Genomic DNA, 70,822 nt, shown 5'->3' with positions numbered 1-70,822 from the left:
AAAGGATAGGATGAATAATTCACTGATTTTGGTGAACAACCTGTCATGAGAAGAAGTAGCCCATGTGAAAAAAAACGACATCAAATAAAATAATGCCACGGATTAAGATTGTTTATGAGCTATTTTAATTTTGAGTTTTGAAGGTTCATATTAACTTTATTAATTTCTTTCAAAGAGAGACTTAGAACTAAATAATGCATGTCAAATATAGGGCTGCCAGTTTATGTAAATTGCAATAAAAGAACAGTTTAAAATGTTTCTGAAGTAACGGCAGCTGAAACTAGGAAACTTAAGGGACGAACTGTATGTAATTTACACTGTAATTATTTTACAGAAGCGAACTCACAATTTAAAATCGACATGCCTATTGTAAATTGTATGTAATCTATTACTATGTGCTTACTGTTTACCCTCAAAATCGGATAACAATTAAATTTATAAGTGATTTTAAGGATATGCGGATTAACTTGATACAAAGCGATAAATTAAGTTACTATTGAACAAATAGGGATACAATAAATTCAAACCACACGAATTGGATAATTTCAGCCTTAGTGAAATAGTCACTCTTGAGCCGGGCTCACCACGACCGGTACAGATGAAAAAGAGCAAGAGCTAGAGACAGAGAAATTAATAATATATTGCTTTTGGCTGTATGTTACCATACCTTTCATGAATTATGAGACCCCTTTTATATAGTACGAGACTCCTATTTTAGATACAACTCTATAAAAGATAAAAAAATCTTCTGATTCACTGATTGCCGGTTCCTTATCGATACGTGCCGAGATCCCCGCCGTAACACTCGGTCGGTCACTGATATTTCGGCCTTCTGTTGGCTGTGCTGGATTGTCTGACAATGTTTTTTGAAGTCGTTCGAGGCTAGGACCGATTCCGGGATCATGGCCTCGATATTCTCGAAGGCAGGCGTCATGCCCCCGGGTTCTGGCCCGGTGGGACTTTAGGTTGATTTCGGTCTATTGTTTTCATGTCTCGAGCCTCGCTTATTTTATTGGAGGTTAGGATGCACCATGAGCTCGATTTTACCCGTATACAAATAGTCTCCTCGTTTTTCGGAGAGTAAACGACGAGAAACGACATGAGCTTCCGATTCTTACTTCGATACACCGTGACAGAAACAACAAAACAACCAAAACGTCTCGTCGGTCAAGTCATAATGGCATTAAATGCATGTCAGCCGCCGGTCGACCGTCCCTGGATGCGAAACGCCTCTGAACTACTATAACCTCCTTTGTACATTTTAACTTTATATCCAAACCTTCTACCCTCGTACCTTTAAGATTTAAGTACTCTTTAGCAAATTTACCCCAGTTATTCGAGGTCCGTTGCAAGAATTTTTACCCATCTTCATCTCAAGCCAACAAGTCTAATTCTTCAACTTCCTTTCTTCACCTTTCTTAGATTTTCCTCCATTTTCTAAAGAAATGGCAAAGACTTTAAAAATCATTCCCCAGAAAGAAGCTCATTCTACTTTGCGACCGGTTACTGAGGCCGAGGAGACCGTTCCGCGTGCGGTCGTCGATTAACCAGTACTTGAACCCCCTTTGAAAATGTTCATCCCCGGGGGATGCTCGGTCAACGTCGATTTCAAGGTTGAAAAGCCTTCCTCCATACAGGGCCGGTGTTGGGAGGTATCGAGATACATCTGCTCGATTACCGAAAAGGTCCTCCCTACGGTCCAAAAAGACTGAAACTGGGCCGATAAAGACATAGTGGTCCCCGACCCCGATCAAGGCATTACCACCTATGTTGAGGGATACCAAAGTGGTTACACTTATCCCTTTACATTGGGCCCGAAGGACCCGATCATTTTAGATTTCTGCAGAAGGTACAACGTGTGCCTAGGCCAATTCATCCATCGCTCTGGAGGATCGTGATACTCCTGCGGTTCTTTGTGAACAAAATCGATATGTGCTCGTTCACCATCGACCATCTTCTTCGCTTATACAGTCCCCGAATCTTTCGGGGAGGGGAGGGGGGGCTGATAAAGCTTGTGCATCGGGCCAGTAAAGCCTTGTTCTCAAGTATTGATGAGGACCGGAATCGGGGCTGGCAAGGTCGTTTTGTCCGAGTGAGGACTTCGGACTTGATCCGAGCTGAGTGCAGGCTATTCCCAGAGAAGTGGAATACATCACGTAAGTATAACTTACATTCGAATGTCGATTTTATACTTAGTTCTCTTTTCCTTATCAGTGCTTTGTGGTGGTGCAGCCATCGCTCGGTTCCCAAATGTTGTCCCTCAACTCAAGGAGTGGGTCGAAGGTATCGTATCACAGATGCCCTACTCAGAGCGCTCGTGGAGCAACCTCTCAAAGGGCCATTGGGAGGCTCGTTCCCATGGTGAGACTTCTTTCCCGAGTAAGTAGTATTAGGATTCTCCTTTTAACATTATGCCCTTGCTCCCTTTACTTCTTTTTGCAGGTTTATCTAAGGATGTCGAGATGAGGCCTCCAGTCAGTGGCGAGGACTTTCCTGTCGAGTCCTGTAACACCCCGAAAATTTTTGAAGTATTTCAGTGTAAAGCCCCGTAAATTTCGCAAGTGAATTCAAAGTTTTGTGGTGCCGGAGTAGGCTTACATGTTTGAGGATGGTACCGCGGTTCAGACTTTTTAGGTTAAATAATGCACCGGAAAGTATAGGAAATTTTTTGGAGAAAAGTGCGTTTATGCGGTCCATTATGCGACCGCATAATCACTCTGCGGGCCGCATAATGGCCGCAGAAGTGAGCAGGAGAAGGGCCAGTCTGGGGGCAATTATGCGGTCGGCTATGCGACCGCATAGTGACTGCATACACGGACAACTTTTTGATCGTTTTGGTCTGTAATTATGCGATCATTATGCGGTCGCATATGCGACCGCAGAACCTGTTCCGGAGCTCCATTTTTGGGTTTTTAAAACCCGACCCTACTTCGTTAAATACTCGCTTTGGGTCAATTTTTAGCAAAATTCTGATATTTTAGAGAGAAGGGAGAGTGTTTTAGAGAGAGAAGAAAACCCTAGACTAATTATTCATCAAGTCTTGCTCAAATCTTGGAAGATTAACAAGGAAACCCACAAGTTCTTCATCTAAGAGGTAAGGTTCCATACCCTAATTTTCAATTTCGAATTTGGGTAGAAGATAGTTGATTAGGAGTATGATTCATGGGTATGAGATTATTATTTATACATGCATGTACCAATAAGAATTGTGGGAAGATTGTTGAGCTGAAATAAGTAAGGATTGGGTTGTTGAGTGAAGGAAATCTTGTAAAAGAGCCTTGTGGTTAAATTTGCATACCTAGTGTTTGATAAAATGCTCAAATGAGCTGAGACCATGAATATCTTCCTAACTATGGTTCAATTTTGTTATGTCTCAAAATAGATCGGGATTGCTAAGAATTCTGGATCATTCTAGAGTTAAGGAAGCTCGATTGAGGTATGTTAGCTAAATTTTCTCTCTTGGAATTGAATTCCATAATGTTTCCGTAAGTTTCAAAGTATAGGTTGCATATTAAAAGGTTATGGCTTTGAGTCGTGTTTCAATAAAAGATAGTATGCCAAATTGTGTGAGAAAATCTCCATATTCTTAAGACTCTTGATTGCTCATATGTGTACCTAAAGTCTTGATTTGGAAATGTCTTATTGTTGATAATCTATAAAGATGGTTGGAAGTGAAATAAGTTAATTGGGGATATAGAGTGTGGCCAACGTGCCAAGAATTTAAGTTATGATTGTGTTTAGTAATGCAAATGATTTGAGAAGATGTGATAAAGAATGTGAAATGAGCCTCGACTCAATTGTTTAAAAATGACTTCGAAGATAGAATTGTCTAAAAGCTTTTGTACTAAATTCATGCCCATTAGTGGCTGCTTTAACTAATGCTTTAATTTATAAATATATCCAATGTGATTCGAGTTCTATATACTCATGTGTTGAAATTGTACATTGTCATTTCTGGGGAAGAGTATTGCAAGAGTAAATGGTGTATTGACTGTTTATGATTTTTCATGTGTGTTTCTATTGTTTGTTGGTATGCCTCATTCTTTGGGAAGAAACCATTTGTGTTTGAAGTTTCCATTTCCAATGGATTTGAAGTATATGATTTCTGAAATATCCTATATGTTGATACTTGATGGTGATCTTTGAAATTGAAAGAGGTGAAAGTGTGGAATATAAAATACGGCCATCGTGGCAGGAATAAAGAATCTTGTGAATGGCCTAATGAGCCAAGGAAATATTGTCGTTGTGAATGACTAGAAATACTAATGAGAATTCATACAATGTGAAAGATGTTGAGGTGAGTACAATTGTATTTATGATATTTCTGTTTGCAAATCAAATCAAAACTATTTTTGGGAGCACCATTAGCAATACCGAGGAAGGGTGGGTCATAACGCCCACACTTGAAACTACATGTGCCGGTGTAGGGGTGGATTGGGATTATTTCCCTTATTTGGGATGAAATTGGAACCTTTGGAAATTGTGATATTATTCCCCTTAATTGGGATGAAACTAGAACCTTTGTGGATTGGAAAAGTCAGTCCACACGGCATATGTAGGAAGGCGGCCTAGCTGATCAGGTGGAGATTAGACGCCATATTGCGCATATAGTGGTACTACTCTTGGTAACAACTTTCTTTCGCATCACATGTCAAACCACATTGTTCGTGGGGAGATGGCCTAGCCGATCGGGCGTGATCGGACTCCGTACTAACAAAGACGGTGGTATATCGGTGATAATGATCTCCCAACCAAAATTATATATGAAGTTCGTATTTTGAAAATTATTATGTTATAACTGGACGTTTGGATATTGTTGATTGTGACTTGCTATTTCTATGTGTTGCCTTTTCTTATATGGGCATTCTATTTTGAAAGAGAATTTTTAGCTATACATACTAGTGCTATTCGACAGTACTAACGTCCATTTTGCCGGGGCGCTACATCTTTAATGGATATAGGTGGTTCTTCAGCAGATGACATTGATCAGTGATAGCAGTACACTCTTTTCAGCTGATTTGGTGAGCCCCACTTCATTTCGGGGTCATGTATCTTTTGTTTCTCATGTACTGTGTTTTGAGGTATAGCTGGGGCCTTGTTGTCGGCATTTTCATATTACTCTTCTATTGTACTTAAAGGCTCAGTAGACAGGTTGTGGGTTATGGTTGATGTTGGGAATTGAACTAGAAATGTTGGTACTTGGAAATTATGTTTTTCATTAATTCTATAAACTCGTAATGTTTTGGAAATTATGAATGAAGCTACTAATGGGAATGAAAAGGAAGTTGTTAATAAAATCTTTTCAGTGATTGATTAATGGAGTACATCTCCTCTTTATTCATGGATGAGTATGGGTAGAAAGAAGTCTAATAGGCTTGCTCAGTCGGCTTCTCTCGGTTGAGTGTCGGTCGCGCTCCTTGAGTTTGGGGCGTGATAAGTCCCCTGCTCCGAGACAAGCCGAAGAGAAGAAAAGGAAGAGGGCTCCGAGTTCCCCGAGCTCGGAGAAAAAGAAAAAAAGGAGAAGGCTAGTGCGCAAGTCAAAAGAACACACCAACGCCCGAACGCGAGCTTCGGATTCGCTCTATCGGCTGAGGGATGAATCCGAAGAAGAAGAAGAACCTTTTGTTCTGGTGTCCCGCGAGCCGTCGCAGCTCGAAAAGTAGAGGGCTCTGAACCAGATATCCGTAAGGCCGATCTGCCTCAAACCGGGGAGGTTGATGAGGAGACCAGGGCCTAGGTTTCTCGGGATGCAGACAGTGCCCCAAAGGAGGAACTCAATGTGATAGAAATCACCGAGTCATCCTCGTTTATTGAGTCCATGTTCAATGAGGCCCAAACGGTGAAAGAGAGCCCCAACGAGAGGGCCCACAGAGCGAACGACCCCCTACGCTGCATTTTTTATGGTGTGGATTCCACCGCAATGGAAGACGTCACCGGGTTGGGTGACATAGAGGTACCGGGGGCAGGTGGGCCTAACTCAAGCCCGAAACCGATCAACCGGTTCCTTGCCCCGAGTGTGGATCCTGATCAGAAGCGGTCCATTTTCATCACCATTCTGAGGGATGCACGGGTTCTTTCCGCCCCCATAGGGGTGGCCAGTTATCTCCGGTGCCTGGTGACCGAAGAAGACCAGGCCAAAATTAACGAGGTGGACGCGCTCTGCTTGTTCAACTAAGCACAGCAGGCACTGAACCGGGTAAATCTAGATAACTCTTGATGATTTCAATTTCTGCTCTTATACTTGAACTAATTCATTGATAATCATAATATTTTTCTTCGTATTTGTAGGCCTCGGTGATTTACCATCAAACTTTCCTCCAGTATCGGGATGAGATGAACCAACTCGAAGCCAAAGTCAGAGAGCATACTAAGAAGATAGACACGTACAAACTTCTCAGTGAACAGCGTAAATGAGAGGCTAAGAGCCTTCGAGCTGAGTTGGAAGCGGCTCGGAATGAACACGCTGACCTGGTTGAGCAGGTAAAAATCTTTGAAGTTAGTGACGGTGAGCTAGACACGGTGACTAATGGTCGAAACCCGCAGGTCCAACAAAAGATTGATCCTATCGACCAACTCCGAGCCGAGTTGGATGCAATCAAGATCAAGGTCGAAGAGTGAAGTGGCAGGATGGACCGCCTGGCCTCGAAAAAGGAGACTGCCCAGGTGCAGTTGACCTCGGCGGAGGCCCAACTTTGAGCGACGAGGGAGAAGGCTGAGGCACGGTCCCAAAAGATTGATGAGCTCCGGTCTCAACTAAGCTCGGTTGTTTCCGATCGAGAGACCCTTGCCAAGGAGCTTAAGACGGACAAGTCGGTGGTTGAAGTAACCAAAGACGATGCCAGCGAGATGGTGGCCCAGTATAAAGCCGATGTTGAGGCAGCCTAGGACTGCCTGAAAGATATTGTCGAGTACGTGAAGTGGCAGTCTCGAAGGGAGGCCCTCGAAGAAATTCATGCTCGGGGTTTTGATTTGTCGACCGAGGTTGAAAATGCTATGGGGCTTGAGGCCGAGACCAAGAAGTTGGCATATCTTGAGGACAAAGAAGACTCTGAGGGTTCGGACGAATCAGGGGGCGGAGAAGACTCCGATGGTCCCGTTGATGAGGCGGGCTCTGGTGGAGACCAAGTCGTTTAAATGACTTGTAGTTTTTTCCTTGTTTTTTTACTTTTGTACCTTTTTGTCGAGGCCATCTGGTCTTTGTAAAGATATTTTTATATATATATATAAGGCTCTTTTTCCCTTCGACAGTTTTTAAGCTTGTTTCTTTTCACTTTTTTCTTTATGATTGTGAAGAATGCCTTAGCACGCAATAATTAGGTCTTGTTCGGAGGTTCGAACATGCCTTGCTCTCGATATTATTTTGTTTAAGACTCGGGGGTGATTCGTGGGGGCTCGGTATGAACGGAAGCTTTCCCCAAAATACTTAGAACTGTTTAGATGATAATTTGTCGAGGATAGCCTTTTGAACCGATTTAGAAATTTTGAAGGCCTTATTTTTTGTTACGGGTCTCGGATGTCTCCAAATCATTTTAATATGGTCGTAACCTTTTTAGTTTGGTTGTTGCGCAATGGGCTTGTTACCCCGAGTCATCTGGGCTTAACCGAGATAACCATTCACGAATTGGGTAGCCGTAGCCTTTAAAGTTCGAATACTAATAAATAAGCTTTGTGCCCCCAAAATTTATTATCCTCGGATGTCCGGACTTGCTTTGGACAGCAGTCCCCGAGTGAGCTGGCCCTTGGGCTCGATGTCTTTTGGGGATCAAATGTAAGAAAGAAAAACTTTCAAGGGGAAAAATATTTATCCGCAAGGTAGAAACTTCCTTTCAATTTTGTGCGTAATATAAAAAGTTACACATATGTTCAAGCTTTGTGTCCATGCTCAGACGGTCTATGTGGGCACGGTTCATTCGACCGTTTGGACCTTACAGTATATCCTATCGATCGAGCCTAGACTATTCGAGCATAAGGTTTCTTTCCTTAACAAAATCATTATCCGAGGGTGATGCCCCTCAGTGTTCGAGGTTGATCATATAGATGCCTCGGATACTGTTGACAACCGATCTTCGATTCTAAGTTAGCACGATCCGATGTTGTCTCGCTAAAAACCTTGCCGAAAAACCTATTTGGGACAAAACCGGTTCAAGGAAAAAACAGTGCAACGCGTGCTTTCAGGCCTAAAAAATTGTATCGTTCTTCGAAGGTTACCTGCAAGCGTTAGTCTAAAATGTATATAAATAAAAGAAGTAAACAGGGTCGTACCTTAGCAGTAATATCGTTTCAAGTGAGTTATGTTCTAGTTGTTCAGTAGTCGCTGACCGTTTATTGCTCAGAGTTTGTACGACCCTTTTCCGGTGATCTCGATAATTTGATACAGACATTCCCAATTCGGGCCCAGCTTCCCTTCGGTCGGATTTCGGGTGTTTAATATGACCTTCTTCAACACTAAGTCCCCGATATTGAAGTGTCGAAGGTTGGCTCTTCGATTGTAATACCTCTCGATCCGTTATTTTAGGGCAGCCATACGGACGAAGGCGGCTTCACGCCTTTCATCTAACAGGTCCAGGCTCGTATTTATGGTCTCGTTGTTTGATTCTTCGGTTGCATATCGGAACCTGAGACTCGGTTCTCTGACTTCGACCGATTTTAGAGCTTCAGTGCCATAAACCAACGAGAATGGGGTGGCCCCGGTACTAGACTTCGACGTCGTACGGTAAGCCCATAGGACTTCGGGAAAGATTTCTTTCCATTTTTCTTTGGCGTCGGTCAATCTCTTTCTGAGGTTTTGGAGTATGGTTTTGTTCGTGGACTCCGCTTGCCCGTTCCCACTAGGGTGATAGGGTGTTGACATGATTGTTTTGATCTTCGAGAAACTTGCTTACTTTGCTGCCGAAGATTTGTTTCCCATTGTCATACATGATCTCGGCCGGCATTCTAAACCGACATACTATGTGGTCCCAAAGGCCTAGGCTTCCACCCATTTAGAAAAATAGTCAGTCATAATTAATATAAATTGAGCCTTACCGGGTGCCCATGGAAGTGGGCCGACGATGTCCATCCCTATTTCATGAACGGCCAGGGCAACAAGACCGAATATAGCAGCTCCCCGGACTGATGAATCATCGGAGCATGCCTTTGACAACCGTCTCATTTTCGTACGAACTCCTTTGCATCCTTTTCCATGTCGATCCAATAGTAGCCGGATCTGATTATTTTCTGAACTAATGATTTGGTGCCCGAATGATTACCGCAGGTGCCTTCGTGGATTTTCCTCAGAACATACTCGGTGTCTCCGGGCCCCAGATATATTGCGAGTGGCCCATCAAACGTTCTCAGGAATAGTGTACCGTCTTCGGACATGTTGAACAAGGCCGCCTTCGTACGCAAAGTACTTGATTCCTTAGGGTCCGAAGGTAGTTTTTCGGTCTTTAGATATTCTATATATTTGTTTCTCCAGTCCTAAGTTAGGCTTGTTGAGTTTATCTCGGCGTGACCTTCTTCCACTACCGATCTCATGAGTTGTACGACCGCCCCCGAGTTGAACTCATCGTTATTGACCGATGATCCAAAGTTAGTAAGGGCATTGGCCTCGCTGTTTTGATCCCGAGGCACATGTTGTAGAGTCCACTCTTTGAAACGATATAACGTTACCTGCAGTTTATCCACGTATCTTTGCATTCGTTCCTCTCTAACTTCGAACGTCTCATTAACTTCGTTCAGTAGAAGGAGGGAGTCGCACTTAGCTTCGATCATCTTCACCCCCAAGCTTTTGGCTAGTTCGAGACCTGCAATCATGACCTAATACTCGGCCTCATTGTTAGTTAATTTCATAGTCCTAATGGATTGTCTAACTACATTTCCTGCAGTTGGTTTCAATACAATTCCATATTCGGACTCCTTTACGTTCGAGGCGTCGTCCGTAAAGAGGGTCCAAATTCCCGAAGAAGTTCCCAAGTTCAACAAAACCTCTCTTTCGATCTCGGATATTAGGGCCAGCATAAAGTTGGCCACAAAGTCTGCCAACATTTGAGACTTAATGGCATTCAGAGGCCGATATTCGATGTCGTAGCCACTGATCTTTACGGCACATTTGGCCAATCGTCCTAAGAGCTCGGGTTTATACATTACATTCCTCAATGGGTATGTGGTTACGACGCATATGGTGTGACATTGAAAGTACGGTTTTAACTTCCTAGAGGCGCTTAGTAATTGATGAGAGTATCCAGTTCCGGCCTCGCTAATAGTCCTGCTAACATAGTTGATAGGTTACAAGTACCTTGCTTTATGTTTTGATAATCTAAAACACTTACTGTCAAGAACTAGATAAGGAACCTGATCTACATTGGTTCACATTCCCAAGAGCATGAAAACATCCAGACTTAAGCTGGAGATGTTCGTCAGTACCTCAGAAGTTAAAAAATCAATAAGGGAACAAATGGTCTTCAGTTTCCCTGCTGATTGTACCAAGTTAACTCTCCACTGCTGGAAAGTGACTGACTGCACACACAATAGTACAACACAGTGCAGCAGTCACCTCCATTGGGAAGGACCTTGTCCCAAAGTTGCTTACATCATTCAAGTGATGTCATCAATGTTATATCAACATTAAACCAGAGATAAAATATCACTTGTTCACTTAGAGAAATCATTGAAGCTCTCACACGGTCATTTATCATCAAGCAATCAATTCTCAAGTGCATCAAGAACAAAGAACAACATTACTACGGATCAGTTCCCCACAACAAGTCATTGTATGTCCTTAGTTGAGTTATAACTTTGTAATAGCTCTTCAATTGTAATTCCTACTTAGCTTGTTTAGAAGTATTCTATAGGAAACCCTTTGTAAACCTTAAACCTTTGTGTTTGAGTCTTGACTAGAGTTAGTCGAGTTGTAAAGTCTTTGTAATAGAGTTATTATAAAGTGGCTTATAATAGAGCATTACAAGTTAGTGAGGGATTAAGAGATTAATTCCTAGGTTGCAGAGGTTGTAATCTAAAAGTTGCTCAGTAGTGAAGTTGAAATCCTACAAGGGTAGGTCGTGGTTTTTAATCCCGTTGAGCTGGGAATTTTTCACGTAAAAATCCTCTTGTCATCTACTTATTGCAGTGTGCGTGTGTTCTAGTGGAACTGATAGAGAACCTGGTTCTCTATAGAGTTTGCTGGATCCTTATATTATATCAATTAGTATTAGAACGGGTTCTTTCTATCAGGTTAACACCTAGAAAGGTTCCTCATGGCTGCTCCTCCAAACTTCGAAGAAGGCGAGTCTACTTATAGACCACCTAGGTTCAATGGACAGTATTATGGATAGTGAAAAACTAGGTATCACGACTTCATCATGGCTGGAGATTCTGAGCTACGGGATGTCATATGTGACGAACCCTTTGTTCCCACCAAGAATCTTGGCGACCCGGTTGTAGCCATTCCCAAGACGAGGAAGGAATTCAATGACGCTGATCAAAAGGCCATAGAAAAGAACTTTCGAGCAAAGAAAATTCTTGTTTGTGGAATTGGTCCTAATGAATATAACAGGATATCGGCATGCCAATCAGCAGGAGAAATCTGGGAGGCTCTTCAGACAGCTCATGAAAGAACAACACAGGTTAAGCAATCCAAGATCGACATGCTCACAACTGAATACGAGCTCTTCAGGATGAAAGATGATGAATCCATCCAAGATATGCATACTCACTTCACCTCCGTAATTAATGAGCTTCACTCTCTTGGTGAAACTATTCCAAGAAACAAGCTTGTCAGGAAAATCCTTAGTGCACTGCCCAGTACTTGGGAAAGCAAAGTGAACGCCATTACAGAGGCGAAGGACTAGCAGACACTGACCATAGATGAACTTATTGGCAATCTGAAAACATATGAAATGAAGAAGAAGTAGGACAATGAAAGAAGAGAACCCAAAAGGGATAAGAACCTGGTCCTCAAGACAGAAAGCAATGATTCAAGTGGTGAGAATGGTGATATGGCTTACTTGACAAGAAGATTCGAGAAGATGGTTCGCAGGAATGGAGGCATTCCAAAAAGGGGAAGTTCTAGCAAGCCAAACAATTATGACCTCTGTCATAAATGTGGAAAGCCAGGACACTTCATCAAGGAGTGCTCTCTCCTAAAGCAATATTAGTACAAAAACAACGTTGACAAAGCAGCCAAGAGGAACCCGGTTCCTGACAAATGCTTCAAGAGAAAGAATGTCGCTGACAATGTTGTAAAGCAAGCTCTTGCTGCATGGGGAGACTCCTCCAGCGAATCTGAAGAACAAAATGATCATGGTGATAGTTGAATAATGGCAGTGGAAAGTGAAGCAACTAAGTATGACTCAATCTTTGCGTTGATGGCTCAGTCTGATGATGATGAAGATGACGATAATGATGAGGTAAATTTTCTGGAAGTTCAGAGAAATCTGAAATCTTATTCTCCTAAAAAACTCATGTCTTTGGAAAATGTGTTAATTGATGCTTATCACAGTCTTATAAATGATAAAGATGCTTTAACTATGGAGTTAGGAGAAGAAGAACAAACCAGAGATGACTTAGTAATCGTTGTTGTTGATTTAAAGGAAATAATTGAGAACCTGAAGAAAGAAAAGGATATCTTAGATGAAAAATTTACACATATAGAACATGAAAGAGATGATCTGATGGTCGTTGTGGTAGACCTAAAAGAGACCATTGAGTGTGTAAGAAAAGAAAAAAATAATCTTAGTTGAGAGAGTTGCTAACATTGAGCATGAGAGAGATGACCTATTAGTGGTGGTAGTGGACTTGAAGGAAATAATTGGGGAACCTAAAATGGAGAGTAGGTCTGAAAATTCTCAAAAGGGAAAGGAAGTTGCAAGTAAGGCACACATTAAGCTTGAAAGTGAGTTAAATTTAGTGAAGTCTAGTCTGTGTGCTGAGCTTGAGAAAAATAAACAACTTCAGGAAGAACTAGGTAGAGTGAAAAGTGATCTTGAAAAATCACTCAAGTGGACATGATCCTCTGATGCTATCACTGCCATGTACACCAATAATGGGGGAAACATGCAAGGGATTGGGTTTCAAAGTGAAAAGATTCCATACAACCCTCATAGCAAGTACGTTACTGTACCTGACAATTGGCTTTGCACTCACTGTATTAACAATGGGCACTTTAAAGAAAATTGTAAGACTAGACTTCAGTCATAGCAGAAAAACAAATCTTTTACTGAAAAAGTAACTACTGGTAGAGAACCTGGTCCCTCATATAAAAAACGCATGATGCCTGCATAGACCAAAAGATCCCTCATTTACCCCTTTCCTCATTATAAGGGACCCAAACTAGTTTGGGTTCCTAAGTCTAACTCCTTATCTTTTTGTGCAGGGAACAGCGAAAGGAAGCATCATACAATGGTGTATGGATAGTGGCTACTCAAAGCATATGACTGGAAGTACAAACGATTTCCTTTCACTTAAGACCCTGCAAGGAGGGAGTGTATCCTTTGGAAATGGAAAGAAAGGATACATTCTGGGAGTTGGAAGGATTGGGAAGTCTCTCTCACACTTAATCGAAAATGTGTACTATGTGAACGGGTTGAGGTATAGCTTGCTAAGTATTTCCCAGGTCTGTGACAAAGGAAACAAGGTGGAATTTGTGTAAAAAATTTGTACAGTCACAAACCTAGTGACCGGTGAGGTGGTTCTAGTAGCAAAAAGATACAAAAATATCTATGTTGCTGATTTTGAGTCTCTGAAGAATGGTGATCTCAGCTGTCTAAGTGCCGTAGATGATGATGCTGAACTATGGCACAGGAGACTGGGTCATGCAAGCTTCACATTGCTGAACAAATTGGTCAGGAAGGACCTAGTTTGTGGTATGTCTAAGGCAAGCTTCAAGGATCACAAAGTGTGTGACACATGTGTAAAAGGCAAGCAAGTCAGATCCTCATTCAAGCCTAAAAAGGAAGTCAACACCTCAAGGCCACTTGATCTCCTTCACATGGATCTACGTGGATCGATGAGGGTGCCAAACAGAAGAGGAAAGAAGTACATCTTTGTGATAGTTGATGACTACTCCAGATTCACTTGGACTCTGTTTCTCAGGACCAAGGATGAAACCTTTGAAGTGTTTGTTGCTTTTGTCAAGAAGATCCAAGTGAAGATGGGTATTAAGGTAGCTAACATCAGGTCTGATCATGGGACAAAGTTTGACAATGCCAAATTTGATGAGTTCTGTACCAAAAATGGTATCACTCATAATTTCTCAGCACCAAGAACACCTCAACAAAATGTTGTTGTGGAGAGGAAGAATAGAACTCTTGAAGACATAACAAGAACAATGTTGATTGACAGTGAGATTGCAAAGAATTTCTAGGCAGAAGCTGTCAACACTGCCTGCTATTTGGTGAACAGGTGCATGATCAGGTCCCTTCCGAACAAAACTACATATGAACTGCTGAATGGAAGGAAGCCCAAGCTGACACATCTAAGGACTTTTGGGTGTAAATGCTTTGTTCACAACAATGGAAAGGAAGCTCTTGGAAAATTCGATGCCAAAAGTGATGAAGGAATTTTTTTGGGATACTTATCACAAAGCAAAGCTTACAAAGTGTACAATAATAGGACTCAATGTGTTAAGGAAGTATACATGAGATCTTTGATGAATCTCACCTCTCATGTGAGAAAGATAGACATGTTTATCAAGATGGAGAACCCTTATCTGTCCCTGGTGAAATCATTGACATGGCAAATGGAAAAATTGACATGATGAGTCAGGTCAAGGATTCAAATGACAATGGCACAGATGAATCTCCAGCTGACATAGAGGAACTCGGTTCCTCAATCACAAAAACTGAAGCTGAAAATAAAGTTGTTGATGCAATCAAAAGTACTCCACTTGCTGAAGTAAGAAGCGCCCAAGAACCTCAGTCAGACATACATGGGCCCTCCACCAATGAGATTCAGGTACCAAATTGGAAGCACAAAAGCTCACATCCTCTTGACAACATAATCACCCCTCTTGACTCAGGAGTTCAAACTAGATCAAAAGCAAGAAACTCACTTGCCTTTTCAGCCTTTCTTTCTCAAATAGAGCCCAAAAACATCAAAGAAGCTTTGAAAGATGCAGACTGGATCACAACCATGCAAGAGGAGATGCATCAATTTGAAAGAAGCAAGGTGTGGCACCTGGTCCCTCGACCTGTAGATCAAACAATCATAGGAATCAGTTGGGTATTAAGGAATAAACTTGATGAGTTTGGAAATACAATAAGAAATAAGGCAAGGCTTGTAGTTCAAGGCTACAATCAGGAAGAATGGATCGATTATGATGAAACATTTGATCAGTTGCTCGAATGGAAGCCATTAGAATTCTTATTGCTTTTGCATCTCATATGGAGTTCAAACTGTTCCAAATGGATGTCAAAAGTACATTTCTAAATGGCTATCTGAAAGAAGAAGTCTATATCAAGCAACCTCCTGGTTTTGAGTGCCACGAGCATCCTGAGCATGTGTTCAAACTAGACAAGGCATTGTACGGGCTAAAGCAGGCTCCTCTGGCTTGGTATGAAAGGTTGTCAAAATTTCTTCTAGAAAATGGATTTACAAGGGGAAAAATTGACAACACTCCTTTTTCTGAAGAAACGAGGGAGGAACCTGCTCATTGTTCAGGTATATGTTGATGATATCATCTTTGGAGCCACAGTTGACTCTCTTTGTGAAGAATTTGCAAAACTCACGGGGAGTGAGTTCGAAATGAGTATGATGGGAGAATTAAATTTCCTTCTAGGACTTCAAGTGAAGAAATCTCAGAAGGGAACATTGATAAGTCAGCAGAAGTACATCAAGGAATTGCTGAAAAGGTTTGACATGGAAGCATCAAAAGTCATCGACACCCCTATTGCCACAGCTACCTGTCTAGACATGGATAAACCTGGTTCCCATGTAAATCAGACCATGTATAGAGAGATCATAGGGTCATTCTTGTATCTCACCGCAAGCAGACCACGCATTGTGTTCAGTGTGGGCCTTTGTGCAAGGTTTCAATGCAATCCAAAGGAATATCATCTGAAGGCTGCCAAGAGAATATTGAGATATCTCAAAGGAATACAGGACCTGGTGCTCTACTATCCCTCATGTGACAGCTTAGATCTTTTTGGGTATGCTGACGCTGATTATGCAGGATATCTTGTGGACAGGAAAAGCATGTATGGAATGGAACATTTCTTGGGTTCTTGCCTAATCTCGTGGGGTACAAGAAAGCAAAACTCAGTAGCACTCTCAACTGCAGAAGCAGAATATGTAGCAACTACTTCTTGTTGTGCTCAATTGTTATGGATCAAGCAGCAACTGGAAGACTTTGGAGTGCTCTCAGATTGTGTGCCTCTCCTATGCGACAATACAAGTACACTCAATATGGCCAAAAATCCAGTCCAATATAAGAGAACCAAGCACATTGACATGCGTCACCACTTCCTCAAAGACAATGTTGAAAAGGGGCTCATTTGCATAAAATTATGCAGCACAAAAGATCAGATTGCAGACATATTTACCAAGGCCTTGAGTAGAGAACATTTTGAAAGAAATCGTCTGGCACCGGGGTTGATAAAGCCCAACTGAGAACGTGGTCCCTCGATGATTGACTATGAAAGAAATGTTCAGGTAAAATTAGCTAAAAAGTATTTTCTCGCAAAGTCTAACTCATCTCTATACCGTTACAGGTAGACACGCATAATGATTAGAGAGCAAATAGACAGTTGATGCAGTACACGCTGGTAAAAGGGCAAAGCTTACAGATGCAAGATTAGTCAGGGAACCTGGTTCTCTTGACACAGGTTATTCTTTGTTCTCTCATGCACAATGTTGAATGGTTAAAACAAGTGTCACGTCATCGGTGCGTCAATTTCTTTTCCTTGCATCTTGTGAACCCAAATGTCTCACCTGTTAATAATCGACCCGACTCCCAAAACTGCCGCCTTTTCTTAACCGGTCCCTCATCCATCATAAATACATCTATCACTGTCACAGCTCCTCCCATCAAATTTCAAAACCCCATTCTTCTGCCTCTCTTCAAACTGCCAAATCCTTTCTCTTCTTCTCACCATGGCTGAAAATCAAACAACCTCGAGTGTTCCAAGTGACATCCCTATTGAGTCCTCACCTGTTGAAACACCAATATTAGACTCCTCACCCCACCCCACTGCTAACCAAACCCTAGGGCAGAGTCACCCCCGCATTTCGTCTCCTTTCTTACCCACTCGAGTTCTGGTTCTCATTGAAGTCGCAAAATCTCGACTCCCAAAAGATTTGTAGCCCAGAGCCCTTCTCCTACTTCGCCGGAAAAAAGAGGATGAATAGAGTATTGCTGACAAAGAAGAAGATCAGGAAATTTCAAGTTCGCCTATGAAAAAAGGGCCAAAGGTAGATCAAACTAAAACTTCCGAGAAGTTTGACTCAACAAAGACTTCTCCTGATCTTGTGTCCACATGTAACACTCCTTCCTCTACTGAGTTCTCCATGGATGTACAAGAGAAAGAGGCAATAGAGAACATGTTGTCCATAGCTCATGAATGGGTTGTTATAGAAGGAAGTGATGATGGTTTTGGGACTCAGGGGGAAGAGTCTAAGATTGTGAAAGATGGTAGAGAGCTTGTGCCTGTTGAACAATCGGCACATGACAATACTATTGGGGTCCCAAATGAGGGACTTGATCCCTCCTCAGAGGATCCAACTTAGGGGTCCTCTCAAGAGCCCAGGTCAGTATTGATCCTGCTCCTTCCCCTCATTTCGATGCTGAACCTTTGTCTGTGGTTATGCCTGAGATGAGATCTAATTCTGAAGAAGTAGTTGGGGAAAGTAAAGAGGATTCTGATGATATGCCAATTCTTATCTTGACTAGTCGTAGACCAATGGTTACTCAAGAGTCTACTCCTAAGAGACCTACTACAAGGTTGCAAAGGAAGGAGGCTCTTTAGTCTGTGCTTAAGAACAACCAAGCTAAGTCAAGGAGAAGAGAATTAGTGAAAGATGGAAAAGTTGTGAGCAAAAAGACAGTGCTAGTTGTGAATGTGGATGATGAAGTAGAAGAGCAACCCGGTTCCTTGAATAGAAAGCGCTCACAGAAGCATGGTCTCCCCAGGCCTAAAAGGGGATCTTCTATGTCTGCTGAAAGTCTGAACAAGTCTGATGATATTGTTACTAGTAAAAATGTGGTGAAAGAATCCGGTGATAAGTTGGTAGAAGAGTCTACTGCCATGGTAATGGAAGTATTGGGTAAAAATTCTGATCAAAAAGGAAAGAATGTTTGCAAGTCTGCTATGAGAAAAGCTGATACGAATGAGGAACCTGGTTCCTCAAAGAAGGCCAGAATGGGTGATCCAAGGAGTGCTGGGAAAGAGAGGCTAAGAAGTCAAAAGGTGCTATGGGACCGTACATTTGCCCCTGATATCTTGGAGGAGGCTGGTATGAGACAGCTGGTTAAGATCTGTGAGTTCCAACAATGGACACATTTATTCACAAATGATGCTCCAATGGTGTATGAAGAGGAAGTTCAAAGTTTCTATGTTGACCTTTTTAAAGTTGAAGATGATAACATTTGTGTGTTGGTGAATGGAGTTAATATGGTGATGGACTCTACCTTGTTGGGGTCCATTCTTGGTATGCCTGCTGAAGGGTTGTCTAGTGTTCATGGATACTATTCTCAAAACTTCAGAAATGCCATATTAAAGGATAGAGCAGTTCAGCAAGGGGAACGGGTTCAGAAGAAGGCCCTCCTTCCTGTATACCAACTGCTGTTTGAGGTGGTGAACAAGGTACTACTACCTCGAGCTGAGAGAAGATCTATCACCTCTCGTGCAAACCTGTTCCTCGTGGAAGCACTGGACAACTTCACTACCATCAATCTGCCTAGGATTATGATAGAGCACATGAACAAAGTGGCAGACTTTAAAGATGGTAATCATGGGCTGCCGTATGGGTTCCTTCTCACCAAGGTCTTTAAGAACTTCAAGGTTCCTATGGGACAAGATAAAGTGGGCACAAAGAAGCAAACTTTCTCCAAAGCTACTCTTAAAGAATGTGAGTGTATCGAGAAAATTGGAGGGGTTGAAAGCACTTCTACCATATCTCATCTGATCAATGCTTAGAACAGTGCTACCTCGGAGATAGGGAAATTGAAAGCAAGGAGTGATATCCTTAGGACTCAGTTAAGTCAGCTGCAGGAGGCACCTGGTTCCAGTTGTTCTTAAGGAGAAGAGGTTGCTCGTCTAACAAAAGAGAATGCTGAGCTCAGAAAACAAGTGGAGGACCTGAAAGAGAGACTGCTCAACGAGCAAATGTCATGGATTTAGTTCTCCAAGCCCTTTCTAAGCCATCTCCTTCCAGTGCTCCCTAAATAGTGTCCCTTTAGTGTCCAGTTTTTAGTGATCAGTCTATTCCCTCAGTATCAGTTTTTATGATGATGTTTGTGGTGTTTTTTTTGTTTGTTCAAAACTTTGGATGATGGTAGTAACATTGATTCTGCTCATGTTGAAAAATCCAAATTAATGTTAATGGCAGCTTTTCCCTTTTTACTAACTATGTTTTGTCTTTATGCTCTATTTTTAGTTATGTTGTGTGCACACAAGTGGCATGAGTTAACTCAAGCCAGACTTCTTTTTGCTATATACTTGTTGCTCTTCTTTTTATGATGCCAAAAGGGAGAAGATTAATGTCCATAATTGATGAATGAGCACTGATTAAGGGGGAATACAGACTTAGGGGGAAACTTAAGGCTTTTCTGATTACTGTATGGTTCTGTGCGGTCTTTTTCTGGGATGTTCAATTATAAGTTTGTCATCATCAAAAAAGGAAAATTGATAGGTTACAAGTACCTTGCTTTATGTTTTGATGATCTAACAAACTTACTAGCAAGAATCAGATAAGGAACCTGATCCACATTGGTTCACATTCCCAAGTGCATGAAAACAACTAGACTTAAGCTGGAGATGTTCGTCAGTACCTCAGAAGTTAAAGAATCAACAAGGGAACATATGGTCTTCAGTTTCCCTGGTGATTGTACCATGTCAATTCTTCACAGCTGGAAAGTGACTGACTACACACACAACAATACAGCACAGTGCAGCAGTCACCTCCATTGGGAAGGACCTTGTACCAAAGTTACTTACATCATTCAAGTGATGTCATCAATGTTATATCAACATTAAACTAAAGACAAAGCATCACTTGTTCACTTAGAGAAATCATTGAAGCTCTCATACAGTCATTTATCATCAAGCAATCAATTCTCAAGTGCATCAAGAACAAAGAACAACATTACTACGGACCAGTTCCCCACAACAAGTCATTGTATATCCTTAGTTGAGTTATAACTTTGTAATAGCTCTTCAATTGTAATTCTTACTTAGCTTGTTTAGAAGTATTCTATAGGAAACCCTTTGTAAACCTTAAACCTTTGTGTTTGAGTCTTGACTAGAGGTAGTCGAGTTGTAAAGTCTTTGTAATAGAGTTATTACAAAGTGGCTTGTAATAGAGTATTACAAGTTAGTGAGGGATTAAGAGATTAATTCCTAGGTTGCAGAGGTTGTAATCTAAAAGTTGCTCAGTAGTGAAGTTGAAATCCTACAAGGGTAGGTCGTGGTTTTTAATCCCGTTGAGCTGGGAATTTTTCACGTAAAAATCCTCTTGTCATCTACTTATTGCAGTGTGCGTATGTTCTAGTGGAACTGATAGAGAACCTTGTTCTCTATAGAGTTTGGTGGACCCTTATATTCTATCAATAGTAAATTAGAAATTGCGTACCTTTCTCTTCCCCGACCAGGACTCCACTTACCGCTATCTCCGATACTGCCAAGTACATGTATAGTTGTTCGTCTGTTTTCGGCATGTGAAATAGTGGTAGGCTCGATAGATATCGCTTGAGCTCTTCTTAGGCCCGTTGGCACTCCGAGGCCCATGAGAAGTTATTCTTTTTCTTTAATAGTGAGAAGAAACGATGGCTCTTGTTGGATGACCTCGAAATAAATCATCCCAAGGCAGTTATGCGCTCGGTTAACCTTTTTACGACCTTCATGTTGCCATAACAGTGATATCTTCGATGGCCTTGATCTTATCGGGGTTGATCTCGATTCCTCAGTTGGATACTATAAATCAGAGGAATTTACCAGACCCAACTCCGAATGCACATTTCACCGGGTTAAGCTTCATATTGTATTTTTTCAATATGCTGAAGGTTTCTTGCAAATGTTTCAAATGGTCCTCTGCTTGCAAGGACTTAACGAACATATCGTCAATGTAAACCTCCATTGATTTTCCTATTTGTTCTTCGAACATCCAATTTACTAGGCGTTGGTAAGTGTCGCCTACGTTTTTTAGTTTGAACGACATCACGTTATAGTAGTAGGTGTCGTACTGGGTGATGAAGGAAGTTTTTTATTGATCACCTGAGTCCATCCAAATTTGGTTGTACCTGGAATAAGCGTCGAGAAAACTAAGGATCTCGTGGCCGGCCGTTGCATCGATCATGCGGCCGATGTTAGGTAGAGGGAAAGAGTCCTTGGGATATACTTTATTCAAGTCTTTATAATCCACACACATTCTTAATTTGTTCAGCTTTTTGGGGACTACTACTACGTTTGCTAACCAGTCCGGGTATTTAACCTCCCAGATGGACCCTATTTTAAGGAGTTTAGATACCTCGTCTCCTTGATGAAAGCATGTTTGACCTCGGACTGGGGCCTCCTCTTTTGCTTGACTGGGTGGAACTTCGGGTCCAGGCTTCGCCTGTGAGTGGTTATTTCCAGCGAGATCCATGTCATATCAAGGTTGGACCAAGTGAAACAATCTTCGTTAGCTATAAGAAATTGAATGAGTTTTTTTCTGAGCTTGGGAATCAACCCCGTGCCCAGGTATATCTTTCGATCGGGCAAGTGTTCGATCAGTACGAATTGCTCTAGTTCCTCGACCGTTGATTTGGTAGCATCAGAGTCATCGAAAGCTATGAAAGACCTGGGAACCCCGTAATCGCCGTCCTTATCTATCTCATGCTTTTCCGATTGGTACGAATTCGGTGTTAGTAGTTGCTATTTGGTTTCTTTCTTGGTGACCAGACCCATCTCCTTCGGTGCCGAAAGTGTTGATATCGGGACTACCTCGTCGACTGCGAACATCTCGTTGGCGTCCGGTTGTTCTCTGTAAACTATTTTTATTCATTCTATTGTCGGGAACTTCAACACCTGGTGCAGAGTCGAGGGTACCTCCCTCATGTTGTGAATCTATAATCTTTCGAATAGAGCATTGTACCTCATGTCCCCTTCGATCACATAGAATTTTGTTTCCTGAATGGTCCCGGCGATGTTCACCAGTAACGTTATCTCCCCTTTAGTGGTCTCACATTCCATGTTGAACCCGCTTAGGACTCGGACCGTAGGAACGATTTGATCTTGTAGACCGAGGTGTTCTATAACCCTCGATCGGATAATGTTGGCCGAGCTACCTGGATCAATTAACACATGCTTAACTCGAGATTTATTTATGATTACAGATATTGCTAGTGTTACACCCCATATTTTCGTACATGAAAATAAGGTTCCCTCCAGAACGTAATCCCGAGTCTATTTTTCCCTTGTGATAGATACTTTGGTGCGCTTCAGCGTCGGCCCTATGGAACATCGACCCCATCGATGATCATGTTAATGATGTGCTAATGTTCCTCCTGTTCGTTCTGTTTACAGAATCTTTGTTCCTAAAGTGGTTCTTGGCTCGATCGCTTAGCAACTCTCAAAGATGCCCGTTATTGAATAGTCGGGCTACTTCCTCTCTTAATTGTCGGCAATATTCTGTCATGTGACCATGAGTGCTATGCTATTTTCACATTAGGTTAGGATCCCTTTGGGTTGGATCGGACTGTAGAGGTCGATGCCATTTGATGTCTTTGATACGTCCAATGGTGGATACGATGACGTCGACGTTAAAGTTGTACTCCGATAGCCTTGGCGCTATCCTTAGGACCGATGGGCATGTCGAAACTATTTTTGCTCATGAGTCCCGGTTATTTTGACCTCGATCGCTTCTTCTTTCACTTTTCACGGGGTTTCGCCCAGATCCACTACCTCTTTGGTCTCCATTGTATGGCTGATACCAATCCCTATTCGACCTTGGTTCACGATCAACGTCTCTTCTGACTTCGTCAACTGTTCTGACGGTATAAACAGACCCGGAAGGGGCCCGGGTTGATCGTCTTCGACCCTGATTTTTGATTGATAATGATTATGCACGTCGGCCCAAGTGAGAGCCGGGTACTCCACCGAATTTTGTTTCAACTGCTATAAAGCCAACGATCTTCGACCATTGAGTCCCTGGGTGAAGGCTTGAATGGACCAATCGTCCGTGACCGGAGGTAAGTCCATCCATTCCATTTGAAACCGGGACACGAATTACCTGAGCATCTCATTATCCCTCTGCTTCACTTTGAAAAGGTCTGACTTCCTGGTCTCGATCTTGATAGCCCCGACGTGTGCTTTTACGAAAGAATCTGCAAGCATAGCAAACAAGTCAATAGAATTAGGAGGTAGGTTGTGATACCATATCATAACTCCCTTGCACAAAGTTTTCCCGAACTTTTCAGCAGGACAGACTCGATCTCATCATCCTCCAAGTCATTCCCTTTGATGGCGCATATGTAGGAATTCACATGCTCATTTTGGGTCGGTCGTTCTATTGTACTTAGGGATCTTGGGCATGGGGAACTTCTTTTGGATCGGCTTCGGCGCCGCGCTCGGAGGAAAAAGTTTTTGAACAAACTTCTTGGAATCAAGGTCCTTCAATATCGGAGGTGCTCCTAGGATTTAGTCGACCCTGGAATTGTAGGTCTCCACCTTTTGTCATTGGCTTCGATTTTCTTCTCCCCCGATTCTATCCGTTTTGTCAATTCCTCGAGAATTTTTATGATCTCGGGGTTAGTCCCTGATTCATTCTCATTCAGCCTCTCCGTGATCGGTTCATTTCTGCGGGTGACTTTTCGGGATGGCTCGGGCTCAACCCCGATCGGCGCTCGGTTTTGGTTCTGCAATTGGGCTATCACTGCCTGTTGAGCATGTAACATTTCAAATATCACTTGCAAATTTATCCCCTCGTTTTCACCACTGTGCATATTTTGGGCAATTATCGGACTTTCCTACGCACATTGTGCTCGGGATCGGTAGGTAAATTTGTGTTGATGGCCACGTATGAACTAGCGTCGATAGGGTCCGCGACCGGAACTCCACCAAGATCGACTGGGGGCACCTTGTTACCGGGTGCTACATTGTTATTTTCGCCATAGTGGCTGGACTCCGCATCCATGTTTAGAGGGGCAGACTGGGAGTCTGACATTTCGACTTTAACCTGGAATCAAAGACACTTCAAAGAACAAGTGTAAAATAGGGTGTGTTACGGGAATTTGTATCAAGTTGCCGCTATTATCCTTAGCCCCACGATGGGCGCCAAACTATTTACCCTCAAAATCGGATAACAATTAAATTTGTAAGTGATTTTAAGGATACGCGGATTAACTTGATACAAAGCGATAAATTAAGTTACTATTGAACAAATATGGATAAAATAAATTCAAACCATACGAGTTGGATAGTTTCAGCCTTAGTGAAATAGTCACTCTCAAGCCGGACTCACCACGACCGGTACAGATGAAAAAGAGCAAGAGTTAGAGACAAAGAAATTAATAATAAATTGCTTTTGATTGTATGTTACCATACCTTTCATGAATTATCAGACCCCTTTTATATAGTAGGAGAGTCCTATTTTAGGCACAACTCTATAAAAGGTAAAAAAAAATCTTCTGATTTACTGATTACCGGTTTCTTATCGATACGTGCCGAGATCCCTGCCGTAATACTCGGTCGGTCACGGATATTTCGGTATTTTGTTGGCTATGCTGGATTGTCTGACAACGTTCTTAGAAGTCGTTCGAGGCAAGGAGCGATTCCGGGACCATGGCCTCGATATTCTCGAAGGCAGGCGTCATGCCCTCGGGTTCTGGCCCGGTAGGACTTTAGCTCGATTTCGGTCCCTTGTTGCCATGTCTCGAGCCTGGCTTATTTTGTGGGAGGTTAGGATGCACCATGAGCTCGATTTCACCCGTATACACTTATATTTATCTTAATTACATAAATAAAAATGATTTAAATTGAAACAGTGATTCAACTTCTGGTCATAGTGGTGATTAGTCATCGATTTTAGAGACTTGCCATTTGGTTAATGTGTGTTAGGACCCGTTTGTTCAAAGATATTTTTTCTTTCTTTTTTTTCGGAATTTTTTTTCAAAAACATGTTTGTCCATACAATTTTGCAAGTTTTTAAAAAAAATCGAGAATGAGGTTTTCAAAAACCAAAAAATAGTTTTGCCCTCCCCCCATAAAATTGCAACATTTCATCAAGTAAAATGTATGTCCAAATATAATTTCAAATATTACTTTTCAACCTAACTTCAAATATTATTTTTTTTAAAAGTTATAATTTTTATGTCCAAACGTCTACTTAAGGTTTATTCCATTTGTTATGCGCATTTCAAATTTGACCTAATTGGGTCAACTTTAATTAACATAGCAGGCCACGTGGAAAACACGATTTGATTGCAGTCTCATTGAAAGTCAATTGCTACCCAATTTCTTTTTCTATTTTTTTTTTGTATTTAATTCTTTAATATAGTTTCCAAATTCTCATGAATCAGGACTTCAGAATTGGTGTGAAGGGCAAGAGACGAGTGGGACCACTTTCTACAAAGAGATTTGAATGATTGAATAGGAAAAGGATCAAAGGAAACACATGTGATTATGATTTAGCAATCATTTTCACAATTTGTACCTTACACCTACACAAGTGTCAATTTTAATTAGAAACAAAGAACCATGTTTATACAACCATTTATTTATTTAGTCATAATCTTAACTCTTGGTTGAGAATCATTAGTTTCATGGAAAAAGCAAAAAATATACTTAAATCTAGTCACAGCCTATAAGCCATAACAATTAACAAACTGATAGGTTAAACAATAGTAGTGAGTTTTGTGCTCCCATTTTGCCACTTTTAGATTTGTAAGTTTCTAAACTTCATTGTTGTTTTGTTTTTCTATACTGCGAAGTGAGAACTGACCAATAACTTCTTATAGGAACAAAAGTGTTATCGCACTTCAACAAATCAATACTAGCAACATGTTTAATTTAGGACAAAATTTACCGAGTACAGAACGAAGAAATTAGGAGCTGATTACACTTGTCATACTACAAGACCATTTAGTTAGTAAAGAAATAGACGTGAGATCTAACTCAAAACTCCAAAAGCTAGCTCATAACACAAAATTGCCAAAATTATATAAGGAGATTAATTATCACATCTATAACTAATGTGAGACTATATTAACACCTTTGCACGCTCAAGACCGGATATCTATGGAGTGTGTATGATATAATATTGAGAAAATTACGTGACACATCAAATATTAACATTGTATTTATCATTCGTAACTATACTTTCATTAAATTTACCATTCGTAGCTATATTTGAATTTTATAGCAAATCCATAAAATAAGAGATTAATTATTTTGAACTGAAATAAGAGAGCGAACAAATACAATTGATACAAATTGTATTCGTTGCACGAATGAATGCAATTGCGAGAATGAATACAGTTGATACACATTGTATTCGTTGCGCAAACGAATACAATTGACACATATTGTATTCGTAATTAGGCAAACTTTAGTTATAACTAGGTTCTAAACAATAGTGATTTATGAAAATCCTCAAGAATATTTGAGCGCATGTGAAAAAATAGAACTTAAGTCGAACTCAATTTCAAAAGCTAAATCATGAGATGAGAATTATTACAGATGCTAAGGAGATTTATTGCCCTATATACAACCGATGCTAAACTATTATAACATATATTACAGATATCACAAGTGTGATTAAAATATGTTCAATTAGTAAGCGAACAAAATTACATTTTTATCAATTAAATAAGTCCATCTCATCGCGTGAAAAAGAAATGCTAAAGGGTCAAAGGCTATCCTACTTGATTAATAAGTGTTTGGTAGCTTAAATTAATATTCCTTTTTGGGTTGTTTAATTGTGACTTTCACGTTTTGGTGTAAATGTCTTCGCGTATCTAATCAAATATAATTTTTGACTTTCAAAACTCAATATTCTTATCCAATTTGATGGCATGGATTTTGTACATATGATAGTTATAATACTAACACATCTTAATTGTATTTCACGTTTCAGTAGAAAATGTCTTCGATTGAGTAATTTTTTTTTTGTTAATAAAAATTGTCAACAATATTATTCTTATCCAATTTGACAGTAAAAGCAGATTTTTGTTTGGGTTGACAGTATTACCTTGATGCAAAAAGAAAATAACAATGTAAAGGGATATCTAAAAGCCTAAAAGCAGCAAAGAGAGTTTTTGTGCATAGTATAGAAAAAGATGTGCTTTCCTTGGAATTGGACGATATCCACATCATAAGCTATCCATTGTGTTTTGTGAGGCCATATATATAGAAGCTCAATTTCTCCACTCCTTTTCCAAGCACCAACTAAAATGAATGGGAAAAGGATTCACTATTGATTCTCCTCCTCAGAATCCAAACACTCCCATATCTGCTCTTTACATTTTTCCACTAACTTTTTTTGGGTTTTCAATCGAGGTCCGATACTCATATTGGGGCCTAAACTCGGACATTGAGTAGGGAAATCATTGAAGATAAAACGTTCCCTAACAAAGGCGACTCAATACCTAGGGCTCAAACTCGAAACTTCTGATTAAGGATGAAGGAGTACTTATTGTTGGGATATACTATTAACCATGCGGTTTAGACATAGTATTTTATTTTATTCTTTAATGGAACAATTATTTATTTAATTTATTCAATTCAATAAAGTACTATTTTAAATAGATCATTTGTTACATGTGTGTTCTTTTAGTTATGTAGTAGACAATTTAGTGTATGGAGTCGTAGCTCATGCACAAAAGATTAAATTGTCGGTTCACATAATTAATAAACTATGTTCACAACCAAAGATATTATTGGACAAAATATCTTGATGATTGTAGCACAAGATTATGGTATAATTTGTCTTGATTATGGGAGTGGGTTTATTCCGACTTCTTGTGCTAGTATACCTAGTATATATTGAACGGACCAAGTAGAGAAAATATATTTTTGTACTGAATATATATAAAACTTTTTCTCTAATTCATTAAATGAGCTTATAATCCTAATCTTGATATAATTATTATGATCAATGTAATTTTATTTATTGTTTTGATTTATCAAAAGGTACGACTCAATTCATAGTTAGTGTATGCCTAATAGATTGGACAATAACGAATAACATTTGTGAAATAATAATTGGTTGATAGAATCCATGACTTGATTTTGAGTTTGATGATACCCCTTTATGTGAGCTTATAAGTTTTCATGTGAAAACCCGGCCGGTGAATTTTGTATCCGTCACATAAAATGGTTTAAGCGGAATTATAAAGGATTTAATTAGTTGATTAAATTAAATTTTCAGTAATTTAATTTAATTAACTGGTATTTGAGATCTTAACATGGGGAGTTAAAATAAGTGTTACTGAATTTTCAAAATTCATATTGAGGAGTTCAATTGCAGTTTTTTTGGTGGAATAAATTGTAATTAATTATAGTAAAAAATAATTAATGCTAATTTCGAATTATTGCTATAATTAGTAGACTCTTATTATTTCTGTGGTCCCTGCTATACCTAGTAAAAATCTGGACTTAACTTGGGTAAAAAGTAACTTGGAAGAAAAGTCATCCGGTAGAGTTAGAGTAGGATTCTACTTGTGCAAGTAGAATCCTACACGTTTTTGGAGCAGATTTTCGGCCAAAAACTAGTCAACTTAAGGAAGACTAATTTTACCAAATAACTCACTTTTTAGAGTTGTATTGATCTTGCCACTCAAAGCAAATTTGTCCAAGATTTTACTATGCATATAGCAGAAGACTGCAACCCTAGATTCTAGCTGTGTGGAGGATTTGTACAACGATTTCAAGAGGTTAGTGCTTCTAATCTATCAATTATAACATTGTCTAGTTTATATGTATTTGATGCCTGGATTGTTTGCTTGTTTCCGCTGCATATGTTCTAACAATTGGTATCAGAACCGACTTACATCTAATTAGATAATGTAATACATCATGAATAGAGTAATATTAAAACGTGTTGTTTAATGATATATGTTTGGTATGATTATTCTATGTCAAAAACGTGATTGTATTTATTAGTATTTTAATTCTGAAATTATGAATTAATATACATATGCATAAACAGTGGTGTTATATTTAATGACAATCTATTTAATTACGTTTTTGATGAATAGCAATGTTGGTTTTAATAAAAACGTGACTGTTTTTTCAAAGTACTATTAAATTTGTAATTATGGATTAATACATATATGCATAAACAGTGGATTAATACTATTAATCTATTTTAGTTACATTTTTATCCATAATCACAGTGTTATATTAATAAAAATGTGTCTGTTTTGAATGTTATTAGTTCTAAAATTATGGATTAATATACGGAATTATGAACAGTGGCATTTTGAACGGGTGAAAAACATTCTGTTTTTTTTACAATTTTGTTCGAAAACAGTTTTTTATATAACACTGTAATAATAATAATATTATTTTGAGTTCTGCAATCATGAATTAACATACATAAGTATATTATGTGATTTAAACGAGTCAAAATAATCAAAACCCTAAAAAAGGCCAAAAATAGAATTCTACATATAGGTCATGAATTTGGAATTTTGAAATTCTGTCGAACTCCGATTGACCTCAAATTTGGTAGGTTCATCGGAAACGACCTAGTGAGCAATACACATGAGCTTTTCTCATGATGTACGTCGTTTTTTGGGCATTCGGGGTCGTTTAGATGGGTTTTTGGCCGTTTTTCTATTTTCTGGAAAAAAAAAAACAAATTTAATAAATTTTTTTAAGAAAACAGTGATGGTAGGGTTCAATTCCCATGGTTTCCAATCATGTTTTACAATAATATAATGAATTTATATGTTGACACAGGTCTTCCTCCACATCGGATAAGTTCATTATAGATGATTACTGTAGTTTTGCCTCTAGTTATTTGATTACTTGTATTAACTCTCCAACCGAGTTACATGTTGATTCAATGAAAACTAGAGTTTATAAAAGTGATATTTACCTATCTTAAATTAATAGTTTACTCTCCATCTGAGTTGGTCCTGTTTTAATTTATGGAGTAAATACCTTACATAACTCATATATTTTGCATGAATAGTTAAGTTTCCCTAACAAATCTAACTGTTCAATGAGCATGGTTATATGTGTAATGTGCAGTTTTGAATTTAATTATTCTAAATACGTAACTAATGATCTATTTAATGTGAATATCTCTCAGATTAACCATATCTTCATTCAACCCACGTACCTCAATTTTGAACCAAAACAAGTTAGAAGGACCGAATTATGTTGACTGGAAAAGGAACCATGATATTGTCCTAACTGTTAAAGGTTATAAATTTGTAATCACTGAGGAGTGCCCAGAAAAACCTAATGAAGGTGCTGCTGATGATCAGGTTAAAGCCTATGACAAATAGGTCAAGGCTGATGAGATGGCGCGATGTTACATTCTTGCCTCTATGGCGAATGTTTTGCAACATCAGCATCAGTATATGGGGTCTGCTTATGACATGCTCGAAAGTCTCAAAGAGATGTTCGGTGAGCAAAATTGTGCGGCTAAGCAGACAACCATGAAAGCCCTTTTGAACACCAAGATGGCTGAAGGATCATCGGTCAGGGACCATGTTTTGAAGATGATGGGTCTTCTGAATGAACTGGAGGTCCTTGGAGCTGTGATTGATAAGGAATCTCAAGTTGAGATGGTCCTGCAGACTCTGCCTGACAGTTTTCAACAATTTCGCTTGAACTATAATATGAACAAAATGGATTTGTCACTGGCAAAATTGTTGAATGAGCTGCAAGCGGCATAATCTATCATCAAACAGTAAGCTCCAGTTGTGGCACTGAATGTTGAGAAAGCTTCGGTTTCTAAGTCGAAAGGCAGTAAGAAAAAGAAGAAGACTCAAAAGGTTTTGGCACCTGGAGGTGCGGCTAGTGTGAAAAGGCCTAATGGAAAGTCCTATCATTGCAAGCAACCTCGGCATCTCAAAAAGCAATGCCATGTCTATCTGGCAAAGTTGAATAAGCAAGGTAATTCAAATTTAAATGTCGCTGAAACTTGTTTAGCGACTGTCTCTACCATGTTTTGGTGTGTAAATTCAGGAGCCACTAATCATATTTGTACTACTTTGTAGGGGTTTCAGGAAACACGACGGCTAAGTGAGAATGAAGTTTGCATTTTCAAGCTAATGGCGAGCCAGCACCAACTTTAGCATTAGGCGATATTAGAGTTTCGTTCAGCAGTGATAGAGTTTTAGTTTTGAAAGATGTTCTCTATGTACCTTCTATTAGAAGGAATTTGATTTCGGTTTCGAAAATAATGGATGTTGGTTATAATATTTATTTTGCTAATAACTCTGCTATTATTAAGTTTAATAAATGTTTTATCTACACTGCTGCTAGAGTACATGACCTTTTTATTCTTGATATATCTCCTCATATACTACAACAACCAAAAGAATTAAATAATATTAATTTACCACATGAAAAACGTATTTCTGAATTGAGCCAAACTTATTTATGGCACTTACGTCTAGGTCATATAAATCTAAATAAGATTTCGAGATTGGTCTCTGATGGACCTTTGAGTTCATTGAAAGTAGAGGCACTGCCAATATGCGAATCCTGTTTAGAAGGTAAAATGACCAAGAGGCATTTTCCCTCAAAAGAAAATAGAGCCAACGATAAGTTAGAATTAATTCACTCTGATTTGTGTGGACCTATGAGTATACAAGCAAGAGGTGATTTTGAGTATTTTGTGACTTTCACAAATGATTACTCAAAATATGGATATATTTATGTGTTGCGCCGTAAGTCTGAATGCTTTGATAAATTCAAAGAATTAAGACGGAAACGGAGAAACGACATGATAAATATATCAAAACATTGCGATCTGATCGTGGTGGTGAATACCTTCCTGCGGAATTCATTAAATATTTATCAGATTGTGGAATTACATCTCAATTATCTGCTCCAGGAACACCACAACAAAATAATGTGGCAGAAAGAAGAAATAGAACCCTTATGGAAATGGTTAGATCAATGTTAAGTTATTCCGATTTGCCTTCTTCCTTTTGGGGATATGCTTTAGAAACAACAAATTACATTCTAAATTTGGTTCCTTCAAAGTCAGTACCTTCAACTCCAACAAAATTGTGGACTGGGCGCAAGCCAAGTTTACGGCACATTCGGGTTTGGGGTTGTCCAACGCATGTGCTGAAAGAGAAAGCGGATAAATTGGAATCGAGTACAGAAGTATGCATTTTTATTGGATATCCAAAAAGAACTAAAGGCGGTTTAATTTATTATCCCAAAGAAAAGAAGGTAATTATTACGACAAATGCCAAATTTTTAGAAAAAGACTATTTAATGAACCATATTCCTAGAAGTAAACTAGTTTTATAGGAATTAAGTAATGGAGTAACTAATGACTCATCTCTGGAACGTATCCCGGAAGCTAGTATTGACATACCACTGCATTATCATAGTGGGAGAAATGTCAATAGGCAGCACAATGCACAAGAGCAATTGCCTGACATCTTACTACCCCGGAGTAGTGGGAGTAATGTTGAGCAACCTCAGATTGTTGAGCAACCTGAAATCGTTCTGCAGTTTGCACTTCAGGAAGAAGTTAATAATATCCCAGCACCGCAAGGTATGGAGGAATCTTCAGTTCCAGAAAATGATGTTGTGATTCAACAACAAAATCAGACTACACCTGTAGTGACTAGTCGTAATGGGAGAATTATTAAAAAACCTCTCCGGTTTGCGCTCTTGGGAGAATCTTTTGATAAAATCCTTGAAGAGCCTAATACAAAACCTCTTAATTACGACGAAGCACTACATGATACAGATGTTGATAAATAGGTTGCTGCTATGAAATCTAAAATGGAGTCCATGTAATCCAATCAAGTTCGGGATCTTGTAAAACCACCTACTGGAGTCAAACCCATTGGTTGTAGATGAATATATAAGAAAAAGAGAGAAGTGGATGGAAAAGTGCAAACTTTTAAAGCTAGGCTTGTTGCAAAAGGGTTTACTAAAAAAGAAGGGATCGATTATGAGGAAACCTTTTCGCCAGTAGCCATGCTTAAAGCCATTAGGATTCTCTTATCCATTGCTGCTCATTATGATTATGAGATTTGGCAAATGGATGTCAACGGCTTTTCTAAATGGAAGTCTTGATGAGTGCATCTATATGGCACAACTAGTTGGTTTCATAAAAAGTGGCAATGAACACATGTTGTGTAAATTAAAGAAATCTATTTATGGATTGAAACAAGCTTCTAGAGCATGGAACACTCATCGATTAAAACCTTCGATTTGATCAATGTGAAAATGAGTCTTGTGTCTATAAGAAGTGGGATGGAGATAAAGTTACATTTTTGGTTTTGTACGTAGATGATATTTTGCTCATAGGAAATAATGTGAGCATGTTGAATTCAGTAAAGGAATGGTTGTCCCCACGTTTCGATATTAAAGACTTGGGACAGGCGACACATATCCTTGGGATCAAGCTTATGCGAGATCGCAAGTGAAGGATATTAGGCTTATCCCAAGCACTTTATATTGATACTATTCTCATCAGATTTAGCATGCAAGATTCAAAGAAAGGCTTTCTCCCTTTTAGACATGGAATCTCTTTGTCGAAAGATCAGTCCCCAAAAATGACTGATGAGATAGAAAAGATGAAGGCGATTCCTTATGCTTCTGCTGCAGGGAGTCTCATGTATGCTATGCTATGTACTAGACCTGATATCTGCTTTGCTGTTGGCATGGTTAGTAGATTTCAATCTAACCTGGATGAGAATACTGGACTGCCGTTAAGCATTTAATCAAGTACTTGAAAAGGACTAGAGATTATATGTTGGTGTATCACTCAGGTGATCTTGCACCCATTGGCTATACTGATTCAGATTTTCAGTCAGATAGAGATTCTAGAGAAGTCTACCTCGGGATATATTTTTACCTTAGGAGGTGGATCCATAAGTTGGAGGAGCATCAAGCTATCATATGTTGCTGATTCCACCATGGAAGTCGAATATGTGGCTGCATCTGAGGCAGCTCAAGAGGTTGTTTGGCTCAAGAACTTTCTAAAAGAGCTTAAAGTAGTTCCTTCGGTTCAAGCACCGATTGTACTTTATTATGACAATAGTGGTGCAGTTGCAAACTCGAAGGAACCAAGAAGCCATAAAAGGAGTAAGCATATTGAGCGTAAATATCACTTAATTCGGGACATAACTCAAAGAGGTGATGCAAGAGTGTTGAAGATTGCGTTAGAGGACAATTTGGCAGACCCGTTTACAAAGAGCTTGATACAGAAGATTTTTGACAAGCATGTAGAAGGAATGGATATTAGAGTAGTAGACGCATGGTTATGAGTCTAAGTGGGAGATTGTTGGGATATACTATTAACCATGCGGTTTAGACATAGTATTTTTATTTTATTATTTAATGGAACAATTGCTTATTTAATTTATTCAATTCAATAAAGTACGATTTTAAATAGATCATTTGTTACATGTGTGTCCTTTTAGTTATGTAGTAGACAATTTAGTGTATGGAGTCTTAGCTCATGCATAAAAGATTAAATTGTCGGTTCACATAATTAATAAAGTATGTTCACAATCAAAGATATTATTGGACAAAATATCTTGATGATTGTAGCACAAAATTATGGTATAATTTGTTTTGATTATGGGAGTGGTTTTACTCCGACTTCTTGTGCTAGTATACTTAGTGTATATTGAACGGACCAAGTAGAGAAAAGATATTTTTGTACTGAATATATATAAAACTTTTTCTCTAATTCATTAAATGAGCTTATAATCCTAATCTTGATATAATTATTATGATCAATATAATTTTATTTATTATTTTAATTTATCAAAAGGTACGACTCTATTCAGAGTTAGTGTATGCCTAATAAATTGGACAATAACGAATAACATTTGTGAAATAATAATTAGTTGATATAATCTATGACTTGGTTTTGAATTTGACGATACCCCTTTATGTGAGCTTATAAGTTTTCATGTGAAAATCCGGCCGGTGGATTTTGTATCCGTCACATGAAATGGTTTAAGCGAAATTATAAAGGATTTAAATAGTTGATTAAATTAAATTTTCAGTAATTTAATTTAATTAACTGGTATTTGAGATCTTAACATGAGGAGTTAAAATAAGTGTTACTGAATTTTCGAAATTCATATTGAGGAGTTCAATTGCAGGTTTTTTGGTGGAATAAACTGCAATTAATTATAATAAGAATTAATTCATGCTAATTTCGAATTAATGCTATAATTAGTAGACTCTTATTATTTCTGTGGTCCCTGCTATACCTAGTAAAAATCTGGACTTAACTTGGGTAAAAAGTGACTTGGAAGAAAAGTCATCCGGTAGAGTTAGAGTAGGATTCTATTTGTGCAAGTAGAATCGTACACGTTTTTACAGCAGATTTTCGGCCCAAAACTAGTCTACTTAAGAAAAACTAATTTCACCCAATAACTCACTTTTTAGAGTTGTATTGTTCTTGCCACTCAAAGCAAATTCGTTCAAGGTTTTACTAGGCATATAGCAGAAGATTGCAACCCTGGATTCTAGTTGTGTGGAGGATTTGTGCAACGATTTCAAGAGGTTAGTGCTTCTAATCTAGCAATTATAGCATTATCTAATTTACATGTATTTGATGCCTGGATTGTTTGCTTACTTTCACTGCACATGTTCTAACACTTATAACTCCGCCAGTGCCCTTGTTGGTATTTCTCCCCGGACATATTTTGGATGTGCTACAAAGCAACGAGACAACTTCCCAAAAAAATTAGCTGAAGTAATTATAAAGATGCAAGAAACATCATTGATAAAACAAGCAAATATAAGGCTGTGATAGTAATCACTATTTAGATTAATTGACAAGATGTCTAATGTTTGAGATATACTATAAAACTAATTTTTGACCTATATCATAATATAATTTTTTATTTACACGATATAATTTTTGAGTATAGGGAGTTCCACTAACAACACTTCACACTATATTGGCTAAACCACAAAGTATAAATTTTTCGTAATTGTAGAGTGTTGAGAAATGAGAAGTCATTGGACCTAAATCATCAAAGCGTGATTTTATTTGGATCTAATTGGGTTCTCGATAGAACTAGAAAAAAAAAAAATTACGCTTGCTGCTTATATCAAATTATAATATTTATTATAATAATATAATTAAGTGATAAATTAAAATAAAGTATATATTAATTAATTATAATTAAATAATAACAATAACAATATATATAAAGTTATGTACATGTATATTTAGTGAATTAGTGTATAAATAGGATTTTAGGTAGATCTAGGTGATGGGGCGTTTTGAAAATAAGAAGCGGCAGTTACTGCCACTGAAAGGGCGTTACTTTTAGGTGACGCGGTGGCTTGATCCGCTTTCTTTTCAGCGCAGTTATCAATTCCTCGAGATTATCCATAATCCTTCTTCTTTCTTATATATATAAGTACTCAAGTAGTAAGTATTTACTATTTCTTTTGCTTTATAATAATAACACGAGTAAGAAGAGCGGAAAAAACAAAAACTTGAATAATAAGTATAAAGCCCAAAGCCTAAGCTAATTAAGGTAATCAAAAGCCTAAGACAATCGTATCAACAAAATCGACGTGAAGATTGCGCAGAGAGAGAAAGAGAGAGAGAGAAGCAATGAGGACCAGAGCTCCCTCACAACCGCTCCGGTCCGCCCTACCCAATCCCTACTACGGTAGTATTTGATTTATGCTTTTAGACGTGAGCACATTGTTTTCGTGGAGAGAAGATTCTAGAAAAGGGAGAGAGAGAGAGAGAGAGAGAGAGAGAGAGAGAGAGAGAGAGAGAGAGAGAGAGAGAGAGAGAGAGAGAGAGAGAGAGAGTTGAAATGGTGATGGAGGATAACGAAAGTTGTGGTAGTAGAGTGGTGGATTCAGCGCCGACGAACAGTCGCCAACACGGTAAAAAAATGGAGGTTTACAATGAGGTTCTTCGCCGGCTTAAACAATCCAACAACGTTGAGGCTCAACAGCCTGCCTTTGACGATGAGCTTTGGGCTCACTTCAATCGCCTACCTACTCGGTAAACTCTCTCTCTCTCTCTCTCTCTCTCTCTCTCGATATGCAGTGTTTGTTACAGTAAGATGTATTAGCATATGATCGCTAATGTTATCTGTATTTATTTGGAATTGAGTTGATTGCGGTGCTGTTATGCCTGATGAGATTTGTTATCCTGTTAATATTTTGAGGTTATCAATTCTCATTTCGTTCTACTGGTGAATTTGAAAAATTAAATTTCAGATCGAAATAAGAGTTGAATGAAGCATGTGAATTTGTGTTGATAATTCTTATGGTTTGCAGATACATTCATATATGTGTGCTGTAGAGTCAGGAGGTTGAAAATTATCCTATACCTTAGCAAAATAAGCTGCTGCATAGTTTTTTCTTCAATTAAAGTTAATTAGTTAATTTTTTTTTTTGGCATTTTAAGGTACGCGTTAGATGTGAATGTTGAAAGTGCAGAAGATGTACTCACGCATAAGCGGTTACTACATCTCGCACATGATCCGGCTAATAGACCTGCCTTTGATGTCCGGCTGGTGCAGGTTAGTTACTTTTGCTGGATTTTGGTTCAGTTTAATGCCAAATTAATTGCCGCTAAAATTGTTCATTTTTTCTCGATTAATGGAATATTAGTAGCTCAGCTGTTACCCCTTGTTATCATAATCACATGCATGATGTGTAGGAATAGGTATGCATTGAGTTTGTAAGGTAAATCTGCATTTTTGTAGAGGTTATACTTTACCACACATTTCATTGAATTAGATTTTATCAACTTCTTTCACCTCAATACCTTCAATTTATGTTTTTGTCATAGTGGAATAGTTCTATCTGCAACCAATGAAGTCTCAGGTTCCTGGTAATTTCTTTTGATTTTATTCATTCTAAGTGGTTCCTCTGAGACAATGCCAATTGCCATCTTTTATCTTCTATATTCATCTTGTTATTTGCTTCATTTCTAACTCAAGTTACTCGTAGTTGCTTGTTAAATTAAATGTGGCATTATGCAGGTTCCTCCAGTTCCTGATGGAAACTCAGCAGATTCTGTTCCGTTTAGCTCTGCAAACAAGGGAATTAGCCGAAGGTACCTAAAAAGCTGTTTCCTATAGGATATTTTACTGTCTTTGAGTACTGTTTATTTGATGCTTTGTCGCCTCCTTCAAGTATTTACTTCAGCATGACCTTTGTCATTTTGATTATGCTAAAATGTTCCCTCCATCTTTATTTGCAGCGTCCTTCCTCTACCTGCCTTTGGTTCTTCGCCTAATCTCGAAGCACTTGCTCTTGAAGCTAACAAATCTGAAGTTCAAGATGGGGATGCTACTGTTACTTGTGGAAATTTGCTACGGTATACATTCTTGAGATATAAATTTGTTGTCTTAGTTTATGTCCTGAACTCCTTTATCCCTTTAACATGATGATGATGCATAGAGGACACCTGCAAAAAGCTTGGAATAATCTGTGCCCACTGTGCTGTTGTGATGATTCCCCTTGTTTTGCGAAAATCTGTGTTTTAATTTAACACTGTAATGTGAACGTGTGACTATCACCCGTTTGAAAATTATGATTACATTAATATTCATCAAGGTGGAAAGCATTTCAGTTCTGTTTCCTTATGTTGTGCATGCTCATGCATATATTTTGAAGCTTACTACCAAACATGGTGCATAATTATGACAGGCCCATGCATGAAATTACGTTTTCAACTGATGACAAGCCGAAGCTCCTCAGCCAGGTAGTTGGATGTGCTTTTTCATTTGATTTACTCTTTTGCTTGATAGAAATGTATAACCCTGCTGGTATAGAGGTGGAAGGAAAACTGAGCTTTGGATTTGACAGTTAAGAAGGTCATGTTTCTCAGTGTTTTAAAAGGCGTGGGCGTAAGGCGGGGCGTTTTACATATGCCTCAGCGGGGCGTAAGCCCCATAGGTATTTAATTTTTAATATTTTATAAAATAATATAATGACAGTTAATATTTATAAACAGGTAAAATTGCATAAAAATTGAAGAAAACTATATATATGTGTGCTCCATCCCCACAAAAAACTAATCAAAATAATCTATTATACGTTACTTACAAGCACAAGTAATTTGAGTCTAAAAGAATAAAGTTTTCTATATGGAGGAACAAAAAGGATGATTAACCTGCAATTTGAACTTTGAATTTGTTGCTATGAAGAAAAATGTAGTTCTCTTTGTATTTGTAAAAAAAATTAAATATTCGTTGCTTTTGGGAGATATTAGCAGACTAGCGGACAAGATAAAAAATTGAAAAAATCATGAATTAGGGCTTAATTCAATAAAAAGGGTCTTTACTTTTAAATTTAATACTTTTGAGTTCCTTTTTAAACCTTTTGACTAATTACCAAACTGACTTTTGAGAATTTGGGTATTATATGAAGGACTAATTCAACAAATTTTGTTTTAGTTTGAAAAAGTTTTTGGGGCTTACTCCTTACTAAAACAATGTGCCCCGAACGCCCGGGCATACGCCCCAAATTGCGGGGCGTACGCCTCTTGAGACTTTCGCCCCACACCATTGCCCCGGGGCTCGCCCCAGAAACGCCTTTTAAAACAGAGATGTTTCTACAATTAAAAACAATCTCTACCAACATGTTTAGTGTTAAAAATTTATGAATCTTAATGGTTCTTTTTCTGGGTGTTGGGGGTTTATTATTTTTTTTTTGGGGAGGGGCTAAGTTATTTGACCGACATCCTTGAAGGTAAGGACCATTGGGGTTTTATGACCTGGGGTTTCAAGAACCATAGGTGAAGCAGCAAACGTTTTTTTGGTGATGCAATAATACATAAAAGCCTGTCTGTTCTTTTTGGATTGCGATGTGGTACTGTTAGAAGGGCTGTATTTGCTAAACTACAGATTTTGCAGCTTATATTAGTTCACATATTCTTATAATTCAAACTGTGTAGCATTAATGAATCCCTTCAATGTGTGACAGTTAACTTCATTACTAGCTGAGCTTGGGCTGAACATTCAGGAAGCACATGTATTTTCCACTGTTGATGGCTACTCCCTAGATGTTTTCGTTGTTGATGGTTGGCCCTATGAGGTATATTTTCCGCCATAATATGCTCATTGCTTTATACTCTTGCAAAATGTCACTTGGATCCGCTCTTATCTTAAGGTCCTATTATATCTTTCACCTAATACAAAGAACTGATAGATAATGTATCATCTTTTACCTTAATTTAGCTTTTTTTCTTCTGTCCTTTCTTGGGTATGTAGTAAATAGATCATTCTTTAACAGAAGTTCTGCAGTTGTTTCATGTTATTAATTGGAAAAACATTTTTTTAACTTTTCATCTTCAATATCTAAACTAGGGAGAAGAAAGTACTGGTTCAAAAAGTGTTTTTCACTGGCTCATGGAATGGGGGCACTTTGTGTAGTGCTTACTAAGTAAATATTCAATGTCGAATTTCCATGTTTGTGCATTAATTAGTCCCTTATCTTTTGTAAAAGAGTGAATAAGTGGAAAGATGCTTATTTCAAATGCCAACTGTATCACTCAGTTAGAGGTAGGGATGCTTGTTTTCATGTGGTCTCATTTCTGGTGGAGCACTAATATTTTGTTTCCTGTCAGGAAGTTGAGCAGCTTCGAATGGCACTGAAAAGGGAAATTCTGATGATTGAGGTATCTCCTGGTCTTTCTTACCCAAGTTATGCCAACCAATTTTCAGGACAATCCTTAGTGCCGATTCTTTGAAACTAGAATGTTTATGGCGATCAGAATAACAACAACAACAAACCCAGCTTAATCCCATAACGTGGGGTCTGGGGAGGGTAGTGTGTACGCAGCCTTACTCCTACCCTATAAAGGTAGAGATGCTGTTTCCGATAGACCCTCGACTTAAGGAACGGTAAAAATAAAGCAGCAATAACAACAATAATATAATAAGTAATGGAAGCGAGTGACATAACAAGTAATAAAGAAGTAAGAATAAAAGAATACAAGAATAATACTAGTACTACTGGTAAACCTAGGAGAAACTCACAACTACCTGTCAGCTTACCACTCTCGACCTCCACACCTTCCTATCACTAGTCATGTCCTCGGTTAGGTGAATCAGTGACATGTCCTGCTTAATTACCTCCCCAATACTTCTTTGGCCTACCCCTGCCCTTCCTCAAGCCTGCCATGGTCAACCTCTCACATCTCATGACCGGGGTATCTATGTCTCTCCTCTTCACATGCCCAAACCAAGAACCTATGCTGCATCGACACACACTCACTCGGGATAACCTTGCAGTCAGTGCAAAGGCCCCTATCACCTCTCCTGAGGAGAAGATAATCAATTTGAGGCTTGGCAACCCTACTTTGTAAAGTGACCAAGTGGTCCTCCCTCTTCTGAAAACCAAGTCAAAGGCTTTAGCAAAGTCCAACAACGAAGTATCGCCCTCGTTCCTAACCTCGAAACCGAACCTGCTATGCACCTCGTCATAACCCCTAGGCGTCTCCCCAACATGACCATTAAAATCACCCCCTATGAAAATCTTCTCGGACTGCGGAATACCACGAACAACCTCGTCCAAATCTTCCCAGAAACGCCTTTTGACCTCCTTAATGGGGAAAGAGTTGTTATTGTCAGTCTTCCAAAATTGGTTGAAGAATGGATTGTTGCCTCCCTATATAGTTTTTGAGCAATCTTCGCCTCATGAAATAGCTCTTGGTGTTGAGCTAGGTTCAAGGTCCACTTTCTTAACAAGTCCGATTCGGCGGTTCGATCTATGATTTATCATTCATGGATGTTGATAAGATCCATTCATTTAGCAGCACCTTAGGATGGCATAGCCTTAAAAGTGAAGGGCGAGGTTCAAACGAGGAAAAGCTTACGGTGGATACCTAGGCACCCAGAGACGAGGAAGTTATCAGAGCAAGACTCATCCCTATTCCCATGTTATGTTATCCACGTTTCAGTTGTCCAAGGCTAGGCTGCAGGGGTGTTAAGTCTTTCACATTGGTTGACACCTTGAGGGTGTGGTTGTTGTCTTCTTAAATATTTTTAGGAAATCCTCATTTCATGAGCTATGGGGTTTGGTTAGGCCCAAGGTTCATTTTCTTAACAATTATCAGCTGAAGTAGTTATGTCTCGTTTGCAAGGAATCATGTGTCGACGTGCAGTTATGCTTCTGTAACTTGCAGATTTCTACTTTAGGGCATCAATCCTTATGCGATTATAGACATATCACACACGCTCTAGGACTCATTGCTTTGCAATCTGGATTTAATTCCTTCCAATGGTAGCTCATCTGCTTAGGTTTCATTGTTAAAATAAAAGTTTCAAAATACGGTACACATCTCCCAAAACACCAAACTTCTGAAGCTTAAGTTCACATGCTTAGAATTGAAATCATAATAAAACACTTGCCTGCTGAATAAATAGATGTGTTGGTTTTTCTGCAGTTACTCTAAGGAATATTTTGTTTCCAGGTTTCCATTTTTTAAGAAATATAAGTTTCACTAGTTATTTTGTTTGGTTATATTTAATTGTTGTTTAACCAGAGTAGTGCATGCAGCAATCTTCACCAAGTCAAAGTCCATCAGAATCTTTTAGAGAGGAGATCAAAACACTGATCAAATGTGAGTTTGATCCCGTGACAATTCCTTGTGATGGCGTTGATGTCTGGGAAATTGATCATCAACTTCTAAAGTTTGAAAACAAGATTGCTTCTGGTTCATATGGTGACTTGTAAGTTTTTTTTGTTAATGATGGTGACTTGTAAGTTTGTCATGCACTAGATCATATTTATGATTCATTTTTAGTATCAAAGGAACTTCATTAGGTATCTGCTTGTTTCAGATACAAAGGTACATACTGCAGTCAGGAAGTGGCTATCAAGATCCTCAAATCTGAGCGCTTGAACACAGAATTGCAAAAGGAGTTTGCCCAAGAAGTTTATATCATGAGGTTTGTTGGATAACATGGTACCTTTGAAGGTTATGGAAACCTCGACCGCTTTATATGTGCTTAGCTTATTATGATCCGACATCTGCATTCTTAGTTCCCTCTCTAGTTTTCTTTTGTCCTGAGATTACTTTTGTATCTTGTGAAGGAGCATGATTTGTGTTTGTTGCAATAATTTTGGGAGAACTGCTTTTCTTTCTATATTGGGGTAGAGCAGCCGCTCATTGTTGAAGTGGTTTCTTACTGCTTTTTACTGCTGCATGTATACGTGCTGACGTGCATATGTTCCCATCTTACTGATTTTTTCAGAAAGGTTGTATATGTTCCCTTCTTTTTCCTTAGGAAAGTGTAGCTTAAAGGAATAACAAATTGCTCATATCTGAAGAGTCACTATGTTTCAGTGATGTTTTAGATTGTCATTGCTATAATCCCTAATGAATTAGCCGATCTTGCTCTCTTTTTGTATGCATTTGTTCTATTTTCCATTCTTGGATGCAATTCGCTGTGTTGGGTAGGCAAGGACTATATATAATTTCAAGATTTAATTTCTCTGACACTTCATTTTGCCTGTGCTTGCAGAAAAGTTCGTCACAAAAATGTCGTGCAATTCATAGGGGCATGTACTAGGCCCCCAAATCTGTGTATAGTGACAGGTACATAAATAACTTAGTCAGGGAAACTTAAGCTGCGGACGGCATATTTTGTTCTGAAAACGTGGTTGCCTTCTCCTTGCCTTCTCCAGATTAGTTTTCTTACTAATGATTTTACGTCTTAACTGTAGAGTACATGTCTGGAGGAAGTGTATATGACTATTTACACAAACAAAAGGGCAGTTTTAAACTTCCTACTTTGCTCAAAGTAGCAATTGATGTATCAAAAGGAATGAATTACCTGCATCAGAATAATATCATACACAGGGACTTGAAGGCTGCCAATCTATTGATGGATGAAAATGAAGTAAGATACTATCTCATTAAGCACAATAATATTGTAATTTTTTTTGCTATTGTATTGGTAGATGTTTTCAGCTGTCATATTAAGATTGATTAATCTCATAATCTATACCAGTCCATTTTTTTAAAACTAAATATGAGAGTGAATCTTGCTTTAGTAAGTTCCATTCCATGCAACCTATATTCAACTGTCGATACTCAAGGAGACGACCTCACAGCCCAAAAGGATTAGTTCTTCAATTGCATATTGGATAGCCATCAGAGATGTCATCCTGGGATTAACTGGACTTATAGGGAAAACAATATCTCTACTTATGCTTCATTAATAATGTTTTCTTTTTGACTCTTTTGCTAAGTGAAATTGTGTTCATCTTATTGATGAGCTTCTTGAACTTGGGACATATCCAAAATAGAGATACGATAAACATAACCATGTTTTGGTTTTGGATTTTCCATGAAACTTTCATGCTTCGATTTAAACATAAGATATGAGAACAAGCATGAATCATCTTTTAGTTTGAGCTTTATTATGAAATTTCAAGTTTCACAGGATAGCCAGAACCGGAACTACAGTTAGATATATATATATACTTGTGATTGAACAAATTTTATGGCTATATATTGTTCAAGAATGGGAAGGGAAAGAAAAAATGGAGGGCCTAAACTCTTCCCAACACTTTTGAAGATGTGGGGGGGAATGCATTTCTCTCTTTATTTTCTATGAATTTTAGCAGGTAAGCTATAAGCAGTTTTCTAATCTGAAGTGAGACAAAGAGAGAGGGACTAATGCTTCAGGCTGATAATTACTTATTCATTTTTGAAAAACTGATAATTGTTACAAGTCATAATAGACATACAACACATGAAAAACAGATTTTGATTAAGCAATCAGAATCTTTACTGTCTGAAGCCTCCTTTATTAAAAGTTGGAAGGTTCAAAGAGGTTGACATGCTATGATGTGATGTTTACTTTCAGTTACCTCCTTGTCTGATAATGTACAAGAGCTCTACCTTTCTCTACAGTCCTAGTCTAAGACTGGAGATGGAACTGCGAAATGAATTTTGGGTGTTACTTTCTGGTGTTACCTTCCTTTCAATTCTTACTTTCTGGTGTTACCTTTCCTTTCAATTCTTTTTTTTTTCATTGAATTTTAATTTTATCAAAGTTACTTTTTGTATGCACAGTTCGAGTAGAGTTAAACCCTTTGGTGAATTTGCTTGACTGACCAAATATTCTGAGTTTTTGGCATGGTTTGTTTGGTTGTAGCATTAGTCCTTTTCTTGGATTTTAGTTAGTGCTTCATCCTCCCAATCTTTTGAAATTAGTTTTGGTAAAATTTGAGCCTAAAAGTTAGATTTTCAGTTGTTTGTACTCGACTGCTTCCTTTTTCCTACTTATAGCATAAAAAGGTCTGCTTTTGTTTCCTAAATTTCTTGGAAATTATATGCATCATGTTCCTTTTCCCACTGCAAGGACCTAAATGAGCTTGCCAAGGCCTTGTAATAGCAAATGATCATTCTTCTCATCAGCTTTAATTTTCTAATGTCCTTTCATAAATTATCAGTTTCCTTTTATTTTTTCTACTTTCATCAACCCGCTATGCTAACACAACATGTTCTGTTTTGTATCAAGTTTTACCCGGTACTCTATTATTTCAGGTTGTTAAAGTGGCTGATTTTGGTGTTGCCAGAGTGAAGGCACAGACTGGCGTCATGACGGCGGAGACCGGGACCTATAGATGGATGGCCCCTGAGGTATGCTTTGGTCATCAACATTAGTATCTTGCTGTACCAAGTCATCGTGGATTTGAATGAAAGCTATTTGCATTCTCTCCTTTTTGGGTTGGTTGTTTTTTTTGGGGGGGTGGGGGGTGGGGGAGGAGAATGTTTATGCCTCTCATTTAGTGTCAACGGTGTATTTGGTCTTACAACTGCCTAAGCCAGCACTGAGCCTTGAGTAAGAAATGAGCTTGAGGGAAGATTCTAATGCATCTTAAATTTAACCATATGCATATTAGATCCAACATCCAAAGAAGGTGATATTAGATGAGGAAAGGCAGAATAGGAAAGAGAGAGGAACTATTGATTCGCACTTGGTCATCGTGCTCGGGTGAAAAGCCGACGGTGAAGCAATAGTGTGTTGGATTATGACCGCACACCTCTGAGTCAAGCTTTAGGCTCGTACTTGCTTACCAACAAACAACACACACCCAGTAAAATCCCACTAGTGGGGTCTGGGGAGGGTAGAGTGTATGCAGACCTTATCCCTACCCCGGAAGGGTAGAGAGGTTATTTCCGGGAGACCCTCGGCTTAACAGAAGAGACAATAATATCATAAAAGAAGCAAAAGAATAGGTCCGTAACAACAAAAGAAGCCAGAAAAATAATAGCAGCGTTGTAAGAGACAACAATAAGTGGAAGGGTAATAACACAATACTATGCAAAACAAAAAAATAGTGTGAACACAACATAGACTGCTAACAGACCTAACAAAACTCTATCAGACTACCCGGTACAAAGAAGGAAAAACGCTCTACTATCCCCTAGCCTACAACCCTAATGCTTGACCTCCACACGTTCCTATCAAGAGCCATGTTCTCGGAAATCTGAAGCCGCGCCATGTTTTGCATGATCACCTCGTCCCTATACTTCTTAGGCCGGCCTCTACCTCTTCTCGTACCTGCCAAAGCCATCTAAGGGGCATCTAGGCTTCTCCTCCGCACGTGCTCGAACCATCTAAGCCTCGCTTCCCGCATCTTGTCGTCCACGGGAGCAATGCCCACCCGCTCCCGAATATCTTCATTCCTAATCTTATCCAGTCTAGTATGCCCGCACATCCATCTCAACTTCCTCATTTCGGCTATTTTTATCTTCTGGATATGTGAATTCTTGACTGGCCAACACTCAGCTCCATACAACATTTCCGGTGACAGCTAAACCAGGCTCGTACTTGCTTATAAGGGAAAAATCAGATTCTTAAGGGAGCTGCGAATTAGACTTTTAGCATTAACTGTGGCTTCAGCTGTCTTTTATCATGCAATTTCTTAATATTACATGTTTTAGCAGTTTCAACACTTATATCGTTGTGGAATATTCTTCGGTAACTTGTGTGTAATCCAATTTATGCAACAACTGACCCATTAACCACGCAAAAATCTTCCCTTGATCTAGTACATAACTTTTCAATAATCCTCCACGAAATTCTGGTACGTTCAAAGTTTGTCAACCTCGATGCTCGATGAGTTTTATCAAGAGAGATTCCAGCCTATAGACCAAGTATACAAGGTTTTCTTTCCCTTTCTTAAGATCTTTGTCAAGTTTCTTTGCCCTACCCAAAAGAAAGTATGTGCATGAGCTTTTGTTCGAATAGGCCTATTGGGTCATGCCCAAAACCCAGCATGACATCTATGTGAGAACTAGACCAAATACCAAGTATGTTTCTAAAAAGCTAAGTTGCTCGGACTCGGGTACGGGTGTCCGATACAGGTGCAGATCTAGAGGTCAGATCCTTCATGATCTAAATTTAAAGATTCGGGGGTGCGGATCCAGGTACGGATACGGGTGCGGAGATTCGGCTAAAAATAATTCAATTATTTAAAAATAGAGTTATAAAAATATATCTAAATTGTGAGACATTATGTGGAAAACTTACAAGGTATTCCGAGAAGGAGAAAATATTAAACAAGAGTAGAATTTTAGAAGGAGATAAAAGGAAAAAGACTGACATAGAAATTTATATATACAAGGTATTCCATTTTCTTCCATATCACCCTAGCTTTTGATTTGTTTTCAAAAATCATTGTATCTGTCCTAACTTTATGTGAACAATCCTAAAGTTAAAGTGCTTCCCAATTTAGAAAGGGTTCATTCTTTTTGGAACGGACTAAAAAGGAAATAGGTTCACATAAACTGAAACAAAGGGAGTATATGTTACCATCTCAAAAAAAAAAAAAAAAGGGGTGATCTGGACCCACTGGATTTAAAAGTCACAGCAATTTATGAATTTTTTATTAAGTTGAAAAGTCAATGTTTAAAACGTTGTGCACATGTGTAAGAAGAACTGTAAGAGAAGGGAAAAAAGCAGACTAATTTATGACTTTGGAACTAAAGCTTAAAGCTGATATATGAGTAAAGTATGGGGGGTAATGGACACCTCAATTAATGTGTAAGAAGAAATGGGACACGTTGGTGCTGCTTATTTACTGTGTTTTTCACGTAAAAGGTAATCAGTGGGCATTTAAGGGTATTTTTGTCACTTGCTACATATTTAAGTGACATGGCCAAAGTCTTCTCCTAAATATTAAACTCAGTGCCCAGTCAAACAGGTTTACATAAATTGAAACGGAGTGAGTATGTATATTTAAATAAAAACAGTACATAGGGTTGTACTGAAGCCTGGTATTGGGAGGTGAGATATTCATATCTCAGAACATAGGTCAACATTCCTGTCTATTTAAGCCCATTTTGGGGTACCAAAATAAGCTGAGAGCATGAAATTGGAGGGAGAAGATGGCTTAACTATTTTCTATTGACTTGCGAATGTTTGTAGCAATTTCTGATTTACTTTTATGATTTTCCAAGTTTGATCTTTGCTCTCATTTAACTGTTACTTTACCTGCATTTGCTTAAAGCAGCTCTTTGTTCTTGAAGGTTATAGAACACAAGCCATATGATCACAAAGCAGATATTTTCAGTTTCGGGGTTCTGTTATGGGAATTGATGACTGGAAAGGTATTATCTGTGGTTGTTAACTTGGTATTTAGCTGCTTTTTGTTGTTTGTGTTTGGTTGTATTTATCTCTTTATTTGATTATCAGCTCCCATATGAGTACTTGACCCCACTACAAGCTGCCATTGGAGTGGTCCAGAAGGTATGATATTATCAAATGCCTGATAGTTGATTGCATATTACTTGTGCCTACACAAGCATGCAGAGACATATAAAAGAAAATATGCATATGTGATGGTATTTCTTTTCTAATGGATTTCAGGGGTTGCGACCAATTATTCCCAAAAATACTCATCCAAAACTTGCTGAGTTGCTTGAAAAATGCTGGCAACGAGATCCAACGTCGAGGCCTGATTTCCCTGAAATAATAGAGATGTTGCAGCAAATAGCAAAAGAGGTATGTTTACTTCTCTTATACATTACCCAATTGCATCTATCTTTTATTGTTGCGCCAGTGAAAAACCTAATGAGCATACATACAACACGAATGATTGTTAGATTAATAAATCGACCTAGTGAAAACACGTCTTTTGGTCAAGTTCCAATGTATACTTGCATAGAGTTAGTGAAAGGATTAGTTTCATTTTTCCTTTCCCCCCCAAAAAAATCAAGTTGGCAAAAGGAATGGTCAGTCTTCGTGAAGTCCAACAAGTTTGACACCCATAATATGAAATTTTAATGTGTGGTTAAGTTAGGATTCTTCTCATCCAGTCTTCAGCATCCAAAATTACTGCCCTTTCTTTTCTTCATTGTTATAGTTACTTGTGTAATTGTCATATAACTACTTATTACGGCTTTGCTCTTAATATATCGAAAGTCCCTAGCTTCTCGTCATGTGAAGACACGTTAAAACATTCATCATATTAACACTTGATATGGTACAGGTTGCAGATGAGGAAGATGATCGTCGCAAGGAGAAGTCATCATCTGGAGGATTCTTTTCAGTCCTCAGACGTGGACACCACTAAGTAGATACACTTATAGAGAATGTTGATAAAAAATTATAATCTGATTACACGTTTCTAGCCTTATTTATCCATATTGTACAGATTTTTTCCTGATCAATGTTCTCGTCATTTTTAATATAAAGTTTTTGCCAATTCTTGTTAACTGATGAAATTGGGATGAATTTGATGGAATGAATCTAAGAATCTGTGAAGAGAGACCATCGTGTGAAGAGAGACCAGCGGGTAAATAAAAGGGAAAATTGATTCATTGATTTTTCTATTTTTGACCCCACATGTCTATTAGTATGTACATTAATAATAAAATCGGACATGATCTGGGTCCAGTATAAAGGGAAAGAAAATATATCGGCCAAGCTATACAAACAGGCCCAACTATAAAGTCCAACTAGAAATCTATCCTAGATCAACAACAGTCCCAATTCTATCACCCCCCTCAAGCTGGAGGGTGAATGCACACCCAACTTGCACAAAAACTTGTGATGAGGAACACATGTTAAAGATTTGGTCAAGACATCAGACAAGTTGATTAGTAGAAGATATATGTGTAAGATGGATCACCCCAGAAGAAAGCACAACTCTCACATAATGGCAATCAACTTCAATATGTTTAGTCCTCTCATGGAAGACAGGATTTCTGGCAATGTGAAGGGCAACCTGACTGTCACAGTAGATAGGAACATGAGTGGAAACAGACAAACCCATATCAGCTAGCAACATGATGAGCCAAACCACTTCAGTAACAACTCTTCTTAATGCCCTATACTCTGCCTCAACAGAAGATAAAGAAACAATAGGTTGTTTCTTAGATTTTCAGGATATAGGAGAGTCACCAAGCACAACATAATAGCCAGCCACAGATCTTCTAGAAATGGGGGCATGCAGCCCAATCAGAATCAGCAAAAGCCTTCAAGGAAAAATCAGAACTGGCATTCAACAGAATCCCTTGAGCAGGGTCATTGAGAAGGTATTTGAGAACTTGTAGACCAGCAATCATGTGAGGCACCTTGGGAGAAACTAGAAATTGGCTAAGGTATTGCACTGAATAGGAGATGTCTGGTCTTGTGTGCTGGAGAAAATTAAGCTTACCAATCAGTATATAAAGTAGGATCAGGAAGAGGGTCACCTGATTCAGGAGTTAGCTTGACATGAGGATCAAGAGGTGTAAGAGCAGGTCTTACATCTAAACACTTGAATTCAGTGAGAAGGTCCTTGGTATACTTGTGCTGATTGATGAGGAACCCCTAATCAATCTTAGTAACCTCAAACCCTAGAAAGTAATGTACAGATCCAAGATCCTTGATCTTGAAGTGTTGATCAAGAAAAGACTTCAGACTAATCATTTCAGCATTAACATTTCCAGCCAACATAAGATCATCCACATAGACAGCTAGAATGTTTAGTGATCTTGGTGAAAAGAGAAGAATCATTTTTACTAGGAGAGTAACCTCTGGACACAAGTGAGCGAGAAAGCTTGGCAAACCATTACCTAGATACCTGTTTTAGCCCATATAATAACTTCTTCAATTTGCAAGCTAGAGGAGGATCAATGGGATTGGATTCAACAGCTAAACCCAAAGGAATCTTCATATAAACTTTCTCATGGAGATCACCATGAAGAAATGCATTGTTGACATCTATTTGGTGGACAGTCCAATTGTGTTTGACATCAAGAGTAAGGAGACATTTGATGGTGGTGATCTTTACAACAGGGCTGAAGGTTTCAAAATAGTTAATGCCTTCTTTTTGTGTATCACCTCTTATTACCAATCTTGCCTTGTATCTTTCAATTGTGCCATCAGATCTTTGCTTGATCTTGTAGACCCACTTACAAGGAATGCCTTCTTCCCAGGTGGAAGAGGCACTATATCCCATGTGGAATTGGCATCAAGGGCCTGAAATTCTTGTTTCATTGCCTCCTGCCAAGCAGGATGAGGAGCAGCCTGCTGATAGTATTGAGGTTCAGATGGTAAAGGGACAGAAGGCCAAACAGAAGAACAAACATAATCCTTTAAGTAGGTTGGAGTATTGGAGACTCTGGTGGACTTCCTAAGAGGCAGGTATTGCATTTGAGGAATGGGTAAAGGAGAAGGAGATTGAGAGGAAGATGAAAGAGAAGGAGTAGGTAGAGGAGGTGATACATCATAAGGAGCAGGTGAAAAAGTAATAGGTAAAGTGGGAAGAAGAGCACATGATTGAGTAGCTACAAAATGATCAGAGAAGACAAGGAACCCAGAAGGTGGTGAGGAAGAGTGATAAGAGAAGATGTGTTCATGAAAAATCACATCTCTGGAGAAAAAAACATAATGGTTATCTAAATTTAACAATTTGTAGCCTTTCTTCCCTAAAGGATACCCTAGGAAAACAGACAGGGAAGCTCTGGGCTGAAATTTGTCTCTTTTAACCTTTGGTATGGTTGCATAGCACAAACACCCAAAAATTCTTAAATGATTATAAGTGGGAAAATGTCCATGGAGTTTGTGATAAGGAGACAAATTGTGTAAGATAGTGGAAGAAAATCTGTTAATAAAGTAGGTGGCTGTGAGAACACAGTCACCCCAATACTTGATTGGAAGTTTGGATTGAAATAGTAAAGCCCTAGAGATTTTCAAAAGGTGTTTGTGTTTTCTTTCAACTACACCATTTTGTTGAGGAGTGTGGGGAATAGTAGTTTGATGAAGGATGCCAAATTCAGCAAACAAAGAGGAAACTTGAGAACTAGAACCAAGCTCAAAAGCATTATCTGATCTTATATTTTGTACAGGGATATTGAAATGAGTCCGAGCCATCAATACAAAAGCTTTGATAATATCAAAAGCATTGCTTTTACAAGAAAGTAGGTGTATCCAAGTTACCCTTGAAAAATCATCCACCATGGTTAAGAAATATTTGAAACCATTATAGGTCCTAGTGTTATAAGGACCCCACAAGTCAATGTGAATCAGTTGAAAAGGTTGAGTAGTTTTGATAGAACTATCTAAAAAAGGCAATCTCTGTTGTCTAGCTAAAGGACAGACTGGACAGATAAAATATTGTTTGGAAGACAACTTATCAGACAAGAATTTAATAGATTTCATTATGTGAAAAGGCATATGTCCTAACCTTTGATGCCAGAAATGATAAGTTTTATTAATAGAGCAATCAGGATTACAAGTAGGTGTGCAAGCACTGTAATCACACAAAGAAGATGATGCTTTATTGACAACATTATTTACAGGTGGACTAGATTGAGGTAAAGTAGCTGATCTTTTATTGGAAATGACATTTACAGATGGAAAAAAGTTTGGTAAAGTAACTGCAGATTCAATGACATAGAGTCCATTTGCTGCTCTACCAATTTCCAATGTCCTCCTCAGAGAAGGGCCCTGTAAATGACATAGAACTTAAGTGAAAAAGGCTGTGCAGCTGAGCTGATCAACTAACTGAGGCACAAAGATTAAATTGAACTGGAATGAAGGCACTAAAAGAACTTTGGATAAAACCAAGTCATTACATAGATGTAAAGAACCAGTGCAATGAATCTTGACTTTATATCCATTAGGAAGTGTAACAAGATAAGAAAAAGGCGCTGAATATTATGTAAAAGATGTTTATTAGGAGTCATATGGTTGGTTGCACCTGAATCCAAGATCCAAGTGTTGAATTTTAAATCTGAAACACAAGATAGGGCAAGAGAATAAACAGCAAGACTACAAGACTACAAACCACATCTGCACAGGCAGCCATAACACCATTATTCTTGGTTGAGTCTTCAGAAGATGAGGAAATATGAGACTGCTGAAACAGGCCCATAAGGTGTTGATATTGCTCCTTACTGAACCCATGGTTGGGGTTCATATTCTCAGAAAAATTCTGAACTTCTGGAGCAAGAATGTCAACCTAAGTACAAGCAACAGATTTCTTTCCCTTGGTGAACTTGAAGTCACTTGAAAATCCATATAGCTTATAGAATTTATCAACAGAGTGCCTAGGTTTTTTTTTACAGTATTTGCACACAAGATTTTCCCTCTTGGCATCAAAACTCACTTTTTGAGGGTAAGTTTTGAGCCCATTGTTGAACTGAGCAAAGGTATTGTTGAACTGAGCAGGGGTAGGAGAGGACTTCACATAGAAAGAAGTTGATTTTGATGCAAAAGGACTACCAGAAGGTTGAAATTTCTCTTTGACTCTCATCATGAAGAAGAATAAAATATGCTTTTTCTAGGGTTGGTACAAGACACATCATAAGGATGTTGCTTCTAGCATTGGAGTAGGTATCATTCAACCCTGTGAGGAAATGGATGAGTTTCTGACCATCACTGCACTGTGGCTCAGCTCCACAAGTGCAAGCTGTCCCAAAAGAAGTTATTTTCAGCTCATCCCATAGTTTTCTAAGTTTGGTGTAATAACTAGCAGTATTAGATGAACCCTGAGAGACCCCTGCAATTTTTCTCTGAATCTGATAGTACCTACTAGCAGTAGACTGCTCATATCTTTCCTCTATGTCTCTTCATAGGTCCCTAGCAGTGTCACAATGTAAAACACTATCGACAATGTCTTTGGACAGAGCATTGCTGAGCCAAGAAAAGACAATATCATTACACCTAACCCAGTAGTCATAGAGAGGATAATTAGGTGGAGGCTGAAAAATCCTACCATTAATCATACCAGCCTTATTTTTAGTAGACAATGCAATTAGTATATTTTTTCTCCATGATGTGTGTCATGTTCCTGATAAAGGAACATAAACCAACAGAACACCTGGATTGTCTGATGGATGAACATAGAGAGGATGTGAGGAGTCGATAATCGTGGAAGAGGATTCAAGGACAATAGGAGAAGAGATTGATTCCGTACCTATGACTTTGGCAACACACGAATCGGTACAAACAGAAATCGATTTCACACAACAATAATAGTATAAATTTCAACCAGAATCAAAACATGCAAGAGATCTACAACTCAAAAATATGCTCGTCAATTAGGTCACGAATGATATAGACTAAATGAGTGTACAAATCATACCGTATCTTCTTCAAAATACTCGAAGGAGTAAAGACTTGTTTATCAAACGTAGAAAGTGCTGATGTTTTCCTCAAAGACGTCGCCGGAAAAGCTCAGAATCTCATCAAAAACTCGCAAAACAACCCTTGTCGAAAATACCCCAAAAACCTTCAAAATTGGAAAAAGTGAACCGATAGGATGAACAACCTCATCGAGTACTTCAAAAATCGTCGCTCTGATACCATGTTAACTGATGAAATTAGAATGAATTTGATGGAATGAATCGAAGAAAACTCTAGGTTCTAATCGGTGGAGAGAGACCATCGGGTAAATAAAAGAGAAAATTGATTCATTGATTTTTCTGTATAACAATAATAAAATCGGACATGGGTCGGGTCCCAGTATAAAGGGAAAAAAAATATATCGGCCCAGCTATACAAACAGGCCCAACTATAAAGTCCAACTAGAAATCTATCCTTGATTAGCAACAGTCACAATTCTATCAATTCTTTTGAGATACTCTTCTTCAAGTGGTCATTCTTTCTTTCAGCATTTTCCTCCTCGTGCTCGAGAAGCTAACCTAGAAGCTTTAGATTTTTGATTGTCAAACCCCGATTTAGTTGGGATACGGTTTGGTGCACTCCTGATTTTCTACGATGTTTTGATAATTGTACAAGAACATTCTGCTTTTTAACAAGCAAATTTTTTTCAATTTTAACAAGCAAGTCTTTAATTTTTTGTTCTCTCAAAATGTTGTTGCATCGTGAAAAGAATCCCTTCCATATCTACCGACTAAAGCCTTCAATGCAAGTAGAGACACTGTCACAGACTTACAAAAGGCAGCCCTTAATTTGTCTTTATTACGCTTTCTTTGTGGGTCTTACTTAGCGTTAGAAAACTAATTTAAAGTTGGAGAACGAAAAGATTTGGTATTTGTTAATTTATTTAGTTCATGTTTAAATTGGATTTGTAGTCGATTTAATATAGGAATAAATTTTTCAATTTTTAGTCAAAATAGGTTCCATACTATTATAGTCATAGGTCTTTGTATCCTTTAAATTAGTATCAAAAGCCCCCAAAACCAATACACATTGATTAACCTCTATTGCATAAACAATGAGGAAAGGCACAAAGAGAGAGGCTACAGAAGTTGGAGGAAAAGACAAGTCCAACGAGGAGGAGCCGCCCCAAGCACAAGCCCATTCAGCTGCTGAGCAAAGCAAATCTGTTCACAAAATTGCTAAGCGTGAGACAGAGTACTTTCCTGATAAGCGTAATTTGAAAAATCTATGGCAAGAAGTTTTTCCTGTTGGCACAGAGTGGGATCATATATACATGATTTACCAATATACGTGGAATTTCTCCAATCTCGAAGACGCATTTGAACAAGGCGGAGAATTGCATGGCGAGAAAGTCTATCTTTTCGGTTGTACTGAACAACAACTGGTTTATTTTCAGGGCCAATCAAAAGTCATTTGTATACCTGTTGTATCTCCATTTCCACGAGTTTTTGACCAATAGTGTCCCTTATCTTTGAGGGTAGGTCTATTTTGGTCCCTCAAATATAACCCCGAGCATATTAGTCCCTTAAGTATGCTAAAATGGAGCACCTTTAGTCTCACTGACACAATATGTTCAAAAACTATCGGTGTTACCCAACGCTGATTCATGAAGCAAATCTTCTGCTCTGAAGCAAAATATTTTCTCTCTTTTTTTGGATAACGCAAATTATCACTTTAATTCTTCATTTTTAGATAATGTCTTCTAAAATTTTGACCTTGAAAATATCCCCTTATGTGCCAGTTTTCAATAAGAAAATGATATTGTATAGCCGCTGTAAAAATAATAGCCGAAAAATATATAAAATTTATATATTTCTTTTGTATATATATACATTTAAAATTTTCGGTTGATTTTCCAAAAAGAAAAGTTAAAATTTGAAAAAAAATAGAGCTGCCAGGAGCACTTCTAGGCATGTTATTGAAGCAAACGAATAACCAGGTTGTATTATCACTTTTAGCTCGTCCCAGGAACTATTTACATCTGGTAGCAGAAAAAGTTTTCTCATTGAAAACTGGCACATAAGGGGATATTTTTAAGGTTAAAATTTTAGAAGACATTATCTAAAAATGAGGAATTGAAGTGATAATTTGCGTTATCCAATAAAAGGAGAGGAAACGTTTTTGCTTCAGAGCAGAAGATTTGCTTCATGAATCAGAGTTGAGTAACACCGTTAGTTTTTTAACACATTGTGTTAGTGAAACTAAAGGTGCTCCACTTTAGCATACTTAAGGGACTAAATATACTCAGGACTATATTTGAGGGACCAAAATAGACATAACTCAAAGATAAGGGATAATATTGACCAAAAAATCTCCCATTTCCACCTTCTGATAAAATTGGAATAAACTCAGTACAAAGAGAAGCTGAAGAGATACTACCAATGAAACTGATGAAGATGGACTGGTTTCCATACATTCCTTTAGAAAAATGGAAATCTCAAGTTGAAAGACTCAAATCCCAAATTTATATTCTGAGGTGTACTCAAAGAAGAGCTGGTTTAAAACACTTGAAATTGGAGCGAGTGAAGAAGTTTGAATACTGTTTACCTTATTTCTATCAACCATTCTCAGGTCGAACAAAGCACCGTTGTACATATCTTATTCCCAACCGAACCGCCTGTATTTTGCGAGTTTGATTGGGAATTTGACGAGCCAAAGGAAATGGCAAACCAACTTATTGAGGCAGAGGAGTTGGCTGCAGATAAAAAAGATGAATTTGTGAAATTTGTAGAGGAGAAAGTTGAAGAAGGAAAGAAGAATAATCGAGAGGCGAGAAAAGCCAGGAAAAAAGCTATAGAGGAAATGAGTGAAGAAGAGAAAGCTGCATCTCAGAGTATGAAATTCTATAAATTTTATCCTGTGTCCTCCTCAACTAATGCTCCTGATGTATCTCAGGTCAAATCTCCATTCATAAACATATACTACGGGAAGGCTCACAAAATTTTCTAAAAGATTTTGAATGAAATACATTATTTCGTAGCAAAGATTTGTAATCTCGTATAATGACTTTAGACAGTTTTCATGGTATGTTCATGTCAATTTTATTTTTAGTTAAAAAGCATTCTATTGTTAAAATGGGCACGTTCAATTTTCAACCATCTCTATTTGATTGCCATTTTTTTAACCACAAATAATGTTGCACTTTTTTTTCTTATTTTTGGTTCAGTAAGTTGTATCCAGGCTGGTACCCCCTTCCCCGTATACTTAAATGCGGAATGCTTTGTGCACTGGACTATCTTGGTTCAGTATTCTGGTTTATATAAAATTTAGTTATGTTGCCACATTGAAATTAAATCTTTGATGACACTCAAAATTTAAAGCAATTTGAGATATATGATCGGAGAAACTCGAAAAATATTTTTAGCATCTTAAAACTCGGGGTTAATAACCTAGATCACGAATAAAGAGAGTAATAAAAAAGGAAACAAGCTACACAGAAAGACAAACGAAATCAAACGTCAAGGATTTGGAGACTCTATTTCCGGGCTGAAAAATAATTTAGTTCTTCTTTCTTAGCCTAATTAAATTATATGTACGCTATAATTAAGTGGTTAGGATTTGCCTCTATTTTATTACCATATCTAGATTTTTCTATTATGATAGTGTAAAATATCTACCATAATTAAATTTACTTTTCCCAAAAGAAAAATATATGTCTTCCATGTTGAAAGATTCTCTCTCGTTGAGGATCCCCGTTTCATATTAAACACAATAACATCCACAATTTAGTTATTAAAAGTCTTGTTCATAATATAATCTTTTGATATATTTCTATTTTGGTCATCCGATTTTAATTTACTCGTCTCATGATTATTATTAGTGCTATTTCTTCGATGCATTCTTATAATTACTTTTTAGTTTAAGATTTTAACGTGAACTAGAATTCCAGAAAACACTACACAAGAGTTTTCATGCCCTGTAAGCAAGCATATCTCATGGGAAAGAAAGAAAAGTTTTGGCTAATACAAAGTCTAAACCTACATTAACGCAAAGCCCGCCTTATTTTACCTCCTAATTTATCGTCACATTGGCCATTTGTGATTCTCTTCCCCTTAATCTCTTTCCCTTTCCTTTAATTTTCTCTTCCTTTCCAATACCATAATTGATCCAAAACCACGTCATGCAAACACAAACACAAACTTAAACTTACATTTAATATGGGAATTTACAACATTAAATGTTTCCCAACTGCAGCATCTCATAACTGAAATTTCATCCAAAAATGTGCTTCAAACCTGAAAGATTAGAGGAACATCAATAACATAGAAGTTTCATATTAATCATCTAACAAAAGCATGGATCAACTTTCTTCATCTCTCAAGAAATCATTTAAACCTCATAGTTCCTATAAACATACCAAAAAGGTATCCGTTCCACATGATATCGAGAACCAACCTATCCTCTCTCATCAAAGCCCCGATACACCATATTCTGCTTCTTCGTCCGTCAATTCTTCCTCGTTGACAACAAGATCCTCCATTGATCTTAATGATCGTCGTGAAGTCATTGTCAAGATTGATGGTGGAGAAAAAATGACCACTCGGGATGGAAGTGAACGTAACATGTTATGGCACGAGCCGAGTTATGAATTTTGGAGAGAGGATATGATGAATAGCGGGCCTCAAAACAATGGCCCGACAATCCAACGTGGCATTAAAGACATGCCCGAAGATCCACCCTCGAAATTAATCGGACAGTTCTTGAATAAACAGAGAGCTGTTGGATGTGAAATGACATTGGACATGGACTTGGAAATGGATGAGCTGAGGAATCATCCAAAACCTGATAATGATAGCGCTGCTGGATCCAGTCCACTAAATTTTCCATCTGTTGACAATAACATGAATAACAACATAAATAATCATCGTTATACAACGTCAAAGGATCTAAGAGTTTCATTTCAGGCTCCGTCACCACCTAGTAACGTGGTTGACATCGAGCCTGACCAAGCTTATAATGACAATGAATGTTGCTCGACTGATGAAGGTGAAACTAGCGATGCAACACCCGATGAACCAAAGTATCTTAGCCGAAGAAGGACGATGAACATTAATAATCCTCCAGATGATAGTAATAACAGCAACAATACTTACTACACTCCTAAAACCAATGGTGGTGATAATGATCAGGTGCTAAGGTGCACTTCGTTTCAGAGAAGAGCGAGTGTGTTAGGAAGAGCAAAGACAAAATCAAGACTAATTGATCCGCCCGAGATACCTGAGAGGAGATCAGGAAAAATTGGAAAATCAGGTCAAATAAGATCTGGATTGCTAGGAAGAGCTTCTGGGATGCTAAAGCCACCAGAGGAGGAAGACGATGATCCATTATTCGATGAAGATCTTCCGGATGAATTTAAAAAGGACAAAGTTGATTGTTGGACCCTGTTGCAATGGATAAGTCTTGTTATTATTGTGACAGCTTTAATATGCACACTTGCTATCCCTTTATTGAAGAGGAAAGAATTCAGGGGACTTCATTTGTGGAAATGGGAGGTTTTGGTTCTTGTTTTAATATGTGGGAGATTGTTATCCGGTTGGGTGATTCGGTTAGTTGTGTTCTTCATTGAGAGGAATTTTCTGTTGCGAAAAAGGGTACTATATTTTGTTTATGGTGTTAGAAAGCCTGTTCAGAATTGTCTTTGGTTAGGTCTTGTTTTAATTGCATGGCACTTCATGTTTGACAAGAAAGTTGATGAGAATAATAAGTTTTTGGGGTATATTAATAAATTGATGATATGTATGCTAATTGGGACAATGTTATGGTTAGTGAAAACTCTTATGGTTAAAGTGCTAGCATCTTCATTTCATGTTAGCACTTTCTTTGATCGAATTCAAGAATCGTTGTTCAATCAATATGTGATTGAGACACTATCAGGACCACCTTTGATAGAAATTCATCGATCTCAAGTAGAAGAGGACAGAACATTGGCTGAAGTTTGGAAGCTGCAGAATATTGCAGGGGCACAGTTGCCAGCAGAACTTAGGCCCCCAATTGCTCCTCAATACAGTAGTAATAAGGGCGTAAGTGTTAATGGTGGACAAACGCCAACACCAAAACCATCAAGAACAGTAAGCATTTCGATTTCTGGTATTTCTGGTCCCTTGTCAAAAAATCAAGATGAACAGAACCAAGGGATATCAATTGATCATTTGCATAAATTGAACCCCAAGAATATTTCAGCTTGGAATATGAAGAGATTGATTAAAATAGTAAGGTATGGGGTAATATCTACGCTGGATGAGCAAATACTGGATACCAAAAGAGAGGATGAGTCTACGACGCAGATTAGAAGTGAATATGAGGCCAAAGTTGCAGCCAGGAAGATATTCCGAAACGTTGCCAAGCCTAGATCCAAGTAAGTAATTTCATAAACACTCAGTCAGTCAGGCATATTAGTCCAAATCATTTTCCTAGAACCAGAGGCGGATCTAGGATTTTCTGAACATGGGTGCACCACTAAAAAAAAACGTATTGAGTGGGAATTGATCCTTGTTTCTTAGGGTAAATATCCTAATATTCAACCAAGTAAACCATTCAATCTTTTGGGAATATGAGTGCCAACAGATAATATTAGACTAATTTTAGAAAATACATATATAAAATACCTAGTTTGACGGTGAGACCATGGGTTCACGTGCCCCATAATTGGGGCTATGAATCCGGCCTTGCCTAGAACCAGATAGTGAACTTCTTAGAGGTTGCATTGCTCCCTCTCTTATGCTAATACAAGTAACATAGTGAAATACAACAGAAAAAGGATACTTTTATGTAATTTTCATCTATTTGTGATTCTTCACGTTTGATTCTTGATAATTACCTAGTTTTGTGACAATAAAATTTAACAGTCCCTGAAAAGATTTTCAATTTTGGAATTACTATTGTATAGTGTATGAAGGGAACTTTGGAGCAACAGTAAAGTTGTGTGTAACCTATAGGTCACGGGTTCGAGCTGTGAAATCAGCCGCTAATACTTCACTAGGGTAGGCTGCCTACATCACACCCTTGAGATGCGGCCTTTCCCCGGATCTTGCGTGGATGCGGGATGCTTAGTGCACCGAGCTACCTTCCTTTTTAATTGTATAGTGTATACTTTGGTTTTGTGACCTGGTGTAGTCTGACTTTTATTCTTATAACTTACTGTTCAGATCAATAACACCTTTCCATATTTTATGCTGAGTAGAGAGCATCTAATTTATTATATCTTGTGGTACACCTATTACTCATATCAGAAAGAATCATATACTTAATTAAATAGCAGTCACATGATCATATCACTTCAGTAAAATTTAGTCTAAAACTTTGTTCTTCGGACAGATTCATCTACCTGGACGACCTGAGGTGCTTCTTGCGAGAAGAAGAGGCTTTGAAGAGTATGAATCTTGTGGAAGGATCACCAGACAGAGAAAAGATCAGTAGAGCATCACTCAAGAGCTGGGTGGTAAGAAATGCAAATTATGCAATAACTATTTGTTTCTGCTCATTAATTCTTGATGAAGTTATGCACATACTTTTTTTTCTACATATCTCTTTGTTTGAAATAATAAACTTAGGGGTCGTTTAGTACACGGGATAAGGTAGGATAATAAGGTGTGCGATTAGATTTATCCCATCAAACTTGGGATTATGGGATAAATTAGTGTAGGGATTATAATCCCAGGATTATAGTCCTAGGATAATTTAGTCCGCGTACCAAATGATCCCCTAAATGTTTTCATTTTTCTGTTGAGTTATTATAGGAGTGTGTCTTATGAATCGTCCTAAAATGTTTATAAATGTTGAACTTGTTTTGTAATGGTGGACTTTTTCATAATATTATCAGTGGCCATCTCCCTCTTCCATACTCCTTGCGCCTTATAAATGTTTTCCTTTGAATTGTGTTAGTCTCTTCTTCCACTTACAACAAAGTGGTAGCTAGCCTAATTTAAATTCCAACACTTTATCAATAGTTGTCTATGTCCACGATATCAGACGACTATCCTTGAATTTCTGCAGGTGAATGCATTTAGAGAACGAAGGGCACTTGCATTGACGTTAAATGACACGAAAACAGCTGTGAACAAACTTCATCAGATGGTGAATGTTTTAGTTAGCATCATCATTCTGGTTATCTGCCTTGTAATTTTAGGGATAGCGACCAGCAAGTTCTTGCTCTTCGTCAGCTCTCAGGTTGTTGTTGTGGCATTTGTTTTTGGAAACACTTGCAAAACCATATTTGAATCCATCATCTTCTTATTTGTGATGCATCCATTTGACGTGGGCGACCGTTGTGAGGTTGATGGAGTTCAGGTATATAGCATACTTTCTTGATCCTTTTTCTATTTTGTTATGCATCTACTTGTTTATTCCTTTCTCTTCAAACATAATACTTCGTTTCATCTTTTTTTCAGACTTTGGCTGGATATAGAATCTAAGAAGATATAAAGATTTTTTATGCATATTACAAGAGTAACTTTAAAACTTATACCCTTAAACATGATATTTTTGTGAATATAAGGGGTCGTTTGGTTGCCGGTTAGAGTTATGCAGGTATTAGTTATACATGTATTAGTTATGCAAATATTAGTTATGTATGTATTAGTTATGCAAGAATAAGTAATGCAGAGATTAGTTATGCATGTATTAGTTATGCAGGGATAAGTTATGCAAGGTTGAGTTATGTTGGGATTAGTTATGCGGGAATTAGTTATGCGGTAATTATATAAGGATTAGTAATATAGATGTAATGTGAGTGTTATTTATTATTAGCTTACTTTTATTTATTAAAATTGTTAGTATAGTTTAAATATATATTTTTAAACAAAAAATACAAGTTTGAATAAAGGGTATTCTTGTTATTTTGTGTTTTAAATACAAGTATTACTAATACATGTATAAGTTATTCCACCTTCTACCCTGCATAAATAATACATAGATTCCCTCATAACTTATACATGCATTAGTTATGCGGAAAAGAAAAATATGAACCAAACATTGTATTAACAATGCTGCATTTTATGTGGAAAAGAGGAAAAAACAACCAAACATTGTATAACTTATGCCAATTGCTATGTGGAGATTATTTTTTCCCTTTCTTTTAACCAAACAATGTATAAAGTTATCCTAATTTTAATACATGGATAACTCCTCTCTAACAGGCTACCAAACGACCCCTAAGAGCATGCCACTAAGGGCAAAACAAAAGGTCTAAATTTAAAGGGCTTTTAAATATAGAAAGGTGCCATTTCATTTTGCAACACAACATACCCTGTGTAACCCTACGAGTGGGGTCTGAAGAGAGTAGTGTGTATCCAGATCTTACCTCTACCTTGGGAAGGTAGAGAGGCTTTTTCCAATATACCCTCAGGCTCAAGGAAAGCATTCCAAAGCAAAAGGGGAGTGTGTATGCGAGAGGCTTTTTCCAATATACCCTCAGGCTCAAGGAAAGCATTCCAAAGCAAAAGGGGAGTGTGTATGCGGACCTAAAATGAACTACCATTTCATTTTAAACTTATAAAGTATCATATAAAATGGAACAAAGGGAGTAATAAATATTAGTACTACTTTTTACCATATTTATGTGTTTAGCAAGGTCTGATTTGTATAATTTTTTGTTTTGTGTTTCAGATGATTGTTGAAGAGATGAACATTTTAACTACCGTCTTTCTGAGATTCGACAACCAAAAGATAATGTATCCAAATAGCACTCTTTCAACTCGACCTATTGGCAATTACTACCGTAGTCCTGATATGGGAGACTCCATTGATTTTACTGTCCACATTGCTACACCAGCAGAGAAAATTGCTGCTGTGAAACAAAGAATAACCAGGTATATATCTGTCTTGTCATCCAATATAATCTTTTATCACCTCTGTGAATGCTTTGCAGCAAGTGTGTAGAAAACTTTACATGCATCCTTAATGAACAAAGGACATTAGTGTAGCAGAATTCACAAAAAAGAACGTACCAGCTGCATATGAATTTCATGACATAGTGTCGCGAAAAGGATGCTTGATTGGCCTTTAGATGGATGCCCCTTTCTTTCCCTTTTTAATGTTTTCATTTTTTTTTTGAGAAGGTAACATATTTGTATATTTATATGAAGACTTAACTAAAATTGTGAAGTCACCCATAATTACAAAGTAAGTGCCCATACAAAACTACACAAAAAGGGCTCTTTTCTGCATTGTTCTCTTACAATGAGTCTAAGGCATCTAAAATGGATACACTATCCTCCAAAAGTTTTCCTTTACACCAAAAATAAAAAAGAACTAAACATTTCATCTTTATCTTCTGAATGTTGTTGGATTTCTCTTCAAAGCATCTTTGGTTTCTCTCTTCCCACACTGTCCACCATATACTAGCTGGGACAATTCTCCATCTCTCTTTGTCTCTCGAAAGTGAGCCCTCTTTATTCCAGCTAGCTAGAATATCAAGGATTCTTCCCGGCATTGCCCATGGAATTCCCCTTAGACCGATAAAAATCCTCCATATATGTATAGTGAAGCTGCAATGCAAAAAGAGATGACTAATTGTCTCTGCCTTCTCACCACATAGGTAACACTTAGAGCACATCTGAAATCCTCTTCTTGTTAGGTTGTCATGTGTTAGGACTGCTTCTTTAGCTAATAGCCAAGTAAAAATATCCACCTAGCAAGAAAAGGGAAAAAAGTAAAAACAAGAATGTAAACTAAGAAAGCCGATGAAAAGCTATTTTTTTTTCATTTCTTTTAATCTAGATGGTGTCCGAATCAGTTTGCGCATACTTTGACTATTCCATCAAGTACTTGTTATCTCCCACTAGTACATGTATTGCGTAATTTTGTCTTGGTAGGCAAAGTTATCCAATACACGTGCTGGTGTGGAATAGCAAATACCCGGTGGATAATCGAGGGGCGCTAACACCATTGTTGGATAAAAAAAAGTTATATTAGTTAAAAAAAATTGTATGATAGTGAAAATTAGATGATATTGAGTTATGACTTGACATAATTTTGGTGGCTTGCTATTGCAGTTATATTGAGAGCAAGAAGGACCACTGGTATCCCTCTCCTACAGTTGTACTGATGAACCTGGAAGATCTAAACAGGTTGAAAATGTCTGTATGGATAAGACATAGAATGAACCATCAGGATATGGGAGAAAGGTGGCTCAGAAGAGCTCAGTTGGTTGAGGAGATGGTTAAAATTTTCAAAGAGCTCGACATTGAGTATCGACTGTATCCCATTGACATCAACGTTCGCGGTATGCCTCCCATTACCTCCAACAGGATTCCCTCAACTTGGCCTACAGCTGGGAACTAAGCAAGAAAATCTCATCGGAATTGGCTCGCAGATGCTCCAATTTCCAAAGGGGAGAGCTTCACTTTTGGTGTTCTTTTACTAGTATAGGACATTAAGCCACGGGGTTTTTGGTGTTGCCCTTGATGGCCTCGACATAAGTTGTTTTCCACTTTTAGAAGTAGAGAAGGTTATTATAATTAGCAGTTTTTCCCTTCTAAGTTCTAACATAGGCAGATCAAGGAATTAGGTACAAAGTACCCACATTCATCCAGTTTGTGACAATCAAGGTAAAATTAGTATATATATATATATATATATATATATATATATATATATATATATATATATATATTACTATTTTTTTTTAAAATTACGCAACTATATAAAAGAATTTGAGCTGAAAGTAACAAGTGCATCTCTATATGCTATGCACACCTTTCCCTGCCTACTATACCTGCTACAAAGGCACACATCTATCCCCACCTACTAAACAACGTGCAATTAGGGATGGATTGGATCAAGTAGGATTGTCATATTGGAGGATCGTGTAATACTTTTGAACAGACCTAAAGACAAGGCTAAAATAGTGCAACATTTTCTTGTAATGATAAATTCAAATAGTAGCCAGCTTTTGGTACATTACTTTGAAGTGAGAATGCTTTCAATTAGCAGCAAGCTAGCAAGTCTTCTTGCAATGGAAATTGCCTCCGCAAGAAGGAAGTGGTTTAGTAGAGTGAATTACATTCAGTTGCCTGAATTCTTTTAGTAAAGAAATTCTTTCCACCTGGTGATCATTGATCTAATATAACTATCATACCAAGGATAAAATAATGGACATAACTTCTGTGCTGACCTTGCTTAAAATCTGCGGCAATGAGAAATATTGAAGCATGGTTGTACAGAATTGTTCAAGTTGGAGTTACACCATCATTGAATCTTGCAATGGAAGCGCTCTGGTACTTGTTAGTTAGGATTCCTGCTTCTTGAACGGAAGAACTTATAGATATTCCTCGACTATTACTCCACTCCTCGGTCCATTGATGGTCTCGCCAATCTTGCACAAAGGGGGATGTTGAATGATTGCTGAGTGTTTTTGGATACCATCATGAGACAAAATGACAATCTTTTCGCAACCCAATGTTTTTTTCCACGGAGCAGTAACGTTGGTGTGATTGGTTAGGTAAGAGCAATCTATGCTACAAATCGATTTTGTCGTCATGTTTGTCCTCCTCTATTATGAATAATCCACCCAACAAGGACCTTGATCTTTAAGATTTTGCTCATAAACCCTGCAAGAGTAATAAATGCATATATTTCTTAAACAGAAAATCTTGCTATGATTTGTTTCTCCACTTCAGTTTGGATGCAAATCGCTGTGATTGCTTACTTCTGAAGATGCAGCTCGATTTGTTTCTTTGACTTCTTTGCAGGAGTTTTGCAAATGTGAAACACAAGTATTTAGGCCCATAACCAAATATTAAATGCTTGAATAGCTCGCAATATGCAGCCAAATATTAGATGCTTCAATAGCTGAGGATGATTGTTCAACAAAAAGCTGCACGCCACAACAATTAATGATGATTTACCTTTCTCTCACTGATTATAACAGAAAAATGCATATTTGAGGATATCAGATGATCGTGTTTCAACTTTCAAACATAACCAACTAAATTGATACGGGTATATTCAATTCAACATCTTCAGCTTCTTGTAGTAATCCGTCGTGGTAACATTTTTCTTGATTCAACATCTAGAGCTGTCGCTGTCAGGATATCCTTTCATGTATAGTGGTATTGTTGTTTGATAACCACTCCATGAAACTTTTTCCTTTACCAATGAAACATCCAATGTTCTTCCTATCAATCCTGAGTGGACATCCTACCCGTAGAAGTAATTCCTTGATCAACCCTTTCACTGGGGATTCTCCTCTAACAACACTGTGTTTTCCCGCTCCACATACCACTGTGATTTCAGCAGGAAGAACGCGATTTTCAGCAACAAGCTTGCACTGAAGCTGATGAAACCATTGTAATATGATCACATAAGCAGAGCTCAAATGCATCCCATGCAAGTCCAGCTTCAACTCCGAAGGATTCCACTGCATTGTCTCCTCCAAAACCGATGATCCAACCAGTATCTTCACCAAACTCGCTTCATTCTCATTCAAATTCGCCAGTAACTCTTCAAGAGAAAGAGGAACACTCTTCGGATCTTGCAGCAAAAGACTAATCGTGGGGCACGAATTCAGCACCGAATTGTAAGTCCTAATAGAAAACGGAACACCTGAAACATCCATTTTTTGGAGCCACGAAACCATTTCTGAAAGCTCGTACTGAGATCCAAATGAATTAAGCACCATATTTGCGCCAACTGTATCTAATTGAAGTCCCATACTCTCCATTTGACCTACAATCCTTTTCATATCACTAAAGAATCCTGATTTACCATATGAATAAACTAGAGCTCTAAATTCAAACTTTGATAATTTCAATCCTAATTCCTTCATCTCTTCAATCAATTCCTCAGCGTCACGCGGTAATCCAATAGAACAAAATGCATCCACCATCGAGGCGTACCCTTGTTGCTTCAGATAAACAGACGAGGAACATGAGAGAAACAACTTCAATTTTGTGCAAAAATCCAAAACACCTTTTTCCGATTTGTGCTTAGATTGCGAATGGATCAACTGAGAGTAGAAACTACACAAATCTCGTTCTCGGCCTCCTAATTTAGAAACCGTTTCAGTAACTAGGGTTTCAGCTTCATCAAATCTCTCTAGCTTGTAAAGCAAAGCAACCAAGTCAGCCACTAGCTTCGAATTCCAATCAAACCATGACGCTTCACTGATTTCCAAATACAACTGCAAATAAACATTTTGCCTTGCATTCAATCAGACTTATGGTAATAAAAATTAAGCAAGAAATTGGAATAGATTTAAGTTTTATACACTGGCAATGAAGATTATTTTACACTATCAATGAATTGCAACTTGAAATAGTAGGTTAGTTATCATTTTTATCAGATTACTAATTAATGCTTATCACAAGATTTTTATGTAAGAGTTTAAGTTATATACACTGTCAAGGTAAAAGAAATTTTTATTCTCAGTTCATCCAAAGAATGACAAAAGTGGGTTGCTCTAGTGGTGAGCACCCTCCACTTCCAACCAAGAGGTTGTGAGTTCGAGTCACCCCAAGAGCAAGGTGGGGAGTTCTTGGAGGGAGTGAGCCGAGAGTCTATCGGAAATAGCCTCTCTAACCTAGGGTAGGGGTAAGATCTGCATACAAACTACCCTCCCCAGACCCCGATTATAGTGGGTTGTTGTTGATGTTGTTGTTCATCCAAAGAATATCTATACGTAAGTCTATGTGTAATCTTGAAAATAAGATATATTACCTTCTACAACAACTAAAAGTGACCTCATAGTGCAAATTTTACTTAAACTGACAAAATATATAGCTTAAATTCTACTTTAATTACCTAATAAGTTAGTATCTGATTGTGCAAGTATTTTTTACACCATCTGGCATAGTATTTAAACATTGAAATACAAAATAATACAACTGCAAATACACATTTCGCTTGGCAGTGAATCATTCTTAGCTTAATCAATGAGAAGGACAAACTGAAATAGATGATAACAGAGAGACGTACGGGAAGGGCAAGAGAAGAAAGGCGAAGGTGAGAGGTAGTAGGCGATAAGAGGTGAGATAGAGTACTGAGAGCGACGTGTTTTGAAGATGAGGCCACGAATTTGCGGAGTAAGCGGTGAGTAGCGGATATATCGTCGGAGTCGGTGGCGATAAGGGTGGAAATAAAGCGGTGGCCTTGTTTGCTCAGCGAGCACCGAGGACTACCTGACTGTGAGTGGCGGTTCCGGAGGCTTATCCGGTGACTTGGCAGCGGCACCGGCGCCGGAAGTAGGATACTTCCGATCATGTTTTGGATAAATAATCGAATCTATTGTGTGAAATGGCAAAGGTACAAATTTGCCCCTAAATTTTTTACAAATGGTTCAGATTTGCATATGTTACTAGTTGCGGTTAGATATAAAAAAAAAAACTAAATTTGTCCTTATTGTGTTATGAAATGATAGTACGCTGAGCTAAAAGAGTATTATGTTAAGAAGTTAACAGTTGTTAGAAATTTCTTATGTTTATATAGTTTTGTCCCTAATTTAGTTGTAATTTTCAATTGAGTCCCTGTATTAAGAAACTTAGGGGTCGTTTGGTTTAGAGATAAATTATACTTGGATTAATTATATAGGGATACATGATATAGGACTATAATATTTAGTTTGATATATTACAAAGCGATTTTTTCCTTCCTATACAATATTTGAAACTTATTTACCAAAATTGTCCTAATTTTGTATATAACCCGCCCTAAACAAGAATTACTTACAAATTATATACGATCCATTATTAGTATCTTAAATTAGAGGATTTCGTTACATAATTTTTCTTTTTTCTCTCCTCTCCTCTTTCCCTATTCACTGTCGTCTCTCTCATCAATTTTTCCTTCCTTCTTTCTTCATCACTCTCTCTCACCGTCTCTCTCTCTCAATAAAATTTGTGAATGAAATTATAGATATGGAGCCGATGGAAGATGGCACAACCGCACAATATATTCATGGCTTGGAAACGAAATGAG

At 38.1% G+C, this 70,822-nt stretch overlaps 6 protein-coding genes and 1 pseudogene across 7 annotated transcripts; 6 read left to right on the top strand and 1 right to left on the bottom strand.

The window, feature by feature from the left end:
* The first annotated feature begins 11,339 nt into the window (after window positions 1–11,339).
* Window positions 11,340–11,828, top strand: LOC142178238 (uncharacterized). Its single transcript, XM_075247562.1, has one exon. It carries the CDS (start codon window positions 11,340–11,342, stop codon window positions 11,826–11,828), a length of 489 nt encoding a protein of 162 aa, XP_075103663.1.
* An 18,812-nt stretch (window positions 11,829–30,640) lies between these two features.
* On the top strand, window positions 30,641–31,018 carry LOC142178237 (uncharacterized). The gene has a single exon (XM_075247561.1). It carries the CDS (start codon window positions 30,641–30,643, stop codon window positions 31,016–31,018), a length of 378 nt encoding a protein of 125 aa, XP_075103662.1.
* A 1,219-nt stretch (window positions 31,019–32,237) lies between these two features.
* On the top strand, window positions 32,238–33,074 carry LOC142178236 (uncharacterized). The gene is made up of 2 exons (XM_075247560.1): window positions 32,238–32,531; window positions 32,613–33,074. Exons 1-2 carry the CDS (start codon window positions 32,238–32,240, stop codon window positions 33,072–33,074), a joined length of 756 nt encoding a protein of 251 aa, XP_075103661.1.
* Window positions 33,075–36,736: 3,662 nt separating this feature from the next.
* LOC107790852 (serine/threonine-protein kinase STY46) lies at window positions 36,737–50,010 on the top strand. The gene is made up of 16 exons (XM_016612812.2): window positions 36,737–37,317; window positions 37,726–37,840; window positions 38,306–38,379; window positions 38,527–38,643; window positions 38,976–39,030; window positions 40,254–40,364; window positions 40,897–40,947; window positions 42,831–43,003; window positions 43,115–43,222; window positions 43,799–43,872; window positions 44,001–44,176; window positions 45,832–45,927; window positions 48,823–48,903; window positions 48,989–49,042; window positions 49,163–49,297; window positions 49,785–50,010. The coding sequence occupies exons 1-16, from the start codon at window positions 37,124–37,126 to the stop codon at window positions 49,866–49,868; spliced, it is 1,698 nt and encodes a 565-aa protein (XP_016468298.2). The 5' UTR covers window positions 36,737–37,123; the 3' UTR covers window positions 49,869–50,010.
* A 7,281-nt stretch (window positions 50,011–57,291) lies between these two features.
* Window positions 57,292–57,893, top strand: LOC107790850 (protein HEAT INTOLERANT 4-like; annotated as a pseudogene).
* Window positions 57,894–58,928: 1,035 nt separating this feature from the next.
* Window positions 58,929–66,457, top strand: LOC107790854 (mechanosensitive ion channel protein 6-like). Its single transcript, XM_016612813.2, has 5 exons — window positions 58,929–61,265; window positions 62,225–62,348; window positions 62,903–63,196; window positions 64,514–64,716; window positions 65,902–66,457. The coding sequence occupies exons 1-5, from the start codon at window positions 59,206–59,208 to the stop codon at window positions 66,188–66,190; spliced, it is 2,970 nt and encodes a 989-aa protein (XP_016468299.1). The 5' UTR covers window positions 58,929–59,205; the 3' UTR covers window positions 66,191–66,457.
* LOC107790855 (pentatricopeptide repeat-containing protein At2g17033) lies at window positions 65,005–70,227 on the bottom strand. Of its 2 annotated transcripts, XM_016612815.2 has the most exons (4): window positions 69,824–70,227; window positions 67,557–69,029; window positions 67,023–67,458; window positions 65,005–65,537 (listed from the first exon to the last, which is right to left on the bottom strand). In XM_016612815.2, the coding sequence occupies exons 1-2, from the start codon at window positions 70,106–70,108 to the stop codon at window positions 67,935–67,937; spliced, it is 1,380 nt and encodes a 459-aa protein (XP_016468301.1). In that variant the 5' UTR covers window positions 70,109–70,227; the 3' UTR covers window positions 65,005–65,537; window positions 67,023–67,458; window positions 67,557–67,934. The 2 variants fall into 2 exon arrangements, with proteins under 2 accessions (XP_016468301.1, XP_016468300.1); XM_016612814.2 differs by having other exon boundaries at window positions 67,023–69,029.
* Window positions 70,228–70,822: the final 595 nt, after the last annotated feature.

Source organism: Nicotiana tabacum, chromosome 24, assembly GCF_000715075.1.
Source record: "Nicotiana tabacum cultivar K326 chromosome 24, ASM71507v2, whole genome shotgun sequence".
Lineage (NCBI taxonomy): Eukaryota > Viridiplantae > Streptophyta > Magnoliopsida > Solanales > Solanaceae > Nicotiana > Nicotiana tabacum.
Note: the sequence above shows the minus strand (reverse complement) of the source record. Positions and strands in the feature narration are given on the sequence as shown.

Excerpts from the sequence above, each read along its gene's own strand:
- LOC142178238 (XM_075247562.1), top strand. The coding sequence starts at position 11,340 with ATGGCTGGAGATTCTGAGCTACGGGATGTCATATGTGACGAACCCTTT.
- LOC142178237 (XM_075247561.1), top strand. The coding sequence starts at position 30,641 with ATGGCGCGATGTTACATTCTTGCCTCTATGGCGAATGTTTTGCAACAT.
- LOC142178236 (XM_075247560.1), top strand. The coding sequence starts at position 32,238 with ATGGTTAGATCAATGTTAAGTTATTCCGATTTGCCTTCTTCCTTTTGG. Across the intron at positions 32,532-32,612 it reads ATTATCCCAAAGAAAAGAAG|GAATTAAGTAATGGAGTAAC; the intron begins GTAATTATTACG and ends CTAGTTTTATAG.
- LOC107790852 (XM_016612812.2), top strand. The coding sequence starts at position 37,124 with ATGGTGATGGAGGATAACGAAAGTTGTGGTAGTAGAGTGGTGGATTCA. Across the intron at positions 43,223-43,798 it reads CAAGAAGTTTATATCATGAG|AAAAGTTCGTCACAAAAATG; the intron begins GTTTGTTGGATA and ends CTGTGCTTGCAG. Across the intron at positions 45,928-48,822 it reads ATAGATGGATGGCCCCTGAG|GTTATAGAACACAAGCCATA; the intron begins GTATGCTTTGGT and ends TTGTTCTTGAAG.
- LOC107790854 (XM_016612813.2), top strand. The coding sequence starts at position 59,206 with ATGGATCAACTTTCTTCATCTCTCAAGAAATCATTTAAACCTCATAGT. Across the intron at positions 61,266-62,224 it reads GTTGCCAAGCCTAGATCCAA|ATTCATCTACCTGGACGACC; the intron begins GTAAGTAATTTC and ends TTCTTCGGACAG. Across the intron at positions 63,197-64,513 it reads GTGAGGTTGATGGAGTTCAG|ATGATTGTTGAAGAGATGAA; the intron begins GTATATAGCATA and ends TTTGTGTTTCAG.
- LOC107790855 (XM_016612814.2), bottom strand. The coding sequence starts at position 70,108 with ATGATCGGAAGTATCCTACTTCCGGCGCCGGTGCCGCTGCCAAGTCAC. Across the intron at positions 69,030-69,823 it reads TTTCTTCTCTTGCCCTTCCC|TTGTATTTGGAAATCAGTGA; the intron begins GTACGTCTCTCT and ends GTTTATTTGCAG.